General features: G+C 43.5%; 1 protein-coding gene and 2 non-coding genes across 4 annotated transcripts; 2 read left to right on the plus strand and 1 right to left on the minus strand.

The window, feature by feature from the left end:
* Positions 1 to 1,336: 1,336 nt before the first annotated feature.
* On the plus strand, positions 1,337 to 43,151 carry LOC105018327 (LHFPL tetraspan subfamily member 3 protein). Of its 2 annotated transcripts, none has more exons than XM_010883659.3 (4): positions 1,337 to 3,066; positions 40,936 to 41,172; positions 41,286 to 41,311; positions 41,752 to 43,151. In XM_010883659.3, the coding sequence occupies exons 1-3, from the start codon at positions 2,634 to 2,636 to the stop codon at positions 41,297 to 41,299; spliced, it is 684 nt and encodes a 227-aa protein (XP_010881961.1). In that variant the 5' UTR covers positions 1,337 to 2,633; the 3' UTR covers positions 41,300 to 41,311; positions 41,752 to 43,151. The 2 variants fall into 2 exon arrangements, with proteins under 2 accessions (XP_010881961.1, XP_010881963.1); XM_010883661.3 differs by having other exon boundaries at positions 41,798 to 43,151.
* Positions 43,152 to 49,479: 6,328 nt separating this feature from the next.
* On the minus strand, positions 49,480 to 49,670 carry LOC114829640. The gene has a single exon (XR_003777520.2). It is a non-coding gene; the product is annotated as a U2 spliceosomal RNA (small nuclear RNA).
* Positions 49,671 to 65,383: 15,713 nt separating this feature from the next.
* LOC114829641 lies at positions 65,384 to 65,574 on the plus strand. Its single transcript, XR_003777521.1, has one exon. It is a non-coding gene; the product is annotated as a U2 spliceosomal RNA (small nuclear RNA).
* Positions 65,575 to 66,026: the final 452 nt, after the last annotated feature.

Raw genomic sequence — 66,026 nt, forward strand, 5'->3', positions numbered from 1 at the left:
CGATAGCAGGAGGCAATTGTGTCGTGCTGAACTGCACCTGTGCAAACCCTCAAATCTAAGGCATCCACACAGCCCAACGACAAAAACAGGGAGAGGAATATGGGTAGCTATATAATAAGAACCTTCCCTTATCAGTAAGTCCTCCTGGGGTTTCCACCCGGGAGGGAAAAAGTTGATCAGTTTGGTTAAGTGGGCAGTAAACTGTCCCCAGCCATAGGGTAGTGTTACCAAGAATCCAATTATATCATGAAGAGGATGGCCAACTACATCTATTGCAAAGCACCACTGATATCACAGAGATAACCGCAACACTACTTGTTTTGTCAGTGGGGTCATGGACCCTGTCTAACGCTGTTGTGCAGACCACATCGACAAGTACATACAGATCCGATGTCCCTGGCCCAGGATGGCGTCTGATTGACAGATAGAAGGAATCAACAGAATGACCAGAGACTTGGACCAGAGACTAATGTTCTCTTGACTGTTGCCTTGTTGTGTTGAGATTAAGGAGCTCTTTTTTACATTTTTATTTTTTTTTGCCTGTGCATGATAAAAGTCCAATGCAACAATTTCAAAACGATCAGTTTACAGTATTTTCAGAGGGTGGAATCAAATTGTTTTTTCATCGACCACAAACCAAATATTTGAATGTGATTGTAATATATTTTAAAAATGACTGTTGAATTAAGTGAACAATACAACTCATTAATCCATGCAGCAAGTCACAATGTATTCACCCCAAACTCTAAATACTCTGCATTAGAGGATCACTGTGCTGAAAGTCACAATGTGTTCACACAAATCCCCTAAATACTGTGTATGTATAATGCATATTAATCCCAGAGCAGCAGTTTTGTATCACTACTCCCATTCCATATCTACATCCCAAATGGCCAGTTGGTCAAAACTAACGCACTGTGTACGCAGTATAATGTCATGTATGCTCTATATATTCGTTAATCCAGTATAGCCAGGGGTGATCACTGATGAGTCATCGTGATATAACACGGGACAGTTTTTTGACCTCTGTTTAATCCAGATTGAAATTATCTCCGTGCTGTGTCGCGGAAAAAAACCACGTCCCCCAAGCCGAAATGGCACTAAAACAGCTTGTGGAGCAAAGGTTTTAACGGTTACAGTACACTGACCCAAATCTGAACGTTGCCACATCGTCACGTGCCAAAAAATTTATAAAATAAAAAACACCCAAAAAGGGATTTGGCCTGATTGAACTGATTATTATTATTTATTTATTTTGAATTATGTTTTATTAAGAAATAGTTAATGAGGATGGTGACGATGTCATGGTCATATATCAACACTATTCCAAGTGTTATCTAATGGAGGCACTCCTATTATCACATCTGCAGTGGCAGCGTTGCATTCTGCACAGCAGAACCATTTTGAGTCAAACCAAACCGCCCCACCGAATCTGTGAGGCCAATTTCAACATTGTTGCGTGATTACTGTGTAGGCTAGGCTGGATTTTTATAAACAGACGGGGAATCTTCGACCATTTGACAGCGAGTATATAAACAAGGATTGCCAAGGATGCTGGTGACATAGCCTAGCGCAGAGCGTTTAGCAAAGCAAGGGAGCGAGGTTGGGGTTCTAGCGCGTCAGTGCCTTCGACGGTCTATACGTTTCTCTTTGAAGATCTCCTTTATATAAAATGTAGCACCCTATATTTTAATAGATCAACATGACAGACATTATTGTCATATATTTAGGTTGAGAGAGAACGGAACATCGTCAGCGCTGTCAAGCAAATCATCGTGCGCTTCATCTCGTGCGCGTTTTGAATCGTGTCTCGCTCCACTCCTGTTGTCCTCCTCTCCGGTCTTTTGGCATCACCGACGGAGGCTGCTAATGCTGCCGTAGCTTGGGAAAAGAACTCCTAGCAACTACCGGTACTGGGCTGTACATTCTATTACCTAGCCTATATGCTGTGAATTATTCCGCATGATGTTTATGTCCTATACCAGGGGGAAGGCTTCATAGACATTGCGTTTGGTTTGCTCAGATTTGATACAGTCGCTGTCGTCACCATTGCTTAGGAAAAGGAGATAACTGCTGCTCTGTAAGCTGCTGGGGGACGGTTTGTTTTATACTGTAGTGCGTTATGGTCATGAGTGATATCCGAAATACAATCTGATATTTACTGTGTTTGTCAAGGGTGTATGATAGGGACACAGGCAAGTGCCAGGAGCGACGTGTCTGACAGACGGCTAGACAGCCATACATAGCCCACGAGAGAGGGGGGAGGTATTTCTCACATAGGCTAGTTCAGGAGCCGCCAAGTTTTCATAGTTATCACTTAGGCTAAATATAGGCGCGGGCTTGCAGATGAGATTCTCCAGTTCACGCACAAGCTTCGCGATGCGACGTCATGAGTTGAATATGCAGCAAGTTTTGAATATGCCTTTGATGTTATTGATTCATTTGCATGGGTGCATGTCTAACTGAGGCTACTTCTGGGTGATTTTCTACAGACGACATATCCACTGACTCCAGCATTTCTCGGCAAATTAATTAGTCAGTGGCCCCTGTTGCACGACCAAATTTTGGCTAAATCCAGACCTATCTACATTTTAAGAATACCAGGATTGGGATACAACATAAACTGTGCCACAATGATACCCGGATCGGCTGCGTCGATGCTCGCACCGATGTCTTTGGAGGACATCAAACTATACCAGCATAACTACGTTCGCAACTCCCGTGCCATCGGACTCCTGTGGGCCATCTTCACCATCCTGTTCGCCATCTTGAACGTGGTGATCTTCAGCCAGCCCTATTGGATCGGGGACGGCGCTGACACCCCGCAGGCCGGCTACTTTGGCCTCTTCCACTTTTGCACGGGCGATGGAATCCAGCGAGAGCTCGACTGCACCGGGACCTTTACAGAGTTCGCAAATATCCCTTCCACTGCTTTCAAGGCCGCGTCGTTCTTCGTCGGGATGTCCATGATGCTGGTGATGGCTTGCATTGCTTCCTTCACTCTCTTCTTCCTGTTCTCCACTACCACCGTCTACAAGATCTGCGGCTGGATGCAGGGTGCCTCGGGTAAGTTAGTGCCGCTTAAATTGAATTGCGTTTTGGAAAACTTCCCCCTTTCAGGTTTCCTTGTATAGCCTACATTCTATTTACAGTTAGCTATAGATGTTCACATGAACTGAATATGATGTATTTATTCTAATCTGTCCCTCTGAAGTTTGAGTTATCTGTCTGAGTTTTTACATACAAGGAGCAAAAGGCAAATACTTGGATTTAATATTGGTATTTGTAAGACGGTGTCAAATTGTTCACATCACTTATGTGAATTGGAAATGACATAGCTATAGGTTATAGCATTAGATAGCCTGATACCTGATTCCCCGTGACCCGTGTAATTAGCTAACAGTAGTTAGAAGCTGCTCCGTCGCGTGCAGCGGACAGGTGGTCCTAAACTGACACGTCGAGCACGTGTATGTTGCTGAAACGGCAGCCGTGTCGCGTGCTGCTGCCAATGGTCATGAATGTCCAACGGACATTTAGTGCTGTCCATGGTGCGGAATAGTAAGGTAGGCGTTGTAATTGTGTTGTCATGCGGTTTTACGCTGTCCATGGTACCGACGACACATAGCCTATATTAAATGGTGCCGCCCCCGGTGCTGAACTGATAGCTTGTGTGAGGGTTTGAGTGTGTTTGACCTAATCGTGTTTTACACAGGTTACAACGAACTACATATACAGTGGTCATGACCAACTACATATTTAGGTTATTATAAACTGCTTACAAGGGTTACAATGAACTTTATATAAAGGTTATATAAAGGTTACAACAAACTACATCATGCAGTTTGTAACAAAATGGATACACAGGCAATTAACATATTGAATACACAGGCAATTACCAAACTTCATACAAAGGTTATAACAGAGTTTCTACACAGGCTATAACACAAAATCAAAATGTTTGTGTGTAGAAAAACAGTGCCTCAGTGCAGTACTGCAGTTGACTGATATAGTTGATGGGTTGTATTCCTCATTCATTTCACAATTAATTTGTCCCAAAAGAAACTTTAGAATTTGGCTTACCCCAATGAATTTATCCCTTAAGAAATTTTTGAATTTGTCCTACCCCAATTCATTTATCCCGTAAGGAATTTTGGAATTTGGCTTACCCCAGCTCTGTATTTTGATATCAGTGGAAATCTCCCCATAACAAGGTGACATTTGTCAACATGTTTGAATCCATTTGCTCTAAAAGAAATATTGGCTAAATCCAGGCAAAAATATTGATGAAAGTCACCTTATGCTATGCAACTTTACACAGTTTTAAAAATGCTGAGGTGGTGTGAGCTTACATGAAACACATACCTTATTTCAAGTGGGTCTACAAATCCCCTATGGAAATAATGAATGGTGAAAAGAACCACTTTTGAATTTTACTGCTAGGTTTTTGGGGTATTATGACTCATATTATTTCAGTCAATTTAAGCTACTCAGGCATGGTAGCAGGTTGGCCCACTATGCATACAGCTGATGTCAATGTATAGTACATGCTCCCTACTGTATATAGCTGTCAAATATAGAGCGCTTTAGAAATTCCAGGAGGACCCATCCATCTTAGATCCCATCAGAGTGCAAGGCAGTCAAACTCGGATTCTCTGCAGTGAACAGGGAGGTCCTAATCTGTTCTGTGGGTTGGGGTGAGCTCGTGTCTACCTCCCAAGATCTCAGAGGCACTCTCAGTTGGATCCTGCGATAAGAGCTGCAAAAGGTCTCCTAAATAAACCCATGATAAAGGCTGCATGAGGAACCAGGGTAAGGGCTACATCTTTAATGAGAGGAGCATGACCATCAGGAGACACCAGAAGGAAGCGGGCAGGTTCGCAGTAGCCACTCAAAATGTCTGCTGCCCATAGAGTCCTTCATTGAGTGCTCCTTCCATGGGCCCATATTACACTACTTTCTTCCAAGGACTCCATCCCCCGACCCCACCACACACACAGACAGACACACACACATTTCTCCATCTTATGGATGAGGTGTTATTTCTTGTCTGATGTATTCCAAGTTCTGAGACTCCTTGCTGCGCTTTTAACCATCCCTGATTGAGACATATGTTATTTGTTTGCATTTTAGTACAATGAGATGGCTGTGACATGCCTATTTACAGTCACATTCACACACACACACACACACACACACACACACACACACAGTTGTTCTAACTCTATTCTGTTGTTATATTAATATTGCACCCTTTTACCAATCTTTTCTATCTTCATCTTTTCAGTCTCCCTAACTTCCTCTTTCTGCTCCTTCATCTACGTCCTATTTTTCCTCTATCTCCTTGTCTTGCCTCTCCTTACTCTTCTCTCTATCCACTTCTCTCTACTCCCTCTGTCTCCTCCCTAAATCTCTCCCTCCCTTCATTTCTTTCCTTCTCTCTCTCCTCACCATCCTGCAGCTCACTAATCTGTGGACCAATTAACAGTGAAAAGCAAAACAAAGCCGTCAGTGCAGGAAGTGCCCTTAGAGGCAACCAGAACGTGAGGTCAATGCTAATTACTTCAATTACTTTTTATTTTCCCATGTTGTGCACATGTGCATTTCCTTCCTGTGATTTTTCTTCAGCGAGCCATTGGAAATAGGTTCCTGTAGTCAGCAATGATCACTAGGAGTGAGTTGTTGGAGGGAATCGCTATGTGTGAAACTCTGACGTAAGGTTGAATCCCAACGGACCCCCGGAACCCACACACTTTTTGGGTACTGAGTCCGGCCCATGGGCTACCTATTAAATGTTGATGGCCTTATCTATCATGAAGACTGTAGCACAGTGCTCGGAGTTAGCTGATAACGGGAAGACATGCGGTAATGGTCCCCATCGACGGGAAGCTGTTTTGACTGCTTCCATTAAAGGTATCGACTGTAAGTGGTTACCACCCATGCCACAGGGAAACCGCAGGCGTTCTGTTTGGTTTCCCAGATGTTTATTGACTCCACGGTTACCATAGGTTTCTTTGTTGCTGCATTCTACATCACATTGCATTGTTAATGAGACCCTCACTTGGCTGCCTGGCTCGCACACACACACACACACACACACTCCACACACACACACACCCTGCACACACACCCATACCTACACATTGCTCAGCTTGGCTGAGTGAACATGAAGGGACGTAATATAATGTTTGTTCTTATCAGTGCTTTGGAGTGTGCATGTCTCCATGTTTACTTAAGCCATGGTTTGAGCATTGTCTGTAATTCAACAAGATCTTGGAGAGTGCATTTCTTGTTTGGTGTCATTCCATACAAGGGGTGAGGTCTCAGTGGAACCACTTCAGGCTGGCATTGGGGATCATGGAAAAAAACACGTAGCACCAAACCGTGGAGTCTCGTTAAGAAGAAGGAAAGGGAGAAGGAATGAAGGGGAGGGAAACAGAGGGATGAGGAATGGAGGCATGCGAAATAAAAGAGAAAGCAAGTACAGTGAGATGAAGAGAAAAGCCGACTGACAGGCAAACATAGTAATCTCTTTCTTTATTCAATTCTTGGGCTTCACAATGAATGAAATTATCATCAAAATTGCAATATTGACATGTGCAACATGTCAACTTTCGCAATTGTCTGCATAGAAAAGGTGAATGAGGCCCTCTGCGCGGGAGTCGATGTGCACGTCTTCCGTCCGTTACAGTTTGTGCTGTAAGTATTATTCTGACTTATTTATAAACCTGGACTAATTTTGTTCAAATGCTTAATTGTTTTCAGTGTTAGTTTGAGTTCACACTGCAACTCCTGCTGTAGCAAAGATGTCTGCTTTAAGCTAGCATAGTTCAAAGTTGGTACCTACAAACATACTTAATGTTGGAGAAATGTTTCCTCAATGGTAACAGAAGAAACATATTAAAAGCAGCAAACACCATTGCATTAAATGAGTATATACAGCTCCGGAATAAGATAAGAGACCACTGCACCTTTTTCTTTCCTTTCCAAAAAAGTTGAAAAGGAATGTTTTGAGTGAAGAACAGAAGTGTTCAATTTGCAGTGGTCTCTTAATTTTAATCCTTCTGTTCCTAAATCAGAACCTTCCTTTTTGACTTTTTTGGAAAGGAAAGAAAAAGGTGCAGTGGTCTTCTTTTTTTTTCCAGAGCTGTACTTGTTTCGTCAAAGGCTCTACATTGAAATCAACAATGAGTGTTAAAAGCACTTACATTTAACTGTTTTTTTATTCAGTTTAATAGCACATTATGTAGGCTGTGATATACAGTATATATGATCTCTAATTTGAAGTGAGCTAATCTGTGCTATTTACACCTTAGAAAATCACAAATCATAATCGTAATATGAATATTTCGCAGGCAAATCTAGATTCAAGATTTTATTAAATATTGCAGCCCTTTTTAATTCTCACAGTCCATTACCTTTAGTGAGAGACTTTAACTGAAAGGAGCATTAAAGACTAGTTAGAGAGATTGATGGCTGCAGGAGAGAATGAATGAGAGGCCCATAGCCAACCGTCACATCGCTGCTTCAAACTACAGAAATAAAACACAAACACACAGCATTGTGATGACTACAAACCTGAAACACACTGCACCATTATAGACCTGAATCAAACTGCACCATTATTAACCTGAAATACACAGCACCATTATAGACCCGAAACACACTCTACCATTATAGAGCTGAAACACACAGCACCATTATAGACCTGAAACACTGCACCAATATAGACCTGAAACACACTGCATCATTATAGAACTGAAACACACTGCCCCATTACAGACCTGAAACACACTGCATTTTTATAGTCCTGAAACACACTGCATCATTATAGAAATGAAACACATTTCCCCATTACAGACCTGAAACACACTGCACCATTATTGATCTGAAACACATTGCACCATTATAGAGCTGAAACACACAGCACCATTATAGACCTGAAACACACTGCACCATAATAACTCCAAAATACACAGCACCATTATAGACCTGAAACACACAGCATCATTATACAGCTGAAACACACAGCCCCATTATAGATCTGAAACACACTGCACCATTATAAAGCTGAAACACACTGCACCATTATAGACCTGAAACCCCCTGCATTTTTATAGACCTGAAGCATACTGCACCATAATAACCCTAAAATACACTGCACCATTATAGACCTGAACACACTGCATCATTATACAGCTGAAACACACTGCCCCATTACAGACCTGAAACACACTGCATCATTATACAGCTGAAACACACAGCCCCATTATAGATCTGAAACACACTGCACCATTATAGAGCTGAAACACACTGCACCATTATACACCTGAAACACTCTGCACCTTTATAGAGCTGAAACACACTGCCCCATTACAGACCTGAAACACACTTTACCATTATATCCCTGAAAAACACTACAGCATTATACAGTGGGGAGAACAAGTATTTGATACACTGCCAATTTTGCAGGTTTTCCTACTTACAAAGCATGTAGAGGTCTGTAATTTTAATCATAGGTACACTTCAACTTTGAGTGACAGAATCTAAAACAAAAATCCAGAAAATCACATTGTATGATTTTTAAGTCATTCATTTGAATTTTATGGCATGACATAAGCATTTGATCACCTGCCAACCAGTAAGAATTCTGTCTCTCACAGACCTGTTAGTTTTTCTTTAAGAAGCCCTCTTGTTCTCCACTCATTACCTGTATTAACTGCACCTGTTTGAACACGTTACCTGTATAAAAGACACCTGTCCACACACTCAATCAAACAGACTCCAACCTCTCCACAATGGCCAAGACCTGAGAGCTGTGCAAGGACATCAGGGATAGAATTGTAGACCTGCACAAGGCTGGGATGGGCTACAGGACAATAGGCAAGCAGCTTGGTGAGAAGGCAACAACTATTGGCGCAATTATTAGAAAATGGAAGAAGTTCAAGATGACGGTCAATCTCCCTCGGTCTGGGGCTCCATGCAAGATCTCACCTCGTGGGGCATCAATGATCATGAGGAAGGTGAGGGATCAGCCCATAACTACACGGCAGGACCTGGTCAAGGACCTGAAGAGAGCTGGGACCACAGTCCCAAAGAAAACCATTAGTAACACACTACACCGTCATTAATTAAAATCCTGCAGCCCACGCCAGGTCCCCCTGCTCAAGCCAGCGCATGTCCAGGCCCGTCTGAAGTTTGCCAATGATCATCTGGATGATCCAGAGGAAGAATGGGAGAATGTAATTTGGTCTGATGAGTCAAAAATACAGCTTTTTGGTCTAAACTCCACTCGCCGTGTTTGGAGGAAGAAGAAGGATGAGTGCAACCCCAAGAACACCATCCCAACTGTGAAGCATGGAGGTGGAAACATCATTCTTTGGGGATGCTTTTCTGCAAAGGGGACAGGACGACTGCACCGTATTGAGGGGAAGATGGATGGGGCCATGTATCGCGAGATCTTGGCCAACAATCTCCTTCCCTCAGTAAGAGCATTGAAGATGGGTCATGGCTGGGTCTTCCAGCATGACAACAACCCGAAACACACAACCAGGGCAACTAACAAGTGGCTCCGTAAGAAGCATGTCAAGGACCTGGAGTGGCCTAGCCAGTCTCCAGACCTGAAGCCAATAGAAAATCTTTGGAGGGAGCTGAAATCTGTATTGCCCAGTGACAGCCTCGAAACCTGAAGGATCTGGAGAAGGTCTGAATGGAGTAGTGGGCCAAAATCCCTGCTGCAGTGTGTGCTAACCTGGTCAAGAACTACAGGAAACGTATGATCTCTGTAATTGTAAACAAAGGTTTCTGTACCAAATATTGAGTTCTGCTTTCTGATGTATCAAATACTTAGGGCATGCAATAAAATGCAAATTAATTACAAAGCCGATTCCAAAAAAGTTGGGACACTGTACAATTGTGAATAAAAACAGAATGCAATGATGTGGAAGTTTAAAAATGTCAATATTTTATTCATACAACATAGATGACATATCAAATGTTTAAACTGAGTGGCATCCCCTCTTCTTTTTATAACAGACTGCAAACGTCTGGGGACTGAGGAGACAAGTTGCTCAAGTATATGAATAGGAATGTTGTCCCATTCTTGTCTAATACAGGCTTGTAGTTGCTCAACTGTCTTAGGTCTTCTTTGTCGCACCTTCCTCTTTATGATGCGCCAAATGTTTTCTATGGGTGAAAGATCTGGACTGCAGGCTGGCCATTTCAGGACCCAGATCCTTTTTCTATGCAGCCATGACATTGTAATTGATGCAGTATGTGGTCTGGCATTGTCATGTTGGAAAAAGCAAGGTCTTCCCTGAAAGAGACAACGTCTGGATGGGAGCATATGTTGTTCTAGAACTTGGATATAACTGTCAGCATTGATGGTGCCTTTCCAGATAGGCTGCCCATGCCACACGCACTCATGCAACCCAATATCATCAGAGATGCAGGCTTCTGAACTGAGCGCTGATAACAACTTGGGTTGTCCTTGTCCTCTTTAGTCCAGATGACATGGCGACCCAGTTTTCCCTAATTTTGATTAGTCTGACCACAGAACACTTTTCCACTTTGCCACAGTCTATTTTAAATGATCCTTGGCCCAGAGAAAACACCTGCGCTTCTGGATCCTGTTTAGATACAGCTTCTTTTTTGACCTATAGAGTTTTAGCTGGCAACGGCGAATGGCACGGTGGATTGTGTTCACTGACAATGTTTTCTGGAAGTATTCCTGAGCCCATGTTGTGATTTCCATTACAGTATCAATCCTGTATGTGATGCGGTGCCGTCTGAGGGGCCGAGGATCAGGGGCATCCAGTATGGTTTTCCGGCCTTGACCCTAACGCACAGAGATTGTTCCAGATTCTCTGAATCTTTGGATGATATTATGCACTGTAGATGATGATAACTTCAAACTCTTTGCAATTTTTCTCTGAGAAAATCCTTTCTGATATTGCTCCACTATTTTTCGCCGCAGCATTGAGGGAATTGGTGATCCTCTGCCCATCTTGACTTCTGAGACACTGTCACTCTGAGAGGCTCTTTTTATACCCAATCATGTTGCCAATTAACATAATAAGTTGCAAAATGGTCCTCCAGCTGTTCCTTATCTGTACATTTAACTTTTCCAGCCTCTTATTGCTACCTGTCCCAACTTTTTTGGAATGTGTAGCTCTCATGAAATCCAAAATGAGCCAATATTTGGCATGACATTACAAAATGTCTCACTTTCAACATTCGATATGTTATCTATATTCTATTGTGAATTAAATATAAGTTTATGAGATTTGTAAATTATTCCATTCCTTTTTTACTCACAATTTGTACAGTGTCCCAAATTTTTTGGAATCGGGTTTGTACTTAAAAATCATACAATGGATTTTTGTTTTAGATTCTGTCAGTTTAAGAGGACCTATGATAAAAATTACAGACTTCTACATGTTTTGTAAGTGGGAAAACCTGCAAAATCGGCAGTGTATCAAATACTTGTTCTCCCCACTTTACATAGGATCATAAACTTTAAACACATGATATACTTATATATAGTGCATACTTTACAAATACTGTGGGAAAACAGAAAGAAAACAGAGAGTGGGATTGGGCATGGCTATGGGCAGGCGATTTTGAACAGATGAATCTGAACGCGTTGATCCACACTGAAGCATTGTGTACCTGAAGCACACTGCACCATTCCAGACCAGAAATACATCTCAGCGGTATAGACTTATTTAGAAAAATACATATTGCGAATTACATTGTCAGTTATGTTACCTGATATTTGGGTCTTTCAACATTAAACACCTTTGCCCAAGTGACCCAGAAGGTTTTGATTGACACCAGAGAACCACAATCATTCTGGTAACTAAAACAGTAATTTGCGTCATCTGAATGTCTTTAATACTTTAATTTGCAAGTGCTCATTTATTCATGAGAAAACTCAAAGACTCAAATGCTAATTCATTAAGATAATGTTTTATTTACAATCTACAGGCAGTCAAGATTTACACGAAGAATGATCCAAAACACAATTTCAATAGAGAGGAGGCTGGTTTAGTTGGGAACTCTTTCAGTCGGAGAGTCAGACACTTATACTCCCATCTTACGATCCAAACATTCTCAAGAAATACTTTTAATAAGATTAATAACTTCACATTTTATGACTATACGAAAGGAGTTGTTTTGGCATTGAATCATTTAGCTTCTGTCCTGACTGGTTATGCATGTAGGCTATAGCTCCTCTGAAAGCAATTGCTACTTTGACGAAAGTTTAAACCATCACGTAGACACATCAAGAACACTGATGAATCGTTTGAGAGATAAATTGGAATGTTTGTGTTTCCTTGAAGTCCATTGGTGAGGCGTCTGAATGACATCTTGTCTCTGGTATGACCGGGAAAGGAGTCAGTTATATGAGTTATATGAGCCTATGTTTTGGCCTAGACTTTGCCGATTTTAGCTCTAATAAAGAAAAGCGCTTCGCAGCCTTGTCCCCTTTGTTTTGACCTTGCAAGTATAGAGAAATATCAGTTTCCAAAATCAGTTTGGAGGATTAGCCTTGAACAACCTAACCTCACTTGATTTTAATAGGTTTCAGGTGCATGTTTGGTTTTATACCTGGACAGACATAGTGTCAAGTGACCTGAAAGGGTGTCTTGTTTTATCATTTGTTTCAATGTTTGAACCCCCCGTTTTAACTTTATTACCCTAGACCGTGACAAGAAGTGGGTCCATCAGTCATCGATCTCAACATTGCCAAATGGCCCACACTCACCTCGATTAGAGTAAGAGAGTTCAGGGAACGAGACATTTATCTCTGATTTATGAAGTTAAGGGGTTCTGGGTGTCTGTCTTCTCAGTCCGTCTCTAATTGTGTCCAGTTTTTCAGGTGCCTGTAATTCCATTCATGGGAGAATGTTATTTTGATGTCTGTTCATGATTCCAGAGGAGGATGTTACAGCACATACAATGTGCTGATGTTTTCCAGTGGCACAGTACTGTGTTTATTTACAATTTTTTTTGTGTGTTTCAGTAACGCAGCATCAGGTCAATATAGGGAGGTTGAAACATGTTGTTTGATCAATATACCTGTCAGACTTGAAAAGGGAACCTCCCTGAGACGATATATGTATCTAAAATAACGTAACAGAACATGAAAGCATAACAACCTACAGAGGAATGAAATCCAAACAATGACCAAAAAAATGTCTTGAATTGGGACGGTGATTAGGAACACAGGTGAGGGTAAAAACAATGTGGAACGGGTGTCCGTGCTACAAATGCAGACGAGAGGCCATTGGCTCTCATTGGCTCTCATTGGCTCAACACGCCAGCCCATCCAGGATGGTATGTTACTGTGTTTTTACCACACACACGTTTGTCTTTCTATACTTGTGGGGATAACCTTGACCCAGATATCAATTTTACCTTTTCATTAGTGTTTATGCCTAACCCATAATTGTCACACCCTGATGTGTTTCACCTGTTGTTTGGTCCCCGCCCCTCACCAGGTGTTCCCGGTTCCCTATTAGCCCCGTGTATTTAAACCCTGTTCTCTGTTTGGCAGTTGCCAGATCGTCTTGTCCCGTACAGTCGTTTCCAGCGTTCTATGTGTTCATCAGTCAGTCTACCTGTCCTTCTATTCCCCGGTTACGACCCTTGCCTGTTTTCCGGATTACGAGCCTGCCTGCCCTCTCCTGTACCTTCGACCATCCGACCGCCCGACAACGAACACTGCCTGTCCCCCACTACGAGCCTGCCTGCCCTCTCCTGTACCTTTGACCATCTGACCCCCCGACAACAAACACTGCCTGTCCCCCACCACGAGCCTGCCTGCCCTCTCCTGTGCCTTCGACCATCTGATCGTCCGATAACGAACACTGCCTGTCCACCACTACGAGCCTGCCCACTGCCTGGTAGTTCAATAAATACTTTGGACCGCCCTCCTCTGCCTCTGTGTCCGCATTTGGGTCCCCACCCGTGCACCGTTGTGTCAGAACGATCTGGCCATGTCGGACCCAGCGGAGTTGGAACACCTACACAACGCAGTGGCCTGCCAAGGGGTCGTCGTGGGCCGACACGAGGAGGCACTCCACGGCATCGCAGAGGAACTCCGTGAGCAGAGAGTGCGCCAACAGGAGACCAACGATAGCCTGCTGCGAATGCTGGAGAGAATAACCCTAGCCCTGCCTGCACAGGTAGCTCCCCACCTGCCTCCTGCCCCGTCTATTCCCGACTTCCCAACGCCCCCCCCGATGCCCCAAAGGGAGCCACACTTACCTGCCCCCGAACGGTTCTCTGGTGACTCCAGTTATTGTGTTCCCTTTTTGTCCCAGTGCTCGCGCATCTTCGAGCTCCAGCCGTCCTCGTTCCCTACGGAGAAGTCACGGGTTGCTTACATCATTACCATGATGTCCGGGCGGGCCTTGGCCTGGGCCAAGCCGATCTGGGACCAACGATTGCCCATCTGTTACAGCCTAGCGGCTTTCACGGCGGAGGTAAAGAAGGTTTTCGATGCCCCTCTGTCCGGCAGGGAAGCGGCACGCCAGCTCCTACGACTCAGGCAGGGCAACAGTAGCGTTCCGGATTACGCCATCAAATTCCGTACCCTGGCAGCGGAGTGTTCGTGGGGTTCTGAGGCGCTACTCGACACGTTCTACAACGGTTTGTGTGACCCCATCAAGGACGAGCTTGCTGCCCGAGATGTGCCCACGTGTTTGGATGGTCTCGTGTCCATGGCCACTCGAATAGGTAGCCGACTACGGGAACGGGACCGGGAGAGAGGACACCGTCATCCTGCCCAGGCACTTCCGCATCCCGGCAGGCTGGATGGTGGAGCGTCACTGGGTCTGACGACACCACCCGAGCCCTTCCGAGACTCACCGAGGGTAACCGAAGCCCTTACACCTGAGCCCATGCAGTTGGGCAGGGCGCGTCTGACTCCGGAGGAACGTCAACGGCGAATGCTCAGCCACAGCTGTCTCTACTGCGGAGGGCTAGGTCATTACGCCGCCAGCTGTCCGTTAAAAGGACGGGCTCATCCGTAACCGCAGGAATACGGGTGAGTCAGACCAAGACGCGGTGGGCACCCACTGAGCGCTTTCCTTTTCCTGCCACTGTTATCTGGGGTTCCCAAACCCTGAGTGTGAACGTTCTTATTGATTCCGGGGCTGATGACTGTTTTATCGACACCTCCCTTCTTGTGCAGATGGGCATCCCCTCAAGCCCCTTACACCCACACATTGAGGCCACAGCCCTGGACGGCCGCTCTATTGGGCGGGTGTCTGAGATATCAGTTCCTGTTACCCTGACCCTATCTGGTAACCACAGTGAGGAGATCCAGTTCCTGCCCTTACGTTCCCCTAATGTTCCCATCGTGTTAGGCCACTCATGGCTCGTGAAACACAACCCCCACATTGACTGGACTACTGGCTCTGTTACAGGTTGGAGCCCCTTTTGTCTGGCACACTGTCTGAAGGCCGCTCCACAGGCTCTGACCAGGGCCGCCCCCCTGTCCACGGACATCGATCTGTCATCTGTCCCTGCTGACTACTGGGACTTAAAGGAGGTTTTTGACAAAGCCCGGGCCACCTCCCTACCACCACACCGACCATATGACTGCGCCATAAACCTCCACCCAGGCACGTCGCCCCCCCGTGGACGCCTGTACTCCCTGTCCGGACCTGAAACAAAGGCCATGGAGGAGTATGTGGGGACTTCCCTCAGGGCCGGGATCATCCGACCATCTTCCTCTTCTGCTGGTGCGGGGTTTTTCTTTGTGGCCAAGAAGGATAAGACCCTGCGTCCCTGCATAGATTATCGGGGCCTGAATGACATCACGGTGAAGAACCGTTATCCACTCCCTCTGCTTGCCTCCGCGTTCGAGATGCTCCAGGGTGCCACCATCTTCTTGACGCTTGACCTCCGCAATGCCTACCACCTGGTACGGATCAGAGAGGGAGATGAGTGGAAGACGGCGTTCAACACCACTAGTGGCCACTATGAATACCTGGTAATGCCGTTTGGGCTGACCAACGCTCCGGCTGTCTTTCAGGCCCTGGTGAACGACGTGCTCCGGGACATGATTAACCGCTTTGTTTTCGTGTATCTGGATGACATTTTGATTTACTCCCGCTCTGCCCAGGAACACACCTCCCACGTCCGACAGGTCCTTCAGCGGTTATTGGAAAACCGCCTTTTCGTAAAAGCTGAGAAGTGCAAGTTCCACCGCTCCGTCATTCCTTTCCTGGGCTACATAGTGGCTGCGGGTAGCATCCGGATGGACCCCGGCAAGGTCCAAGCCGTCACCGATTGGCCACAGCCCTCTTCACGCCTGGACCTACAGCGCTTCCTTGGCTTTGCCAATTTCTATCGGAGGTTCATCCGGGGTTACAGTGAGTTGGCTGCCCCGCTCACCGCCTTGACCTCCACTAAAGTGGCCTTCCAATGGTCCCCCGCGGCATCCCGTGCCTTCGCGGCCCTCAAGCAGCGCTTCACCTCGGCCCCCATCCTGATTCACCCGGACCCGGCCCGGCAGTTTGTAGTGGAGGTGGACGCCTCCAGCGTCGGTGTAGGGGCCGTCCTGTCACAGAGATCGGACCAGGACCAGAAACTGCACCCCTGTGCTTACCTCTCCCGCCGCCTGACACCTGCTGAGGCCAACTACGACGTGGGCAACAGGGAATTGCTTGCGGTCAAGGCTGCATTGGAGGAGTGGAGACATTGGCTGGAGGGGGCGGAACAGCCCTTTCTCGTTTGGACTGACCACAAGAACCTTGAGTATCTGCGCTCGGCCCGGAGGCTCAATTCCCGCCAAGCCAGATGGGCCCTGTTCTTTGCTCGCTTCCAATTCACCCTCTCCTATCGGCCTGGCTCAAAGAACACCAAACCGGACGCGCTGTCCCGCGTGTTCGGACCTGCTGCGGACCACCAAGAGCCTGAGCGCATCCTTCCTGCCTCCTGTCTGGCTACGTCGTTGGTTTGGGGGGTGGAAGAGGCAGTACGGAACGCGCAACGGCTAAATCCGGATCCTGGGGGGGGGGCGCCTGGCCGCTTGTTTGTGCCTGACCATGTCCGGTCCAAAGTCCTGGAATGGGGCCACTCCTCGACACTTACCTGCCACCCCGGCGCCCGACGGACCTTGGCCTTCCTCCGTCAACGGTTCTGGTGGCCCACCATGGGGGTGGACGTCCCCGCCTTCGTATCCGCCTGCACGGTGTGTGCCCAAAACAAGACGTCACGCCAAGCCCCAGCCGGTCTCTTGCAACCGCTTCCGGTCCCTCGTCGCCCATGGTCACACATCTCCCTGGACTTCGTCACGGGCCTGCCTCTTTCCGACGGCAACACCGCTATCCTCACGGTGGTGGACCGGTTCACCAAAACGGCACACTTCATCCCCCTGCCCAAGCTGCCATCGGCCAAGGAGACGGCCCAACTGATGGTACAGCACATCTTCCGAATCCACGGTCTGCCTGTTGACGTCGTCTCCGATCGGGGTCCTCAGTTCACTTCCCAGTTCTGGAGGGCTTTCTGCACCCTCATTGGTTCTTCCCTCAGTCTGTCCTCCGGTTTTCACCCCGAGTCAAACGGCCAATCGGAAAGGGCCAATCAGGACCTGGAGACGGTGCTGCGGTGTCTGGTTTCACACAACCCCGCCACATGGAGCCGGCAACTGGTATGGGTTGAGTATGCCCACAACACCCTACCCTCCTCCGCTACTGGGCTCTCCCCCTTCGAATGCTCTCTGGGCTACCAGCCTCCGTTGTTCCCAGAGCAGGAAGAGGAGGTCGGGGTTCCATCCGCCCAGTTCTTCATTCGGCGCTGTCGCCGGACATGGAAGCGGGCCCGTGCGGCCCTTCTGCGCACCAACGCCAGGTACTGTCGACAGGCCGACCGCCGCAGGACCCCAGCACCCCGCTACCGTGTTGGCCAGAGGGTGTGGTTGTCCGCCCGGGACCTGCCCCTTCGTGTGGAGAGCCGCAAGCTGTCTCCCCGCTTCATCGGGCCCTTTCGGATCTCTCGGGTCATCAGCCGTTCGGCTGTTCGCTTAGTGTTGCCCCGCTCCCTCCGTGTCCACCCGACCTTTCACGTGTCTCGTATCAAACCCGTCGCTAACTGTCCTTTGTCTCCTCTCCCTAGGCCTGCTCCTCTCCCCCGTCTCGTGGACGGCCACCCAACCTATTCTGTTCGGCGTCTCCTGGGGGTTCGGGCCCGGGGCCGGGGCTTCCAATACCTGGTTGACTGGGACGGCTACGGGCCGGAGGAGCGCTCCTGGGTGCCGGCTAGGGACATCCTCGACCCGAGCCTCATCGCTGACTTCCATCGTCGGTGTCCCGGTCAGCCGGGTGTGCGCCCGGGTCGGCCGCCAGGTGGCGTCCGTAGGGGGGGGGGGTTCTGTCACACCCTGATGTGTTTCACCTGTTGTTTGGTCCCCGCCCCTCACCAGGTGTTCCCGGTTCCCTATTAGCCCCGTGTATAGAAACCCTGTTCTCTGTTTGGCAGTTGCCAGATCGTCTTGTCCCGTACAGTCGTTTCCAAGCGTTCTATGTGTTCATCAGTCAGTCTACCTGTCCTTCTATTCCCCGGTTACGACCCTTGCCTGTTTTCCGGATTACGAGCCTGCCTGCCCTCTCCTGTACCTTCGACCATCCGACCGCCCGACAACGAACACTGCCTGTCCCCCACTACGAGCCTGCCTGCCCTCTCCTGTACCTTTGACCATCTGACCCCCCGACAACAAACACTGCCTGTCCCCCACCACGAGCCTGCCTGCCCTCTCCTGTGCCTTCGACCATCTGATCGTCCGATAACGAACACTGCCTGTCCACCACTACGAGCCTGCCCACTGCCTGGTAGTTCAATAAATACTTTGGACCGCCCTCCTCTGCCTCTGTGTCCGCATTTGGGTCCCCACCCGTGCACCGTTGTGTCAATAATGGCTGAACCCCAAAGTAACCCCAGTTTAACCACTATGCCCAGTCTGTTATTTCCTAACCATAAATCCTTAATCCATTCTGGAGGGACCTATTCGTCAGGTTTGGTTTTCTTTGTAGAGTACATATTATCTTATTTGTGGGGACATCAGGTCCCAAAATATTCACATGGATGTGGGTCTTAAACACCCACACACACTCCTTTCTTGTCTCAACATTTTACAGTGAATTAGTAATGTCATTATGACAACATTAAGCTGTGGACCATAAACCATGTATTAGCTATCCCCGGCTACAACACAAAATGCATGAGAGGCAATAAAGCATATATTTTTTTTTTTTACTTTCAACATTTTTAAGATACCCTGGCCCTTGGATGGGGTATTGATATTCTGAAGAAAATACTGGGTCCGGTGGGTGTCTGATCGGAATGTCATGGATACGATATACATTTTGGGATCCGAGTAGACCTCTATACAAACAGACAGAAACCTAATTATCTGAGCTGGAATGCACCGTCGGCAGTTAGCAACGTGTCGACACACAGTCTCTCAGCAGCATCCACCTCTATCAGGGGAGTATCACGTCCATTAATTCTAGATTCTCCCCTCCCCCCCATGGGAATTGAACCAATAACCTTAGCATTGCAGAATACTGTACATCCTCTACCAAATGAGCGCCATGTTCAATAAAGGAGCACCACTGAAAGATCAGTGTTTCCCCAGACCTCTGTTTCCCCCAGATGTTTCACATTTGTTTTTAATTAGTCAACTAACCATCAAAACCTTTGAGTAATATCTCACCCCTAACCCAGTTTTACATTTGAGTGAAATAGAAGCATTAGAGTAGTCGTGACATTCGTGGTTTGACAATCTAGAGACAGTGAGACGGAGAAACACAGACAGAGTGTTAGAGATGGAGGTAGAGGTTGGGAGAGATGGAGAGAATTAGAGAGAAGGAGGGAGTTAGAGAGAGGGAGGGAGAGAAAGATAGGGGGAGGTGGAGTTGGAGAGTGGGAGCCCGCAGCAATGCTACGCGTTGCTACGGGAGGCGTGTGTAAGAGTGTGTTGGTGCCCGCGTGGTGTGTGTACATACATGTGCTTCTGTGGGTGTGTGCATATGTGTGTGTTAACATGCAGAAATCATTGATGTGCCTCTGGTTGATTGAAAAGATTCAGGGGTGTTTCAGCCAGATGACCTAAGGAGGAACTCCCACCGACAGTACAGATTGCTTTTACAGTTATCCCTAAACTCCTCTTGTCAGCTGTTCTCCTCTCCTCGCGGCCTCTCCTCCTCTCTCCGCCTGTCCTCTCTTGTCCTCTTTCCTTCTCCCATCTTCTCTCCTGCTCTGCTTTCATCGGCAGTGCTACATTCTCCTTCTAAAAATGGGGCAGTGTGTGTTTTGAATGTGACCCCCCCACCCCCCTCCTACAATGACAGCCGTAGTTCCTACTGGGGTTATTTTTATTCCTAGTGTGCAGTTGCCTCCCCTTCTGATCTGTATCTGTTTCTACTGTACATACTGTATCTGTCTTCCTTTTCCCTCTCTCCTGATCTTTCTCCATATCCCTCCTTCTCTCCCCCCCATCTACTTCTCTCTCCCCATCTCCCTCCCTCTCTTCCCATCTCTCTCTCTCCCCCATATCCCTCCCTCTCTCCTCCATCTCTCTCTCTCCCCTATCTCCCTCCCTCTCTCCCCCATCTCTCTCTCTCCCTCCTCACTCTCTCCCTCCTCACTCTCTCCCTACCCCCCCATCTGCTGTTCTCTCTACTGATTAACTTAAAGAATCTCTGCATCAACACCTCAAACGTTACTGCTTTTTAATTAAGAAATAAGTGCCATGAGGCACAGGGATCAGCCATGCGCTTCACACACACACACACACACACACACACACACACACACACACACACACACACACACACAGAGACACACAGACAACAGACACACACACACACACACTCACCAACAGACACCCACATACACACACTCACCAACACACACACATACACACACTCACCAACACACACACACGCACACACACTCTCACCAACACACACACACACTCAGCAACACATACACACACATGCACACGCTCTCACTCACTCAAAAAAAACCTGCCCCTTTAATTGTAATTGTGAGTACTTTTTTGAGATAAAAAAAAAAATATCCTCACCATGGGTTTTTATACCTTTGAGGACATCTGGACCTATGAAGTACAGCATAGCAGTATGAGTCAAATATAATACAATTACACAGACCTACTGGAACACCTCCTCCTGCACTATGTCTAGGGGATAGTTAGGGATTTTGGCAATGAAGCTTTTTACCTGCCTCCATAAGTCAGATCACCTCTTACCAGTTTTGGTGGTCATCCTTCATGGCTCTGCCTTCAGCTGGAAAGATGTTACTGACTAGCATTCACTTAACAGATCCAGCCCTCATGCTGGATCAAGATACATACAAATGTGAGTAATGAGCTCAACAATGACGACTTAGATAAAAGGCTCCATTGCTAAACTCCTGGACTATCTCCTGAAATATCAAAATTATCTTTTTGAGGGAGGGAGACGGGGAGAGATTTTTGTGAATGATTAATCGATGCCACGAGAATATGGTTGAAGGGTGAAATTCGGAGTACTCAGTGTTTGTAGAAGTCCAACCAACAGATCAATAGTGATGAATGAACACTATTATGTGTGTGTGTGTGTGTGTGTTGCTGAGATGTCGTCCAAGTCATCCTGTCTCACCTGAGTTAATGCATTCCAGAAAGGAAAAAGGCTGTTGAGTTATGAAATAGCCATGATAAAGTGCTGTAGGGATTCTCCCACAGGATCACAGATCTGTGAAGTAGTTCAGTAGGACAGACATTCTGTGTACTGGTCCATGTGTTGCCTGTGTACTGGTCCATGTGTTGCCTTTGTACTGGTCCATGTGTTGCCTTTGTACTGGTCCATGTGTTGCCTGTGTACTGGTCCATGTGTTGCCTTTGTACTGGTCCATGTGTTGCATGTGTACTGGTCCATGTGTTGCCTTTGTACTGGTCCATGTGTTGCCTTTGTACTGGTCCATGTGTTGCCTGTGTACTGGTCCATGTGTTGCATGTGTACTGGTCCATGTGTTGCCTTTGTACTGGTCCATGTGTTGCCTGTGTACTGGTCCATGTGTTGCATGTGTACTGGTCCATGTGTTGCCTGTGTACTGGTCCATGTGTTGCCTTTGTACTGGTCCATGTGTTGCCTGTGTACTGGTCCATGTGTTGCATGTGTACTGGTCCATGTGTTGCCTGTGTACTGGTCCATGTGTTGCCTGTGTACTGGTCCATGTGTTGCATGTGTACTGGTCCATGTGTTGCCTGTGTACTGGTCCATGTGTTGCCTTTGTACTGGTCCATGTGTTGCCTGTGTACTGGTCCATGTGTTGCCTGTGTACTGGTCCATGTGTTGCCTTTGTACTGGTCCATGTGTTGCCTGTGTACTGGTCCATGTGTTGCCTGTGTACTGGACTTAACTTTGTGTTGCATCTGTTGAACTTTTTTTCCATGTTTAGACAGATGGATATTTGAGCTAATATCAAAAATAAACAGAAATGCAAAACTTAGTACATCCTTACACATTGACCATCACATAAATTGGCTATAATTAGAATCAGTTGCACCAAAACGGGTGCTGATAATTAAGGGATCATCAGAGACCAACTTGGTAGGGTCCAGAAACTTGGTCTGGTTTGGTCTTAATAATATGGTAGTGTTGTAATTCATCACGCCTACAGCAAAATACCTGATTTTTACCTGATATCTGATTCCCTTAAAAGATGGACTCTTGATGCTCATGAGTACATGCCCAGCTCCCCCAGTATCTACAACCCATCATTAACCCTACAACTCCTCCTATATCTACAACCCATCATTAACCCTACAGCTCCCCCTATATCTACAACCCATCATTAACCCTACAACTCCTCCTATATCTACAACCCATCATTAATCCTACAACTCCTCCTATATCTACAACCCATCATTAACCCTACAGCTCCCCCTATATCTACAACCCACCATTAATCCTACAGCTCCCCCTATATCTACAACTCATCATTAATCCTACAGCTCCCCCTATATCTACAACCCACCATTAACCCTACAGCACCTCCTATATCTACAACCCATCATTAACCCTATAGTTAATGTTGGTCTAAACTCCACTCACCGTGTTTGGAGGAAGAAGAAGGATGAGTGCAACCCCAAGAACACCATCCCAACCGTGAAGCATGGAGGTGGAAACATCATTCTTTGGGGATGCTTTTCTGCAAAGGGGACAGGACGACTGCACCGTATTGAGCGGAGGATGGATGGGGCCATGCATCGCGAGATCTTGGCCAACAACCTCCTTCCCTCAGTAAGAGCATTGAAGATGGGTCATGGCTGGGTCTTCAAGCATGACAACGACCCGAAACACACAGCAAGGGCAACTAAGGAGTGACTCCGTAAGAAGCATCTCAAGGTCCTGGAGTGACCTAGCCCGTCTCCAGACCTGAAGCCAATAAAAAATCTTTGGAGGGAGCTGAAAGTCCGTATTGCCCAGCGACAGCCTCGAAACCTGAAGGATCTGGAGAAGGTCTGTATGGAGGAGTGGGCCAAAATCCCTGCTGCAGTGTGTGCTAACCTGGTCAAGAACTACAGGAAACGTATGTTCTCTGTAATTGTAAACAAAGGTTTCTGTACCAAATATTAAGCACTGTTTTTCTGATGTATAAAATACTTATGTCATGCAATAAAATGCAGATTAATTACATACAAATCATACAATGTGATTTTCTGGATGTTTTCTGGAGTCCGTCACTCACAGTTGAAGAGTACCTCAGTTCCAAGGTCCTACGCTGCTATACTATTGTGCTGGGGGATTGGGTCAGTTCTCCTTCTCCACTATAAATCGTTGTTGATATGAGGAATGCATTTTCGGAATTTTCCCAGTCTCCTCCCGTTTTAAACTTTAGGAGGACACGAGGTCCTGGTCTACACCTGCGGAGTACCTGGTTTGGGGGGCCCATTGTTGTCCCTGTCCTTGTCCATCTGGTCATACTTCTGACCTGGTCATTAACCCTACAGGTCCTCCAATACCTACAACCCACCATAAACTCCTCAGCTCTTCCTATATCTACAACCCACCATTAACCCACCAGCTCCTTCTATATTCACAACCCACCATTAACCCTACAGCTCCCCCTATATCTACAACCCACCATTAACCCTACAGCTCCCCCTATATCTACAACCCATCATTAACCCTACAGCTCCTCCTATATCTACAACCTATCATTAACCCTATAGCTCCTCCTACAATATACTTACAACCCACCACTAACCAGCTCCTCCTATATCTACAACACACCATTAACCTACAGCTCCTTCTATATCTACAACCCATAATTAAACCTGCAGCTACTCCTATATCTACAACCCACCATTAAAAACCAAGTTTGACAAGACAGTGAAGGTTCGAGCTGTGACATTATTTGTAATAACTAGTTACAAAATTCATTGAATTTGCTATACACTTCCTGATATTCCAAATATCCTGGTTGGAATATTCACAGATATATTGTATAGGAATTAGCTGGATTTCTGAACTCCTTTATGTGATCTCTTTAAAAAAAACAAGGGATGCATTGCTTTTTTCTCCCAACACTGTTTGCACTAGTCCACTAGTATCTGTGAGTTATATTGTAAAAAATACTTTTTTCTACATCACAGGGCCATGCAATGCTGTGTTGTTCTCCCATAGTCCCATGTCACATCTGTTTGGGCCATTTTTAGCAGACTACATGGTAAATATTAGCAAATAGTCCTGTATGTGGTCATCATTAGCAGGCTAGGCTACACAATCATTATTGCAGGCAAGCCATATGTCATCGTGTTAGCAGGCTAGGCTAGGGGGTGGTTGTTAGCAGTTTTAGTTAGGTGTTCATTATTAGCAGGCCGGGCTAGTCGGGTAGGTTATTATCAGCAGTCACGACACGTACTATTAGAATACATTACTGCCCAAACACAAGCCTGAGAAAACAACAACAAGACAATGTCACATCACATCAAGGGGCTGGGGAGACATGCTCCCAGCGTTGGCAGAATCTACTTCATCTGTGGAACACAAGTGGCTTAGTAGTAAGTGACCTTGCCTGAAACCTAAACAGTTGTGTTGGCTCCCCAAGTCAACAATTCCCGGGCTTTAGCTTAGCAGGCTAAAAATAAATTGTTCTGGTGAACAAATAGAACTCCCTTATTAGACATTATTGTTGGATTTATTGCCAGTAAACGTGTTGCTTGGATAATCCATCCCAGTAATATATCCTCCCACTAATAAGAGATTATGGGATTATCAGTGCAAACTAACAGCGGGGTAAAAAACCACAGATGATGTCCTGACTATATGACTCTTTTAACTGACTATAAGACTCTTTTAACAGACAATAAGACTCCTTTAACAGACAATAAGACTCCTTTAAAAGACTATATGACTCTTTTAACAGACTATAAAACTCCTTTAACACACAATATGACTATTTTAACAGACTATAAGACTCCTTTAACAGACAATAAGACTCCTTTAACAGACTATAAGACTCCTTTAACAGACTATATGACTCCTTTAACAGACTATAAGACTCCTTTAACAGACAATAAGACTCCTTTAACAGACTATAAGACTCCTTTAACAGACTATAAGACTCCTTTAACAGATAATAAGACTCCTTTAACAGACTATAAGACTCCTTTAACAGACTATAAGACTCCTTTAACAGACTATAAGACTCCTTTAACAGACTATATGACTCTTTTAACAGACTATAAGACTCCTTTAACACACAATATGACTCTTTTAACAGACTATGAGACTCCTTTAACAGACTATAAGACTCCTTTAACAGACTATATGACTCCTTTAACAGACTATATGACTCTTTTAACAGACTAAGACTCCTTTAACAGACTACAAGACTCCTTTAACAGACTATATGACTCTTTTAACAGACAATAAGACTCCTTTAACAGACTGTATTACTCCTTTAACAGACAATAAGACTTCTTTAACAGACTATATGACTCCTTTAAAAGACTCCTTTAACAGACTATATGACTCCTTTAACAGACAACATGACTCTTTTAACAGACTATAACAGACTATAAGGTGTTTAGGTTACTAAAACTGTTATACGTCTCATCAAAGTCATTTAAGGACTGCAATATTGTTGACATGCAGGTCTAACTAAAATGTTACTTGGTGCTTTTATTCCACCCCTCCAAACCAGAGAGGGGGAGAGAACTGCCATTGCCAAGGAGTGCTTAAGGGCTTAAGTGACTTGCTTATGGGCAGAGCAACAGATTTTCCAATGAGTCAGCTTTGGGATTCGATCCGGAAACCTTTTTGTTTAGCGGCCCAGTGCTCCAAGTGCTAGGCTTCCTGTCCCGACAGAAGGGCCTGCGATTGTTGTGTCACCCTGAACACCCTGTTGGGTCGACTTCCGCTTAACATGGCGGCAGCCCAACCGAAGCCACAGACTAGATTTGACTGACTGACGCGTCAACGTTCATATCGTGTCTCAGAACTCATAGGTCCTACAGCCAATCAGCACACACACACACACACCTACACACACCTACACACATACACACACATATATACACACATATATACACACACACACACATGTACACACATACATATACCCACATTCCGTTTAACCACAAAGGTTCTGTCAGAGACGCTGTTGGTAATAAGCTTTTTCCCCTAGCTAAACCTAATCCCCGAACTGATGTGATGAAGAGTACGACAGACTGCTCGGCAGCCGCGGGCTTTATGTTGCTGGCTAGGCAGAAAACACATGACAATGATGATGACAGTTTAGGGGCTACAGAGAGAGCCTGCAAGCTCCTTCCATCGACACCTCTCCCTCCCTCTCTCTCTCTGTCTCTCCCTGAAGGACTGTGAAGTTTTGCCAGCAACAACTGGAGCAGAAGTCGATGGGTGAAGACAAGGACCTTGTCTAGGATCGTCTGGCACCACATTTATGGCTGTTGGAGAATGATAGGGTGGAGACAATCAGGAAGTTTCTGTTGAGAAGAAAACAAAAAACAGAATGATTAAAAGATTTCATCGTATCAGTTCGTGTCACGATACACTTTCAAAATGATGTTAACTACATATTTACACGTGATTGTATTCTACTCATGCTATGAGCATATCTAGACCCGAATATCAGTCGATAATGAATGCTCATATTCTACTCACTTTGGTCAACACACTACTCAACGTAAGCCCTAACAAACTTTTAAATAATCAATATATACTGGCTAATGTCTTTAGAGGGGTTGTTTTTGTCACAACAGATTAACAGTCTTTGTGCATGATATAATTGCCTAATTTATCCATTTATCTTTCTTTAATGACGACCCATCTGCTTTGTCTGTCTGTGTCATTATCTTCCTGGCTGGGGACCACTGCGTCTTGTCGATATATTGACTCATCTTTTTAGGCCAGAATGAGTGCCTGTAGGGTTGTGTTTTGGGATCGAGTTGAAAAATGTTTTAGCATCTAGCGGAAGTTATCAATGATGATGAAAGAACACCAAAAAACCAATCACCAATCAATCAACACCAATGCTCGGGTCTTCAATGCTGGTGCTAGTTTCATTTTTAAGGCTAAAGCAAAATAGGCCCTTACTCAAAGACCTGGAGAAACTTTATTTAACTTCATATTGCTATAATAATATGCATAGATTTCCCTGGTGGTTGGCAAAATGTATGGTGTGTCCAGTTCATCTTCACCCTTGCAGTATGTATGGCATTGATTTTAAGACATGCTCACCCTCACATTGTATATGGCATTGATTTTAAGACATCCTCACACCCACAGTACGTGTGGAGTCAACTAGGACATTCTTACCTTCATAGCGTGTATGGTGCCGATTTTAGGACATCTTCATCTTTACAGTATATATGGAGTCAATTTTAGGACATCATCTTTACAGTATGTATGGAGTTTATTTTAGGACATCCTCATAGTACATATCAGGTCAGTTTTAGGACATTCTCACCCTTTATGTGTTGTTCCTGAGGGATTTGAACAAACAACTTTGGCATCCCTCCGACCGGCTGAGCCACGCCAACAGAATGCTCCCAGTTCCCACTAGGTCATTGTCAGTGTGAGTGTGAGTAGAGAGAGCTGAAAGGATGGTATTAGGGCTTCTTCAGCCTCATACTCATGTTGAATATGAACCATACCATTCCAGATGATTTTCCAGACAGGTTCCGTTAATTAAGTTGGCTGTTGTAATAGTTTGGACGTATGTGTTTTGGGAGTGGATGAATGTAGAATGTAAGAGCAAAAGATTGTAGTGGGATAGAGGAGCCGAAGGCTCGTATGTTCTTCACACTGATTCCCGTCTGATTATTTAGTAATAGCTACAATGCAGCTGCTTACTTAGCATGTAACTACTATTACGCTAGTGATTCCTGAGGGAAGCACCACATCCCGGTTCTTAACAACTGAGCTTCAAAGCCCCCAGCTGAACACAGCCTCCCCCTCACCAGAATGGGGCTGGCTGCTTAGAACCTCCGGGATGTGACTCATCCAATCATCCAGCCATCTCTAGACTAGCCAGTCCATGCCAGACATCAGGAACACACAGAGACACAGAGTCACAGACACACCGAAGCACAGTCACAGACACACAGAGACACAGACACACTGAGGCACAGAGTCACAGACACACAGACACACTGAGGCACAGACACACCGAGGCACAGAGTCACAGACACACTGAGGCACAGAGTCACAGACACACAGAGACACAGAGTCACAGACACACAGAGACACAGAGTCACAGACACACCGAGGCACAGAGTCACAGACACACTGAGGCACAGAGTCACAGACACACAGAGACACAGAGTCACAAACACACCGAGGCACAGAGTCACAAATACACAGAGGCACAGAGTCACAAACACAGAGGAACAGAGTCACAAACACACAGAGACACAGTCACAGACACACTGAGGCACAGAGTCACAGACACACAGAGTCACAGACACACAGAGACACAGAGTCACAGACACACCGAGGCACAGAGTCACAGACACACAGAGACACAGAGTCACAGACACAAAGAGAGAGACACAGACAGACACAGACTGTGTTCAGAGTCAATAGAGCCAAGCCTCTGGGTTGGTCATTGCTTCTAGACATTTGGGCCATAGTCTAGTCAAACTCACAACGGACACCACCGATGACAGGTTTATTTGAGCTTTGGCCTGATTTGGGTTAGGGTCTGACTAGTATCCAGAAGGTCCCTGGTTCTAATCTCCCCACCACCACGGTGAAGGCCTGTCCTTCTGTAGATCCCTGAGAGGGACAGGTTGCTCTAATGGCCCTTCCTGTAATGTTCCCCTCTGGTTGTTGCGGTACATAAGAAGTTCTTAATTTTCTGGCCTGGTTAAATAATTGTACAAATAAAAAATTGCCATCACTTACATAATTTACATAAAAAGTTCCGCACAGGAGTTAACATTAAAATCTGTCCCTCAAAATATTTTTTTGCAGTAGACTGTATTTTTCAGCCAGGGAGGATTTTACCTTAGATGTTGTCCTGTGGCTTTGGGGCATTTATGCCCCAATTAATATTCATGATTCATTGGTTTGTTACAACCACGTTTCCAAAAAAGATGGGACGTGGGGTAAAATGTTAATAAAAACAGAATGCAATGATGTGCAAATCATTAAAACCATATAGTTAATAGAAAATAGTACAAAGACATATCAAATGTTGAAACTGAGACATTTTATTGTTTCTTGAAAAATAAATGCCCACTTTGAAACCTGGTGGAATATAACACCACTAATTAGGTCAATTGGCAACAGGTCAATAACATGATTGGGTATTAAAAGATCATTCCAGAGAGAATGGGCCTGTCAGAGGTGAGGATGGAGATGGGGGTCACCACTGCGTGAAAGACTGTGCAGGCAAATAGTGCAAAAATGTAAGAATAACATTTCTCAGTATAAAATTGCAAATGGTTTTGGGATCTCATCATCTCATATAATCTACACTACATAATATCAAGAAAAGATTCAGAGAATCCGGAGAAATCTCTGTATGTAAGGGACAAGGCCGCACTGCATTAAAATCAGACAGGATTCTGTAGTGGAAATCACTGCATGGGAACACTTCTGAAAACCATTGTCTGGGAACACAGTACGTCGCTACACTACATCCACAATTGCAAGTTAAAATTCTACCATGCAAAGAAGAAACCATATATTAACAGGATCCAGAACTGCCGCCGCCTTCTTTGGGCCCAATCTCATTTTAGATGGACTAAGGCGAAGTGGAAAACTATCCTGTGGTCTGACAAATCTGGACGCCGCATCCTCCGGGCTAAAGAAGAGAGGGACCATCCAGCTGGTTATCAGTGCACAGTTCAAAAGCCAGCATCCATGATGGTATGAGAGTGCATTAGTGCACATGGGATGGGTGACTTGTACGTCTGTGAAGGCACCATTAATGCTGAACAAAATATACAGGTTTTGGAGCAACGTATGGTGCCATCCAGACAACGGCTTTTTCAGTGAAGGCCTTGCTTATTTCAGCCAGACAGTGCCAAACCACATTCTGCACGTATTTCAACAGCATGGCGCCATAGTAAAAGTGCTAAAATGGCCTGTCTGCAGTCCAGACCTGTCACCCATTGAAAACATTTGTCACATTATTTTTATTATTTTTCCAAAACAATAACATTTCTCAGTTTCAACATTTGATATATTGTCTTTGTACTAAATTAAACATAGGGATAAATTATTTGCACATCTTTGCATTCCGGTTTTTATTTGCATTTTACGCAGCGTCCCAACTTTTTTGGAAACAGGCTTGTAAATCAAAAGTCATTTTTTATTAGGAAAGGACCATGTGTCACTCTAAGACAAATTACAAATAATGTTAGAAACAGTGTTGGAGGAACGATTATAGATGTGTGTGTGTGTGTGTATAATTTCTCACAGCTTTTGGAACATAAAATGTGCTTCACAAAGGACAGTAGCTGTGGTATGGTAATCTCATTTCATGGCTACTTAGATGTTCTTCTGGAGAGATTGAGAGATGGAATCAGCGGAACAACTCAGTCCTGTATATAGAGACAGAGACGGGTACTGAGAGAGACGGGTAGGAGAGACGAGCAGGAAGAGATGAGACCAGAAAGAGAGCAGAGTAGTGAGAGAGAGGGGTAGGAGACTGGGAGATAGGATAGAGAAGGTTGTAGAGAGGGAGATAGGAGAGAGAGGGTAGGAGACTGGGAGATAGGATAGAGAAGGTTGTAGAGAGGGAGATAGGAGAGAGAGGGTAGGAGACAGGAGATAGGATAGAGAAGGTTGTAGAGAGGGAGAAAGGAGAGAGAGGGTAGGAGACAGGAGATAGGATAGAGAAGGTTGTAGAGAAGGAGAAAGGAGAGATAGGGCAGGATAGAGGGGGGATGCTCTCTTAAACATTTGTACACACTGCAGACACCCCATTTTACAGAGAAGTACAATATAGTGTAGTCATCCAGCATGAAAAACTACAAATATTCTCACTCATACACAGACATGCAAATGGACCTCTACTGAAAACAAGTAAGCAACCCACAGCAAAGTGAACCAATGAGCAATGAACTGGTTTCTTTTGGTGTATTCGTGTGTGTGTGTGTGCCTCAAAGTAATTCCATTATTCTCTCAGACCACTGATGCTTTCAGGACCGAGACATATGCCAAACGATGTCCTCTACCCTCTGCATGTTTTGGGATGAATGGACCATCCATATAGACAACTCAATGTTTCGGTTTCAAGCTTCAAGATTTATTTGTCAAATGCACCAAACAACAGTGTCATCTGTTAAAGGGAAAGTCCATGTAAACAACTGAAACATGGCATGTTTTAAGATGAAGGAAAAGTCCTTGTAGACAACTGAAACAACATGTTTTAAGATGAATGGAAAGTTCATATAGACAACTGAAACATCATGTTTTAAGATGAAGGGAAAGTCCATGTAGACAACTGAAACATCATATTTTAAGATGAAGGGAAAGTTCATATAGACCACTGAAACATCATGTTTTAAGATGAAGGGGAAGTCCATGTAGAAAACTGAAACATCATGTTTTAAGATGAAGGGAAAGTCCATGTAGACAACTGAAACATCATGTTTTAAGATGAAGGGAAAGTCCATGTAGACAACTGAAACATCATGTTTTAAGATGAAGGGAAAGTTCATATAGACAACGGAAACATCATGTTTTAAGATGAAGGGAAAGTCCATGTAGACAACTGAAACATCATGTTTTAAGATGAAGGGAAAGTCCATGTAGACAACTGAAACATCATGTTTTAAGATGAAGGGAAAGTCCATGTAGACAACTGAAACATCATGTTTTAAGATGAAGGGAAAGTCCATGTAGACAACTGAAACATCATGTTTTAAGATGAAGGGAAAATCCATTTAGACAACTGAAACACGACAACTCCCCATCTGTTGCCTTGTTTTCAAACAAACATCCCTCCATCTCTTCCTTCTCTATCTCTATCTCTGCCTTTTTCCCATCCCTCACCATTGCTTCCTCCCTTCACATCCATCTTAATTCAGTTCAGATGTCTTTATTGGCCTGTACAGTGTTACTACAGACATTGCCAATGCAAACATAAACATATATTAACATTGACTGAAGAAGGGAACATTCCAAGAAGAAGGGAACAGTGTGAAGGATCCAAGTACAGGATTTAATTCCATTAACCTGATTCATTGTCCAGTTGCTTGTCCATACGGATGTGGCAGGAAGATACATGTTTTGCCGCTAATATAGAAGACATCTCTCTCCATCTGTTTCTCCATCTACCTATCCCTTCCCATCACTATCTCTCCATCTGTTTCTCCATCTACCTATCCCTCCCCATCACTATCTCTCCATCTGTTTCTCCCTAACTCTCCATCTGTTTCTCCATCTACCTATCCCTTCCCATCACTATCTCTCCATCTGTTTCTCCCTAACTCTCCATCTGTTTCTCCATCTACCTATCCCTTCCCATCACTATCTCTCCATCTGTTTCTCCATCTACCTATCCCTCCCCATCACTATCTCTCCATCTGTGTCTCCCTTACTCTCCATCTTTTTTTCAGTCCCTTTCTCAATCTCTCTCCATCCCCCTCCATCCCTTCATCTGTTTCTCCATTCATCCCTCTCTCTCTCATCCCTCTTTCTATCCTTTTTTGTCCCTTTCTCCATCTCTCCATTAAGCTCTCTTCATCTCTCTCTGTCATTTCTCTCTCTCTATCTGATATCGTCTCCATCTTTCCATTTGTATCCACACCAGCCGTCATCCCTCTCTTCATTCACTCTTTGTCCTCATACTCCTCTTTCTCAGTCATCACTCCATCTATCTCTTTTAATTCCTTTCTTTCTCTCACTCTCATCTGCCACTCCACTTACCCATCTGTTGCATGCATCCTTAAGACATTCCCATGGACTTCCTTTCTCCTTCCTGTTTGACACCTCACCCTCTTATATAAGATCCTGTTAGCCAACTGAATTGGTCCATCCAATGAATATCTAGACCCCTATCCAGCTGGGTACCTTAGAATAGCCAGGCTGTCTCCAGGCCTTGGCATATGGCTGTGTGTGTGTCTGTGTGTAGTTGTACTTTATCACCCAGGGAACATGTTGTGATCTACACAGAGCTCATTGCAGGAGTGCTGTCACCCTCTATCTCATCACTCTCTGTCTCTATCTCATCACTTACTCTGTCTCTAACTCAGGTCTCTCTCTGTCTCTATCTCAGGTATCTCCCCGTCTCTATCTAATTACTCTCTCTATCTCAGGTCTCTGCCTCTCTCTATGTCATCACTCTCTCTGTCTCTATCTCAGGGCTCTGTCTGTATCTCAGCGCTCTCTCGCTCTGTCTCAATTCAATTTAAAAGGCTTTTTTGGCATGGGAAACAATTGTTGACATTGCCAAAGCAAGTAGAAAATAAGAAGGTAAAATAAATAATAAATAACTGAAGAGAAATAAATTAGAAGTAAACATTACGCTAACAAAACTATAACAAATATTAAGATGTCATCTTTTTAGCTATTTACAGTACTGTAACAATGTATGAATGGTAGAGGAAAGTACACAGATTGCTGGTTATGTTTACAGTGTTGTTAGTGTTCCAGTGGCTGCACTTCTCTAATGGCACCTGGTCACAAATATTGCTTCTGTAATTGAATACTGCTTTTTCCCCTGACAGCTAAATGAATATATCAGTGTTTGATTTGGAATTATTTGTGTGATCTGAGGAATTGGCTTTACTGTAGTCATGCATTCGGCGGGTGGTTAGAAAGTGCAGCTCAGTTTCCACCTCAGGTTGTGGACAGTGTGCATGTAGCTTGTAATAATTTAATGAACAATATAGTGCAGTTGCTTGTCAATGCTTGCCAAATGTTGTTGTGATTTTTCTAGATAGAAACAGTTTATAAATACACTTAGAAATTATGAGAAATTACTCAAAATAGAAAACTATTGGACACACTGGAAATAATTCAGAACATTTGGATGTTCATTTGCCCTAAGCAGAGTGTATACCGGGCCTAATAGTTTGAGAGGTCACTGTATATGTAATATATTCCCCACACTTTTCTTTCAGAGTGACTTAAAGGGATAGTTCATCCAATGATGAAAAACGGAAACCGTATGTACCCCTATCGCAAAGCTGCACTGCAAGCGAAAAACTGCTCTAAAACACTCCAAACTATTAAAAGTGCTGTTGTTTCCCTCAATGAACATGACAATGTTGTGTTCCTCTAAATAAAGTTTAGATTTTCGCAATATAATTCTCATCAATCCATGTGTTCCTTCGGGAAGGGTAAGTGTATACACCGTTAACTAAAGGTAGTATTCGCTAGCTGAAAAGGAAGTTACCTATTTCATCTTTGATATTCACCTCGGACAGTCAAATTGTATTTGCATGAGAGAGAAAGGAAAATACATATATATATTATGTCCGACTCTGAATACGAGCAGGAAGAAACATTTTCGGGGGATAGAGCCTTACTTGTTCTAACCATAATACACAGATGACGAATTGACTGAATAAGAGCTAGGAGAGCTGCTAAACGGGGGCGATGGTGAACATTAATCCCCAACCCTTGCCCAGAATATCCAGAGGCATTGTGTACTTTGTGTATTATAACATAGCAATCAGAAGTATTACTTACAGTCAGTCTTGTCTCCACAGGTTGAACCGGGTAACTTGATGGAATTGCATTCGCCTTTAGTCCTCTTCTGAGTGAACATGGGTCACGATCCTCTTTATTAAAATGTTTCTTGCAAATATTTTATGCCTCATTGGCAAAGTTGCTCCATTGATTCTCTTACAGTACAACTTGGGAGAAGCAGAGGTGTTGTCACAATTGCAGAGTGGATTTAATTAACTCAAGATCCACGAGCAGGCAAACGAGCAAGCAGAAGTTGACATTTACACTTACAAACAAAGGAAATCCAAGTTCAAAGTAAATTTTTCAAATGCACCTAATAACACATTGTCATCCTGCACAATAACATTCTTGTGACATGGCACACAACATCTACGTAGTTTCGCGGCCTTTACCTCTGGGATCACCCAATCAACTTACCTCCTTTTATTTATCAGACCTCAGTTTTAATCAGGTGACGGCGCCAAGCGTCTTAGGTTATTTCACACTTGCCCTAGGATCTTTTTAGTTTGATTTTACGTCTTTGGAGGGATTACACCGAAATCAGTTGACCAGGCACTGGAATGTAACGTAAGGCGTAACTTGACCCACTGCAAGGTCAGTTAACTTCCACCCTGGCTTATGACACGCGTCCTAAGTCTGGAACGGTCCTATCGTTCAATCGTCCGACGGAGGAACTTTTTATGTTGCCACCCGGCGGTTCCTAAGGCTCAACTATATTTATGGTTGTGCTTATTTAGAACCGGTTCACTCACCGAGCCTGAGGTACTGAGAGTCGCCCCTATCGTACTTAGGTTGGCTTTATATAGCCTTTAGGTCCCCTTATGGTCTGTTCAAACTATTTTCTGGTTTTCTCCAAGGTGTGGGTATTTCCCAGCTATAACTCACAAACCCTTTTTAAAACTCTTATCTGCCTAATTGCTGATCTTCTGTCCGTCCGGGCATTCCCTGCTCAAAAGGGGTCAGAGATCAGATCTTTTTATGGTGGGGAATCACGGATCGTACTCCTTCTCAGGAACGAAGCCTGAATCAACCCATTTCTTTTGCCCTAAAATATTCTATTGAAATTACAATTACTTATAGTAAACCCAGACCAAAACCCTTAAGGAATTGATGCATTTTTCGCCACCTTGGAACAAACCAGTACCAAACACCCTCTCACAGACGATCGCGTCTACCCCTTTCTCTCAGTTGCCTGCAAGGGACCTGAACGGGGAACTGATATTGTCTCAAGGTCAAAGGTTGATTTATGGAGAACCCGGAATCTCACTGACTACAGTCTCTAGTAAAAACAGGGCTGCGGCTCAGAGGCAGAGGAATTATGATCAAGCATTTGACAATCACACACCCACACAGAGACCAAGAGGAGACAGAGCTCTTACAAGTTCCTACCTTTATTTAGTCAATCACTAGTACAGACAACGCTGGGTTCTGGGAGGGTCCAATAACCAAGAGTCAGATCAGCTCTTCTCGAGTCTTCGCTCCAACAGCAAAAAAGTGCGCCATTATCTGACCCTCCAGGCCCTTTTATAACGTTTTTTATTCATGCCCTCTATGAGGGAGGTACCCATTTTCATTTAACCGTACAATGATTGGTTTACCTTAATATTATCTATGAGTTCCCTCCCTTTGTGTATGAAGGATATACATATTATACAACATTGTTCAATGATTGGTTTATCACTATCACATGAGCACAGACTTTACCACCCCTCCCATAGTCCTTAGTTGGGGTCTATGTAGGCCCTCCCCATTTCTTCACAGAGCTGTTGAAAGTGTTCTGTTGTACTGGGGTCGTTCGGTTCATACACAAACACCAAGGGGGAGGGGGGTTGTTGTACGTCATCCGTCTCAGGTCCTGGTGTAGATGAACACCAAGGGGGGGGGGTAGTTGTACGTCATCCATCTCAGGTCCTGGTGTAGATTAACACCAAAGGGGAGGGGGGTAGTTGTACGTCATCCGTCTCAGGTCCTGGTGTAGATGAACACCAAGGGGGAGGGGGGTAGTTGTACGTCATCCGTCTCAGGTCCTGGTGTAGATGAACACCAAGGGGGAGGGAGGTAGTTGTACGTCATCCGCCTCAGGTCCTGGTGTAGATTGTTGATCCGTCTCCGTCGTCGGCTGTTGCTCCCGAAACCCTTGGCTCACCTCCTGTACTCTGCCCTTTTTCTCAACAGTAGTAAGAATAAAAAAATATATAAAGCAAAAATATAGCACAAAATGTAGTAATAATATACATAAGCTAGACGAAGCAACCAAACTTCAAATAGCTTGTTGAGGTTAAAGTTCACGCTCACCTCGATGACATCACAGCCGAAGAACAGAAGCTGTGTATGGGGGCTATAGGAAATAATGTTTCCTATTAACCTGCCCTAACCCTAACCTCCATAACCTTTATCCCTATCACTAACACCTAACCCTAAAGCCAACTTTAACCCCTAAATCTAACCCCTAAGCCAGAAATTACTTTTTTACTTGGTGGGGCCCATTTAAAAAAATCATTATTGGGAAATATTTTTCTGGTTTTATTATGCTTGCACACATAGACCACACACACACACACACACTCTGTCTCCTCTGGTCTTCTGGTCTCACCTCTAGTCTCTCCTATGGCCTCTCCTCTGGTTTCTCTTCTGGTCTCACCTCTGTTCTCTCTTCTGACCTTTCCTCTGGCCTTTCCTCTGGCATCTCCTGTGATGACACAATGCATAATGCCAATGACAAGACAAACACAAACAGATTATCTGTCTGCAAAAGAGGGGAGGGAAAGGGGAGGGGAGGGGAGGAGGAGTAATCAGGAGAGGAGGAGCAGTCAGGAAAGGGGAGCAGATTATACAGAAGGGGAGGAAAGAAGATGAGAGTAGTGTTGGGAGTCAAGAGATGGGGAGGAGAGGGGAGGATATGAGAGGGGAGGGGAGAGGAGAAGGAGATGAGATGGGAGTGGGGAGGGGAGAGGAGAAGGAGATGAGATGGGAGTGGGGAGGGGAGGGGAGGGGAGAGGAGAAGGAGATGAGATGGGAGTGGGGAGGGGAGGGGAGAGGAGAAGGAGATGAGATGGGAGTGGGGAGGGGAGGGGAGAGGAGAAGGAGATGAGATGGGAGTGGGGAGGGGAGGGGAGAGGAGAAGGAGATGAGATGGGAGTGGGGAGGGGAGGGGAGGGGAGAGGAGAAGGAGATGAGATGGGAGTGGGGAGGGGAGGGGAGGGGAGAGGAGAAGGAGATGAGATGGGAGTGGGGAGGGGAGGGGAGAGGAGAAGGAGATGAGATGGGAGTGGGGAGGGGACGGGGAAAAGCCTGGAGATCCTCAGCTGTGGTGGAATGCAGTTTGACTGCAGCTCTGCAGCACTCAGTTCTGTTGATTCTCCTTCCTCTCTCTGTCACTATTCCCCCTCTTTCTTTTCATTCTCCTTCCTCACACTGTCACTATTCTCCCTCTCTCTTTTCATTCTCCTTCCTCACACTGTCACTATTCTCCCTCTCTCTTTTCATTCTCCTTCCTCACACTGTCACTATTCTCCCTCTCTCTTTTCATACTCCTTCCTCTCTCTGTTGCTATTCCCTCTCTCTTCATTTTCCTTCCTCTCCCGGTCACTATTCCCTCTCTTCTGATTCTACTTCCTCTCCCTGTCATTATTCCCTCTCTCTCTTTTCATTCTCCTTCCTAACGCTGTCACTGTTCCCTCTCTCTTTTCTTTCCCTGATGTCTTTCAGGAATTATAAAGACAGCAGCATTTAACATGCTGAGTGTTTCTGTATGTGTTTCTGTATGTGTTTGTGTGTGTGTGTGTGTGCAAGGTTACTGAGGTTCTTTTTCAGCACAATTAGACCACAGCTTTGTGACATTACACCGAGAGGAGACAAATATAATCTAAATTCCCATACAACCACACTGTATCATGAAGACAACACACACACACCAACAGCGTGACGGGAGGTAGTGACGGTGATTTTGGGGCTGAGGAAGTGGAGGAACGCTATGTATTATTAATGTAGCAATGCATTCTGGGAAATGTAGCAGTCAGCTTCTTTTCCACTGTCTTCTACCTTTTTTCCACTGCAGCATTTACTCTCAGACACAAACACACACATCCACACACACACACACACACAAACACACACATGCACACATCCACATCCTTCAGAGACTAGTATCATCCAAAATGAAGATGAGGGAGATCGTGGCCCTAGGACAGAAAGAACATACTGAAAATAGAAGGAGAGGCAAGGGGCCGAAAGAGGAGACTATAAATTTGAACTAATGCATGAAAACGGTCTGGCTCCACTCTGGCTATCAGACCATCAAAGGGCCCAATGGCTATTGGCTATAGCAGGAAGACATTGATCGTCTGCATCGACGAATTAGTTTGCTGTTCGTCTGACTAATTAGAAACTCTTAAATGGTCATCCATGCCGTCTTGTTACACAAAGGAGGAGACTGAATCTGTAAATGCAAACCTGTATTTCATCAAGACAGGCTAATAAATGCATATTGCAGAGTTCTCTCATTTAGTTTAGACATTACATTTTGGGAAAGATGGGAAGCTGCCAGGTAAAACCAGCCATATGGGTCAGCTGTTGAGAAGGGCACCAGACTTTATGGCCACCAAAGCCTAAACAGAGCAAGTGTGTCCACATCACTGTAAAATGCAATGGGTTGAGCTAGCACAGTTTTACTAGTGGAAACACGTTACCACAAGTCATTTTAAGGACTCAAAGTATTGCAATGACAATACAAGTTAACTGTTTTATTACTTAACTGTTTTGTATTTTATTAACTTTTTTATTATTTAACTGTTTTCTATTTTATTAACTTGTGTTCTCGTGAACATAAAACATAAGGTCCAGCCTACTTAAAGGATTAGCCCTCATTGGCCATTTATAATGCGTGAGTAGTTCACAGTAATGTTTTATTGTTTCATCCATCATAGGAGGCATTATCTAGCATGCACAGTGCTCATTTCTCTGTCAGTAGCAGGAGGAGGAGCTCTAATTTTACAGAACACTGCATAAGTCTCTGTGATGTACATTACTCTCTTAACAGGAGAATTGGCTTGCCTTGTAGAACGCCAATTTGCCATTTGTTTTGGTATCCATTTATTTTAACCACCTAAACCTCATAGAAATACAAGCTTTTAAAGAAGGGATTTCTTCCCGCTAAAAAAACAACTTACCCACAATGCTCTGACAACAGTCACATGGTACTACGTTTTCATAACTCACCTATTATAAAGAAGTACAACAAAGATGAAGCAAGTGTGTTACTCAAATATCATGTCTGACTAATATTTTACTATTTTAAGTAAAGATCAAGTAGGAATATCTAAATCTAAAATGTGTTACCCGTACTCAAGTTAAGTTAAGAATGCTGTTTCCGGGCAAGTGCTCGTGGACCTCGTTAGAGACGTCTGCAGTGAAAGCCGATAGATTTGTCTGCTAAGAGTATATAGAAGACCACTGGGGGATGACATAAATGCAAAGACTGATAACGAATAGGAAATAATATTTGGTTTTCCTTTCTCCATATCTATTCTTCCTCCCAACTTTCCTTGTCTCTCCCTGCTCCTACTCCTCATCTATGTGTTTCTCTCCTCTTCCTCTCCCCTCCTCATTTCTCCTTCTCTATCTTTCACCTCTCCTTCCTCTTCTCTCCTCCTCCTCCTCTCTTCCCTCCTCCTCTACCCTCAAACCTCTCCCCTTTTCATCGTTTGCCCTTCCTCCTCTCTCCTCTTCCTCCTCCGTCCAGGGGTGTGTTTGGTGATGGGCTGTATAATCTACCCGGATGGCTGGGACAGTAACGTGGTCAGGCAGATGTGCGGGGAGCAGACAGACAAGTACAGTCTGGGGGCGTGCTCCATGCGCTGGGCCTACATCCTGGCCATCATGGGCGTCCTGAACGCCCTCATGCTGTCTTTCCTGGCCTTCGTACTGGGAAACAGGCAGGACGGACTCATGACCGAGGAACTGCTGGCTGAGAGCAAGGGTACTATAGGAGACACACAAACACACACGCGCACACACACATGCACACTGTCAAATGTTTGAGAGAGAACGACTTTCACAATCTATCTTTCTCTTTTTCTCCTCTCCCAAAAGCTGGAAATGCCTAACCGAATCTCCAGGTGAGTGTTGATATATTTCTGTTACAGGTAGTCTGGTGGTTGAGGCTTTGGGCTAATAGGTGAACTCTGAAAGGTTGCTAGTTCAAACCACTGAAAGGGGCAAAATCTTTGCTAACTTGGGCAAGGCAGTAGTTAACCCTGACAATTCCAGTCTGAGACCCCCTCTCTGATAGGTGGGCTGAGTCTCATAAAATGAACCTGTTTCATTTAATATTATTCTGACTGGCATGTTTGGCACAGAAACGTATACTTGCTGTGGAAATAGAAGAGTTAACAGGAAATGGGTCAGAAATAGAAAATTGTCCATGCATAAATAATCTTATTGTCACACCCCATAAGCATGTCCACTTCTCCCACTCTCTCTCTCTGTCTTTCTCCCTCTCTCTCCCTCTTTCTCCCTCTCTCTCCCTCCCTCCCTCTGTCTTTCTCTCCTCTCTTAGGTCTCTGCGTTACCTAATGTGTTCATCATTTGTCATCACGTTCCAGCTTTAAACCCATCACGCCTAAACAGAGGAAGACCCACTCTGACTGTGGTTGAGTGGATAGATGGAGAGAGCAGGAATTGGAGAGACAGGAAGCGGGAAGGACATTGAATTTGAGATGGAGAAAAAAGGAGGACATCAATGAAGGAGAGCTGTGGATCCAGGAGCCTCGTTAGTTTGCACCTGGAACCGCTCCACTGTAACCCTAACCTTAACCACCTAACCCCAACCCCTAATACTAACAATCTAACCCAAACGCACTGCAAAATCTAACCCAGACTCTAACCCCAAAACTCTCACCCACTGTAATCCTAACGTTAACCACCTAACCCTAACCCCTAATTCTAACACCCCAACACTCTAAACCCTAACCCACTGCAACATGTAACCCTAAATCTAACTATAACACTCAAACTCCATAAACCTAACACTCCCACTGTAACCCTAACCCCTAACCCTCACCCCCTACCCCCACAACCCTAACTTTAACCTCTGTAATCCTAACCCCTAATCCTCACCCCCTACCCCCACAACCCTAACTTTAACCACTGTAATCCTAATCTTAACCATCTAACCCTAACCCCTAACACTCTGGTCTATGCTGCATCTTAGAGCTGGCATCATGGACGGAAAACTATCCAAAATGACCACACTGACCTCTTCTGATGCTGTTCATTAGAGAAGTATAAATGTAAGGCTAAATTAGATAGCCAATATTGCTGATTGTTAATGGGTTAAATTGATGGATAAACCCATGAGGTAAACTGGCGTTTAAGTGTTGGCCAGACAAAGTTAAAAGCTGGCTGCAGTGCCCTTGAGCAAGGCATTTAATTCTAATTGCTCCTGTGATGTATGTCTGCTAAAATGTAATTACAGTATTCATTTTGATTGAACTTTGGTGCACATTATCATTCTATTTATAGTTATCACACCCCTTCAGGCAGTGTGATGCAATAGGGATCTTTTGTCCAGCTCTACATTACCAGCCACACCACACTACACTACACCAATATTGTGGCCCCTAGGGACCCTGTCTCAGACAACCACCACACTGCAGTTTATCAGCCAAGATCTTGACAGGGATAAAGACTTTGACTATACAACTAGACACATGGATCACCTGCAAGAAGATGGATGATGTTCTGGGTCAAACTGTTCCACTACTTGTGTTTACTAGTACACACACACACACACAGATGTCAAGGTAACACTTGAAAACACAGGCAGCATTCTTGGACATTAACCTTGTAATAAATCCCCAATGATAACCCAGTGGGTCAATAGTGTAGTTTATTAGGGGACTATGCTATACTGTTTATTCTCCTGGATGGGTTCTGTTTTAGTTGTGAACAAAAAAAGGAGAATCTTTTAATACTGAGTATCATCCCATCATAATGCATCCACTCTCAAACTAATCCTGCTCCTCTTTCTCCATTTCCTCCGTTCCTTCCTCTTTACTTGAGCACTGTTCTTTAACATGAGTTACTATGGTTACTGTACATAGATATTCAAACAAAATACTAGTTTTACAAAATAAAAACGCGGCTGAAACACGCCAAAAATACTCAAATGTCGAGGAGGCACTGTTGTAGGAGCCCAGATTGTAGCTCCATTTTGAGGTTGCGTCCTCAGTGCCCAGATCTGGCAGTTTACCAACATGGTTTATTTGCTGAACGTTTGAGAGGCATCTGAATATTTTGTAGTTTGTGGTATATTCTTATTCACTGTGATGGGGGGAGAAACGGTGTGTCTGCTTCGTATATTGTAGCTGCTGAATTAGTGTGTGTGTGTGTGTGTGTGTGTGTGTGTGTGTGTGTATGTGTATGTGTGTGTGTGTGTGTGTGTGTGTGGGTGTGTGTGTGGGTTTGTGTGAGAGAGAGAGAAGAAATAAAGAGTGTGTGTGTGTTTGTTAAGTACACCTTTATAATGTCCCAACAGACCAGCCTGTCATCATCCTCAATCATCCTAAGTTGTCCTGTAATTACAGTATTTTCTCTTCATTCGTTCATCTCCATTTCTCTTCTGATCTCTTCCATTCTCTCCTTCACTCTGTGTGGTTCATTCATTTTCAGAATGTGTTTATCTTTCATATTTGGGAACGTACAGGGTATGTAAAGAATGGAAAAGGGTTGGTTGAGTGATTTGATGGATGCTTTTTTGATGGTTTGTTTGGTTTATATTTGATGGATTGATTGGTTAATTCATTAGTTGATGAATTGGTTCATTTATTACTTGATTTATTTTATTAATTACTGGGTTGATGGGTTTATTTATTTGTTGATTGGTTGACTTGTTGATTGAATTGATGGGTTAATTTATTAGTTGACTGGTCAATTTCTTTATTGATAGACTTGTTGAAGGAAAATCAGTGGCTTCTTTTAACAGAAGCTTGTATGGAGCCTAGTGAAATCCTTATTCCTGATTGGTTGGTGGTCATTAAGGGCTGACGAAGGTCATAATAATCCTATTCTCCATCACTAGCTGAAAGGAGAAAGAGGAGGAAGAGGAGAAGGAGGAGAAGCCAGGAGGTATTGTCTTAATAATGTCAGAAGGCCTGTCCCAGATTCACCTGTATATATGTACCAATGTAAATAGAAATACCATACATATACCAAACATTAAGATATATATGGAATAGAAGGGTAACTACAATGAAATAAACAAAGTTATTATGAAAAGTAAATAATATATGAATATGATTAATAAAGGTTTTCACTCTAGAACAAAGGTGTCTGTCTCCAGTTTTGTGTTTGGAAATTATTGATCAGTTGCTGAGTTTGACTTTTTTAATAGTCTTATGCACAGGACACCCAAGGAAAAACCAAGAAACTGAATTCGTACTTCTATGTTGCTAATCAGCAATAAATCGCACCAGCAGACTGTTCATTCAGCAAAACCTTTCCTCTATCTTTTACATGTTTAAAAAACGCTGACAGGTGTGATCCTATTAAATCCCATGCAGTGAAGTAACAGTTACTGCAGTCCTGTTCATGTTGCAGACACCTTTGCCCCCTCTATTGGATGGTTGAATGAATTGCAGAACTAGCTTACCTACAATAGACAAGCCAGTCCAGTGAATAGTAATTTGTTCCCCTTTTGACATAGTATTCAACAGATTACTGCCAGGCCACTGTAAAATTATGTCACATTTCAGCAGCCAGCGCATTAGGCAGTCCAGTACCATGCAATAATTCTGGAGATTAGAAGGACGACTTCATGAAGGCTAGTTCGCAATGGCCTTGTTGCCTGGCTCTACAAAATGACTTAGAAAATACATAATATTATTTGTATTTTCCATTTATGCCCATTAAGGGCCGTTTTCGCCGACACAGATTTTGTCCTGGACAAATACAAAGCTGTGGGAAGCTGGTTAAAATGCAGCGCAAACAACAGTCATTGGAATTATTGCGCCACCAAGAGGACAGAAATTCCCATTTGTGGCACAAGTACTGCCAAACGTTTTCAGACAACATTATACAATATATCTACATTCTACTGGTTTTATAGTATTTTAACCACCCATGTGATCAGTTATTGTTCTACGCTTTGCTTTCGTTTCTGATTGGAGGGCGTATGACCACGTGACACTGTTGTCCACACATATTCTGTCTTGATTCAGTCGAAATCCAAATATTTCTGATGTGGACAGATTAATAAACATACCCTATCATAGCAATTTGACATAACCTTTTATACCTGACAGAAATCAACCCCCCTGAATGAGGGCCGAGTATTGCCAGCAGCGTACAGCCCAATTGCACAAGTGCGCAACAGAGAGTCAACAACAAGCCAGTGACTCTTCCCCCGAAAGGCATTGGAGGGAGGGCATACCAGTGGTGACGAGAGCCCACCTGGCAAGACAGCAAGGGTGGACAGTTTCAAGCCTACTGGTCACCTTCATGCCCCCGGGCCAGGCTACACCTAATTATAAACCGTGCTGTGGAGATGAGTTTTTAGTAGAGTTTTTAGTAGACAGTCCATCTATTGATATATAGGTTAACAATAAAACCTTAAAATCAGCCCTAACTCAAACAGGCAGCCAGTGTAAAGAGGCTAGTACAGGAGTAATGTGTTCAAATGTTTTTGTTCTAGTTAGGATTCTAGCAGCCGTGTGCAGCATGATTTGTCAGGGTAACCGGAAAGTAGAGCATTGCAGTAATCTAGTCTAGAAGTAACAAAAGCATGGATTAGCTTTTCTGCATCAGTTTTTGATAAAAAGTTTCAGATTTTTGCAATGTTTTGAATATGAAAATAAGCAACTCTTGAGACATATTTTATATGTTAATCAAAGGAGAGGTCAGGGTTGAGGGTAACGCTGAGGTTTCTTACAGATTTTGGGATACGACCATGGGTATCACAGTGAGATCTGCTAACAACGCTCTTTGTTTCTTGGGTCCTAAAACAAACATTTTCTTGAGTTTAAAAGCAAAAAGTTATCCGTGATCCACTTCCTAATATCTGAAACACATGCTTCCAAGTAGCTTATTTTGGGGCTTCTCCAAGCTTCATTGAAATATTTAACTGTGTGTCATCAGCATAACAGTGAAAATTTACTTCACCCAGAGTCAGCATATGTAATGAGAACAATAATGGGCCCAGAACCAAGCCATGAGGAACACCAACAAACTGCCATCCACACTAACAAACTGATATCTTTAAGATATATAAGATTTAAACCAGGCTAGAATGTGTCCACGTAGCCCAATATGGGTTTCCAGTCTCTCTAAGAGAAGTGAGTGACCAATAGTGTCAAAAGCAGCACTAAGATCAAGAAGCAACAGGACGGATGCGTAACCTTTGTCTGAGGCCATTAGAAGGTCATTTGTTACCTTCACGAGTGCAGTCTCAGTACTATGATGGGGTCTGAAACCAGACTGGAGCATTTCAAAAATGTTATTTGTCTTCAGGAAGGCATTCAGTTGTTAGGAAACGCATTTTTCTAAGATTTTTTGAGAGGAACGGGAGGTTCAATATTGACCTATTATTGTTTAATATGTCAGGATCCAGATTAGATTAATAATTACTTTCCGCTTAATTTCCACAATTTTTTGTGCGTTTGGTACACATCCGGAGGAAAGGGAGCAATTTATTACGTTCAATATTGGCAGACCTTGCACAGGAAATAGCTCCTTAAGAAATTTTGTTGGAATTTACAAATTTTGTGAATGTGTTGAGCGATACGGTATCAAAAAATTAAAGTGTCCTCATTGATACCTGGTCAGGGAGGTTCAGGACATTCTCAGGACAACTGAGATTTTGGGGACTATAACTATTTAAGGAGGAGTCAGTTATTTGTTTTCTAATGGTGATCAAAGTAGTTCATATATTCATTACAGCTAAAGTGAAGACCCACTTCATTTGTTGAGCCTTGCTTTTTTGTGAACTTTGCAACTAAATCGAAGAGACATTTTGGATTTTTTCATATTTTGGTTCAAATAACCTTTTTATTTTTATAACATTAAATAACAACATGTCATGTTTTAAGGAATATCCTTTATTTTTTTCTATACCTTTGCATATAGTGAATTATACTTTTGAAAAATAAAAAGTTCAAACAAAAAACAAATGTCCCCAAATTCCAGGGCTGCAACAAAAACAAACAAACATCAACAAGTATAGTATAATCACTAGCCTCTCTGTAATGTAGGGGACAACAGCAAACCATCATTGGACAGTGCTGCACACATTGTGATGTTAGCTCCTCTCTAACCAATCACATCTTCCCCTGCGGTGTGTTTTTGCTATGTTGAATCCAGCTTCATCCACAAAGATTAATTTATGTGCAGTTTGACTGACTTCCATCTCCATTACTCTCTAAAAAAACAGTAAATCCACAGTTTTACAGTACATTACATTATGCGTGCAGTAAGTGTATATTTGTTTGGTCATTGAACAGACTTCTTAACTGGATATATTGATACTGGAGTTCTTTCACACATTCACCGTTTCTCTCAAAGGGCACAGTGTACAACACTTGGGTACGTTTTCAGCTGAAACTGCAATCAACTGTGTTTGGATTGATTAAATATTCTTACATTATTAACATTTAACAAATATTACACATTTTCTTTATATTTCAATCTGGTTACTGCAGAAATGCACAACAGTTATGGAGTTAGATGTGTCTCAAAATTCGTAAATATATCTAGAAAATATGTGCGTGTATTCATCACAACTCACAAATAAAAACATTATCTGTAAATATGTAAACGTGTTTCACAAATATAAATGAAATTTGTAACTATGGAAAAATATATTTCACAAATTAAACACAAATCTGTAAAACATTTACAACTGTTGCTTAACATTAACAAGTGTTAAGTTTATTTACGGATCAGAATTTTATATTCACATTTTTCTTCGGCCGTCAAGTTCTCGTGTGCGTAGTGTCTTGAAGTGGCTGGAAGTCCAGTGTGACGTTTTCACAGTCAGTGAGGATTTGGGTTGCCATGACATCTGCTGGTGTTGGTCCACTGTGTTTTATCAAGTCCAGAGTCAAAATCAGCCATTGACCAGGAGGTTTTAGAGCACTTCATGCTGCTGACAAGCTTTATGGAGCTAATTTCGTTTTCCAGCTGGACTTGACACTAGCCCACAGTGCTGAAACGACTAGTAACTGGTTTGCTATGGTATTATTGTGCTTGATTGGCCAGCCAACTCACCTGACTTGAACAGCCAGGGAATAACAGAGAACTGTCTAGAGGAAAATTAGATACACCCAACAACACAGACGAGCTGAAAGCAACTTGGGCTTCCATAACACCTCAGCAGTGCCACAGGCTTATTGCCTCTATGCCACACCGCATTGATGCAGTAATTTGTGCAAAAGGAGTCCGACCAAGTATTGAGTGCATGAATTAACATACTTGCAGGTGTTTTGAGTTAATTAGCTTATTAGAGCTCTTCTCAAGTCGACATTTCTGTATTATAATTTATTTATTCTAATATTTTTTCATTCTAATATTTTGAGATACTGGATTTTTGATTTCCATGAGATGTAAGCCTTAATCATTTTTGAAACAAAAATTACTTGAAATATTTCACTTTATTTGTAATGAATCTAGAATACTGTATATGAAGGTGTCACTTTTGATTTGAATTATTCACAATATTCTAATTGTATATACAAATCAATTAAACGGTACGTGATTTCAAATTAACCCCATTCATAAATTCGATACCCTAATTATACTGCTTAAGATTATTGAAATACTTCTGCGCCACTGTAAACTGGCACAATAGCGGCAGTGCAGACCTGTAGAATTTGTAAGCCGAGTTGTAGGCTACAGTACAGAAACAGTTTATTTCGAAAGGCTCCTGCGTGACACAACCCTTTTAAACTATGATGTTGAAACAATCTACCACACCCGCATCTGTAAATAATAACAGCGGGAAAGAATGTTGCTGTTAAATGGCAGTTTCTTCCGATTTTACTAGAGCACACCCTGCCGGACAAAAATGTGTACTGCACCTGGTGCATGAACGAAAGAGGAATGAAACCTCAGTACATTTAAGTGTCGGAAAAGCGTTGGAATATACGTTACTTAATATAGTATAAACAACATATTATGCTGTAAGAAACATCATTAACCAACCCATGTAAATTGAACTTAGCCTTGCTATAATGAATTTCATAATGAAGGTCGACGTCTAACACGTTTTTACGTTCTTTTTTAACAGTGAGAGGGGGGGTGCACCGTTCCTGGAGGTACTGCAATACCAGGTCGATGCGTGGAGTGGACGGAGCAAGCCCCTATTCCATCTCCCTATTCCAAAAATCAATTTAATATATGGTCCCCAGATAGGGGACGTATCAGATATTAAACTGATAAGAACAGATACTACACTTGATCTTAGCCAAAAGGCCGAGAAGCGATACCAGTATATGGGTTGAGACGAACGAGTCATTCTCGGACAAGTCAAACTCCATGACGGTTACCCCCACATATATAGTTTGTATTTTATTCATTACGTATAACATTTTATGTTTAAAAATTCTTATTAACTAAGACTAAAAGCTGATTAACATCGGAAATCACCACGTTTGGCTGTTCAAATTTTACAAATTGGTAGATTCAAAAGTCACGTGGTAATGGTCCACCAATCCGGAAAAAGAGACCGTGGCGTTGAATAAACATAAATGTACCGCAAAGTCGGAATATATATCTATCTAATACGTGTTGGAGAAACAATATATAATGTCTGTGAAACTTGGACATCATAATACTGTCAGAAATATATTATCTTACTAAAAATATTTGGTCGAACTGGTGCCGCAATGGAACCGAAGTAACCAGGAAAGGCCACTTGGTGGGGCTAGAGTTCTGCTGACCCCTTATGTGTGATGAACCTATACAAATAAATGCTTCAGAGTTCAGTTCCTGACTTGATTGATTTAGTTGTTATGGAATCAAATGTTTACAGTTTTTCCCGATTGCTAACAAAACTCTTCACACAGTCAGCAAGACAGAAGTGCATGTGAACCAAACTGTGAATCATTTCTCATTGCTTTCACACAAAAGGCATTCAATGAACACATTCTCCCAAATCCATGAATTCTTTTCTCATTTTTACTCCACCATCTACAAAACCATATATTCACAGCACATATTCATCACAATGCACAGGATTTGTAAATGTGAAAATAAATGTTGTAAATAAAAACATTATCTGTAAATATGTAAACATGTTTCACAAATTTAAATACAATTTGTGAATATGTAAAAACATTTCACAATAAAAACATAAATCTGTAAAACATTAACAACAGTTGCTTAACATTTACAAGTGTTGACTTTCATTTACAAATCTTAAGTTTATTTTATGGACCAGAATTTTATATTCACACATTTTTTGAGACACATATTCCTTTCGTTGTCAAGTTCTTCTGTGCGTGGTTTCAGTCAGAGGGCTCACTGGGTGGGACTTATGGAATATCCAGACTGGAGCCTGGTAGATTGGGGTCTATAGGTAGCTAGGACACATTTTTCCTCAAATGTGTGTATAAGGTTTAATTGTATAACAATATTTTACTGCATCACCAATGGGTAATACAACGCCGACTTCAGGCAACTAACTTGAGTTAGTTATGTCAGCCTACATCTGGTTGGCTAGCTAGACAGGCCTACGTGGTACATATTTTTTAACCCGCTTTTTCCACATTCAGCACATGCCCCTCGGAATGTCTATGCCCGGCACTGAGTGGTGCTGTGGTAGGGGTAGCTAATAAAAACATGTTTTTCAGGTAACCAAATAGTATTCAAACAATAACACATACCATTCGGTTAATGAAATAATGTCCAATTCACATCCCTGGTACAGACCATTACCTCTCAATTGCCTTATTCAGTAAGCAACTGATTAAACAGTTAGCTTAACAGTGCCACTGAGCTCATCCACCAACACTCATTCTGTTCGGCTAATGTGTTTCGAGGAGAGACTTGAACAAAAACGATTGCAGATCAATTGCCTGAAAAGAAATCCAGAATTGTAAACCTTTCCTCTATTACAATACACTTATCCTTTTTTATGGGGTGGGAATGAGGTTACCCAAATTGTTAACTTTTGTGTGTCAAAATTAAATTCCTTGCTATGGTATAGTATTCTAATAATTTCTAAGTTGTGTTATGTCTAGCTATCCTGTTAGAAAAAAAAATGTAAGACTGCTCCCTGACTTTGTTCTTGTAACTCAATGAGCCCTGGTGGTCTTTTGACAAGAAAGCAAGCAAACACAATGTTAGTTAATTATTTATATTGTGAGCTGTACCCATTATGTCAATGCAGTCATTGCATTCATCTTTTGAATCCAAAAATATACAATAAAAGTGATTAGATGAAACACTGACCTCTATAACTGATTGAGACAAAAGAAAAAACACATATACACTGTATACAAGAACATTCCTTCAATCCACACTGAAAAATGTATGACAAGCTGTTGTTCATCAAACACATTCATTTTCAATCTATTTTAGTTTTAAAACAAATTTGACTTGATCAAGTTAATTTGCCCGCAGAGTGCGAGCCTAAATATTTTAGTTTCATTCAATGCATGATTTTTAGATTGAGCAAAAAGGGATAAGGTAACACCATCATTTCCCAGAATGCTTTGTTGCAAAGTTTGTTTAAATATCTTTGATTCTCCATGCACACATTGGAAAATTAAACAATTTAATCAATCATCTATATTTTTCTGACCTGATCCAATCTGTTAGCATTTGCATTTATTGCCCCAATTACTGAGATTCTTGTTCCGTTTGATATAGGTTAGCTAGTCAGTTAGATTGCATATTGTTGGTATAAATGTTATACTAGTTGCATATCCACTTATCTGCATTCCAAGTAATAATTAGTAGTCCAGAAACATGCTTATTGTTCCCAGCATGTCTGGTTAGGTCTATGAGCTCAGGTGACACTAATTTATTTAATGTATAATTATTAATGTGTAGAGTTTGAATTTTTACTGAATAACTTACAAAACAAACTATCATTCCTCTGTCACTAACTGGGTATCTCTCACATTAATTTAAAAAGGCATCCCGGGACATATGCAAATAAGACTTCAGAAACAAAACTAATGAATAAACTTAAAAAATACAGGCTAAATCAAATTAATATACATTGGGTCAACTGATAAAATACAAAATGTAATGACTATACTGTATGGATTGTCTGCTTTTATTAAATCCTATCCACGTTCCCTCACAAAATCATTAATTATTAATAAATATTGGTCTTTCATTCTGTTGCTTTATTCTAATACTTTTTTAGTCTACCTGACAATTCCTTCCCACAAAAATAAATCTTGCCCTTCCAAGATGTCCATCACAACTGAACACTCCCGAACTCCTTCACCTGAGACCTCTACTTCCCTGATTGAAGATAATACAGTGGAGTTCTTTTGTTGTCAATTCCCAGCAGTTATTCCATATTTACCGTGGAAACAGGAGGGAAGGTTTATTTGTATGGGTACTGGTAATTGGGTTAAAAGAAGGCCATCCATTTCTATTGAAGTCTGCAAAACGGGAATCAACGTTTATTTAAGAGAAAGCACTTATCCATGTGTTTCCATCTTTGCGTCTAAAGAACCAAAATGTTAAGTAATTCTGGTCCCATGTTGCAGTTTATTTGAGGAATAAAAAAATATATATATATATCCCAAGTTAATGCTCACTGGTGATCCTTTGTGTATGTAGTCCTCTATAAGTGTCAGGTCCTGGCTGGGGGCCCCTAGGCACCTCTATTCGCCTGGGGGTCACAGCCAGGGCCTGATCGCAGAAGTGCCTCTGGGCATCTCAGTGCTACGGTTTTCTGTTCTCCCCAATTATAGGCAGCAGCGCCTCATTTGGGGACCTCTAATCGGGGACCTTATTTAACCCGGTGAGGATCGTGGTTTGTGCTATGTGCAACAGGTCTTGGTTTGTTTCTAGGCTTTTGTTTTATTCGGCAAATAAATAGAAAGCAATGTACTACAACCCCACGCCTTGTGTCCTGCCTACCTAGAACTGGGACAGAATGATCCTTCGCAGAACCCCATAGCCCCCTCAAAAAAACCTTTGGGGCTGACTCACGGCGGGTCGGTGGCATCGTTGTCGCCCCCCCCGTCAGAGCTGCCGCTGGGCTGGGCAGTCCTTCAGTGGGTGATGGTAGGGGTTCTCCTCCTCGGTGTCACTATCAGGCCAACCAAGTAGTTCTCCTACAGTCTATTTCTGCTGGGTCCCGGGGGGGTAGATTATTCTGGCACAGTTATGGAGGCAGGACACAGGCGCAGAGTGGTGGTTGAACGTCATTCTTGTAAGTCCGTTCAAAAGAAACAAAACAAAGCAGCAACAGCAACCAAATGACACTGAGCGTAAACAATAATCCACACCAGGTGTGGCAAAAGGCCAAACTTAAATAGGATCCCCAGTTGGAGGCAATGATGCACAGTGGCCTCCAAATGGGGAGAACAAAAACTCCCTCAGATGAGAATCAATTTCTTTATTAGAGTGCATCATCATGGTAACTTGGAGTTAGTTGAGGAGGTGGTCTTATAAAAAAAATGATATGCATTTGAGTTTAGAGTGTGCAGCATTTTCATTAATTTTGTTAACTTGAGGAGTTCCACATTATCTAAATAACTTTGCCCTGCGGAATAGGCCTCTCACAATTTGTGCACCAATATCGATTGGGTCTTCCAAACGTGTCTGCATTTTTGTGGGTGGAAGGGTGGTGCTTATGTTGGGTAACATGGAGTTAACCATGAAGATAACCTGCTCGGAGCAGATTAGGGATGCAGCGTAAATAGCCATGACGGGAGACCTCAGGAAAAACGTACGCACCTTTCGTAGTATGCGAAAATCAGGAAGCATCCCCAAGGTCACCAAGTTACCTCGATAAGACAGTACTCGCTTCGTAGTACACCTGTCAAGCTCGAGTGGAAATGAATTGCAGGAAGACGAAGTTGTACTATTGACGGTTATTTAATAGTAAATAATAATAATAATAATAATAATAGCCCAACAATGCCCTAAGCAGGCGAGACAATAACACACAAAGACAGGGGAAGCAGGGGGAACATATATACTGGGGGGAATGATAAAAATGAGGACCAGGTTCGCTAAACAAGACAACAGGTGAAATGAATGAATGAGATGGGAGGTGGTGTTAGAAGACTGGTGACGTCGACCGCTTGTGCCTGCAGGGGGAGGAGAGGCAGCAGAGGGCTCAGCCGTCACAACACCCCTCCGGCGGCGATCATTATTTGTGTTCGTGCTACAGGCATGTTTCTCTCCTTCGGTTTTATTCGGCAAATAAATGAAAAGAATGGACTACAACTCGGCGCCTTGTGTCCTGCCTACCTAGAACCGTGACAATAAGTTCCCAGGAGATTGAGGACCATGTAACTTTCTGGGAATTGAGGATCATGTCACCTTTTTAGGATCTTCTCAAGGCCCTGTTCAGGGTTCATACTGTCGCGCAAATCCTGGAAAAGACATGGAATTTCAAATTCTAGAAAAAAACAAAAAAAACATTAAAATGTTTCTCGATTGCTTACGAGCATTGGTCAATAGTGAAACCACATTAAGAAAACTCTTCACACACTGTGCATTACCAACATGTATCATTGCAAAACAGTTAATCTCACCCCCAAAACTCTTCATACATGCACAACAATTCTCACTCAGAAACACACACTGTCACTCACAACACACGGACCTAAATAAACTAACAACAGGGAGTATTACATAAAAGACAAAGTTTTATCTTGTAGGTTTTTTTTTGTTATTTCACATAAATCAGTATTTGATCACAGAAAATTTAAAACACCTCACTTTAATTACTTTACTAAGTATATGGAACAAGAATCACAAACGCAGCAATTTGAAGGAATATACTTAATTTTTTCTACATCTTGGCATATAGTACATTCTACAAAATGTACAGGCCCAACTGTACTCTCTTCACCCACGACTGCCTGGCAACTCACGTCTCCAACACCATCGTTAAGTTTGCCGAAGACACCACCATCATAGCCCTGATCTCTGACAACGACGAGTCAGCCTATAGAGACGAGGTAAGGTCACTGACTTCTTGGTTTCAGGATAACAACCTCCAGCTCCATATCAGCAAAACAAAGGAAATGATTGTTGATCACAGGAAGTAGCGGTGGGGAGACCACGCCCCCATAGACATCAATATGTCTGCAGTAGAGAGAGTTCACAACATCCGATTCCTCTGGGTCAACATCACTGATGACTGGACCTGGTCTCATCACTCTAACGTCGTGGTGAAGGAGGCCAGGAAATGTCTCTTCTTCCTGTGCCGATTAAGGAGATTTGGCATGGATTCCAGGATACTCACCAACTTCTACAGATGCACTAATCGAGAGTATCCTGATGGGCTGTGTCACCGCCTGGTATGACAGCTGCACCGCCCTCGATCCGTAAAGCACTTCAGAGGGTGATTAAAACAGCAGAACTCCTCATAAGGTCTGGCCTGCCATCCCTGCAGGATCTCTACACAGAGAGGTGTAGGAGGAGGAGCAAACGGATCATTACAGATCCCAGCCACCCATGCCACGGACTGTTTACCAAGCTGCCGTCAGGCAGAAGGTACAGGAGTATTCAGTCCAAAACAAACAGGCTATGGGACAGCTTCTTTTCACAGGCTGTAAGGCTGCTCAACTCGGGAACACATCTTCCCTTCCATCCATAGTCCATGCAAATCTGCCACTTACAGTGGGGAGAACAAGTATTTGATACACTTCTGATTTTGCAGGTTTTCCCACTTACAAAGCATGTAGAAGTCTATAATTTTTATCATAGGCATTCTTAAACTTTGAGTGATGGGATCTAAAACAAAAATACAGAAAATCACATTGTATGATTTTAAAGTAATTAATTAGCATTTTATTGCATGACATAAGTAAACCATGGAAATACGGTAGGTCTAAATTGTCCTACTGTTAAAATCTTGACTAATCCAGAATAAAAATCTAGATGATTTATTTGTTTAAATGCTCAGATTGAAGTATTCTGTCCATGAGATTAGCATAGAGAAGGAATGAAGATTGAGAAATTAATTGAGAAATAAATTCTAGCTGTAATGCTGTCTTTCCAGAAGACCATATAAACTTACATTCACAGGTAGGAGGCTGTCCTGACCATGATTGTGAGGCTGTGCATACCATAATCCCAGTTGAGTTGAAGGAGAAATTCCCATTGGGGTGGGAACAACTGACACTGGCTTTATCAGGGACACTGACTTCCTCCATCTTACATTTAATAACTGACAAAAATCAACAAAAAAAACATGAGCTTAATTTAAGAGAACCTGGAATATGATAGAATACTTAAGTTGATTTCATACTGTAGGTTATACAAGAATAAGATAATTGGAGTAGATTTTTGCTTACCTTTTTCACACTGGTTTTCACACTGGTAATCCTCGAGAGACTTCATCAGCAGGGTTCTCCCTTGTGTTGATATAGTTCCATTGACCGATCTCTGTGGAGTCTCTTATTGCAGAAATTATGTTAGATACAAAAGGTGTGAAACCGCTTGGTCTCATTTCCAATGTACTTAGGTACAGTCATGCTGTCAGTCAGTCTGTCAAAAAAATGTACTTATCCAACTGAAGCTTCAACTCCTTCCTCAGCATTTTGTCAACTCGAACCGCCAGTACAGCAGCTGTCTTGGAATTGTTATCTGCTTCAATGGGGCAACTCTGGCTTTACCCAACCTGAATGCAACATTTACCCGTTTGTTGTTGTTTTCTAGTCTCAAGTACGACACTGTGCCATATGCGTATTCACTGGCATCTGAAAAATGATGCAACTGTGCATACATAGGCTGTCCACAGCACGAAATGTAGTTAATTTCCTTGTTTGTAGTGATTCCTATAATACCCCAAACAATTGGATCCAGTACATTAATCCATGAGATCTTCATATCCCGGGATCCAGGTTTCTTACTTTTTGTAGTGACTATCCTAGCCTAAATGTCCATTAGCCACTTCGTTAATTGGTTATGGTGATGCGTGTCTCATTAAATCAATTCAAGCCATGATTTAGTTTGATGTTCCATTTCATGTAATTTCATAAAGTTTACCAAATGACTTTGATATTGTTACCGTAGTACTGAGTGATGATTCAGAGAGAAAATAATCCTGTAGCGTTGGCTGTAAAGTAACATGGTGATAGCTGTAAGAAACCACAAGCTCCCATAACCAAGAACAAGTCAAACTTGCCACACCTGGCCATTTATCACAAAACACCCACCTCGTGACATAAACGTGACTGACACCTAGTGCCCTGGAAGAGTGACATCCCAAAACAACTAGGCAATACAATATATGAAATGGCTCCTACATATACCGTTTGCGCCTCATAGACAACTATTACAAAAGACTGCACGCTGTCATTAATGCTAAATCAATCAATCAAATGTATTTATAAAGCCCTTTTTCAGCAGTTGTCACAAAGTGCTTTTACAAAACACCTGGCCTTAAACCACAATGAGCAAACAACTGTAGTGTTGAATTTCAGTGGCTAGGAAAAACTCCCTAAGAAGTTTAGGAAGAAACCTAGAGAGGAACCAGGCTCAGAGGGGTGACCAGTCCTCCTCTGTCTGTGCCGGGTGAACAAATTAAGAGTGTAAGTAGTAATAATTAATAAATGCCTGTGGGCTGAATCCAGAGTCTATTTAGAAGCATGACCAGAAGCATGACCAGATGGACAAGGACAGGGACAATGAGAGGGTGGGGCAACTGAAATCGTCAGGTATGGTCTTGATCTGCAACACAATCAGGAGGACTTTGGACAGGGATAGCAAGTCTTTCAAGCCTGGTACTCCTCAGGTATGGGACAAGACCTCATGTCCTCCTAAGTTTAAAACAGCAGAAGACAGGAACATTTTTGAAAATGCATTTCTGAGATCTACAAAGTTTTATAGTGGAGAAGAACTGACCCCATAGGTGTAATTTACACTGGGGATGCTGGGGACATGTCCCCACCACCTTTTGAAATGGCTGATTTTGCCCCCACCACCTTTTGAAATGGCTGATTTTGTCCCCACCACCTTTTGAAATGGCAGATTTTGTCCCCATCATCTTTTGAAATGGCTGATTTTGTCCCCACCACTTTTTGAAATGGCTGATTTTGTCCCCACCACTTTTGAAATGGCTGATTTTGTCCCCACCACTTTTTGAAAGCATTTGGTCAAAATGTTCTGAAAAATCAAGCGAACCAATTAATGTTAAAGGTTTATTTGCACAAAATAAAACATGCAATGCAGTTTAGATACAGAAAGAAACAATGTACATTGTCCAAAAAATTTAACTTAAACAAAATACACTATTACTGATTCTAAAATGACCCAAAAACATGCTTGCGCCAATCAGTAACTTGAACTAATTCTTGACACAGTTTATTTTTGTCCAAGTTATACATTCTCTCTCTGTGAACATGACAAACAGCCACACTGTTGAGTCGGGTTTGTGACTTTGAAGAGCGCAGCCAGGTCTTCAGGCATCTCAAGGCACTGAAGCTTCTCTCTGCTTCAGCAGATGAGGCAAGAACAACGAGCCTCAACTTGACTGAAGAGACCACGGACCTCAGGAACCATGTTCCTCATGATTTCTGTCACTTCTGAGCAGGTTTTGTTGGTGTAATTGGCAGTGAACTTGGTTGTGATATATGACAGCGCTGAACGCATCCGACTCTGGTCAGCCCACGTGCGAAAGCAAAGTTTGACGTCACAGTTAAGCGACGTCACTGAACATTCTAAATACAATGTGGGACCATACTCTCAGGGGCACAGAAGTAAAAATCCCATATATGCGACCATAACGGTCATTTTCGTGTTGTTGACTGGCCTACGCTATGCCCATTTTTGATGCGCAGCGCCGTTATTCAAAATTTTTCACGTCCTGCTGTAATGTTTTTTTCATCTGATCTTTTGTCCCCACCACTTTTCAACACTAACTGACGCCCCTGACTGACCCTTTTCCCCTCGCAGAATAATATAGCAGCGTTAGACCTTGGGGCTGAGACGGGGGGGTCCAGTGACACTGTGGCCCTATCCAGGGGAGGCCCCGGACAGGGCCCAACAGGCAGGAAGTCAATCCACCCACATTGCCAAGCATCAACCAAAGGTAAACCCACCAACCGCAAACCCCCTGAATGAGGGCCGAGTATTGCCAGAGTATTGCCTAAAGGGGGCAATACACAGTATTAAGACCTAAGGGTATGCAGAACAGTGGTAATTTAATTTTTTTTCTTTATTGCCATGTTTTGCTTTATGATTATGCCATTCTGTTATAACCTACAGTTGAATATGAATCACATAAAAAAAATATATAAATGTGTTTTGCCTGCTCACTCATGTTTTCTTTAAAAACCACAGCACCTTTTTCTTTCCTTTCCAAAAAAGTCAAATAGGAAGGTTTTGAGTGAAAAACAGAAGGGTTAAAATTAAGAGACCACTACCAATTTAACACTTCTGTTCCTCACTCTAAACTTTCCTTTCCAACTTTTTTGGAAAGGAAAGAAAAAGGTGCAGTGGTTTCTTAATTTTTTCCGGAGCTGTAAATTACCAATACCCCCAGGGTATGCAAACTTTTGAGCACAACTGTAATTGCTCATTGACAGTAGTGAATGGAGGATGACATCAGGCATTCTCAAAGCAAAGTTTATATTTTGGGATATTTTTTTTTAGGAAACATTATTTCTTAAGACAGCAGTGAATCTTATGACATAAAACGTATACCATTCTATTTATTGTAACAAAGATACTCCAGTAGGTACAGTGGATATAAAAAGTATACACACCCTTGTTAAAATGCCAGGTGTTGTAAAAGAATGAGACAAAGATAAATTATGTTAGAACTTTTTCCACTTTTAATGTTACCTATAATGTGAACAATTCAATTGAAAAACAAACTGAAATCTTCGAGGGGGAAAAATGAAAAATAAAAACCCTACAAAATCCCGTTTGTATAAGTGTGCACACCCTTTATAACTGGGGATGTGGCTGTGTTCAGAATTAAACAATCACATTCAAAAGTCATTACACACATGCCATCATTTAGACTATGTCAGCAGTAACATCTTCTTCTTCTTCCAGTTCATCCGGGGCCGGGTTGCGGGGGCAGCAGTCTAAGCAGAGATGCCCAGACTTCCCTCTCCCCAGACACTTCCTCCAGCTCTTCCGGGAGGACACCAAGGTGTTCCCAGGCTAGCCGGGAGACATAGTCCCTCCAGCGTGTCCTAGGTCATCCCCGGGGTCTCCTCCCGGTGGGACGGGACCGGGAACACTTTCCCAGGAAGGCGTTCCGGAGGCATCCGAAACAGATGCCCAAGCCACCTCAGCTGACCCTTCTTGATGTGGAGGAGCAGCGGCTCTACTCTGAGCTCCTCCCGGGTGACCGAGCTTCTCACCCAATCTCTAAGGGATTGCCCAGCCACCCTGCGGAGAAAGCTCATTTCGGCCGCCTGTATCCGGGATCTTGTCCTTTCGGTCATGACCCAAAGCTCATGACCATAGGTGAGAGTAGGAACGTAGATTGACCGGTAAATCAAGAGCTTCGCCTTGCGGCTCAGCTCTTTCTTCACCACGACAGACCGATACATCTACCGCATTACTGCAGAAGCTGCACCAATCCGTCTGTCAATCTCCCGTTCCATCCTTCCCTCACTCGTGAACAGGACCCCTAGATACTTAAACTCCTCCACTTGAGGCAGGCACTCTCCACCAACCTGAAGTGGGCAAGCCACCCTTTTCCGACTGAGGACCATGGCCTCGGATTTGGAGGTACTTATTCTCATCCCCACCGCTTCACACTCGGCTGCAAACCGTCCCAGTGCATGCTGAAGGTCCTGGTTTGAAGGGGCCAACACAACAACATCATCCGCAAAGAGCAGAGACTAAATTGTGTGGTCCCCAAACCTGACACCCTCCGGCCCATGGCTGCGCCTAGAAATTCTGTCCATAAAAATTACGAACAGAACCGGCGGCAAAGGGCAGCCCTGCCGGAGTCCAACATGCACTGGGAACAAGTCTGTCTTACTGCCGGCAATGCGGACCAAGCTCCTGCTTCGGTCGTACAGGGACCTGACAGCCCTTAGCAAAGGACCCAGGACCCCATATTCCCAAAGCACCCTCCACAGGATGCCGCGAGGGACACAGTCGAATGTCTTCTCCAAATCCACAAAACACATGTGGACTGGTTGGGCAAACTCCCATGAACCCTCCAGCACCCCGTAGAGGGTATAGAGCTGGTCCAGTGTTCCACGGCCCGGACGAAAACCACACTGTTCCTCCTGAATCCGAGGTTCTACTATCGGTAGTACCCTGGCATAGACTTTCCCGGGGAGGCTGAGAAGTGTGATCCCCCTGTAGTTGGAACACACCCTCCGGTCCCCCTTCTTAAAAAGAGGGACCAACACCCCGGTCTGCCATCCCAGAGGCACTGTCCCCGACCGCCATGCGATGTTGCACAGTCGTGTCAGCCAAGACAGCCCCACAGCATCCAGAGACTTGAGGTACTCAGGGCGGATCTCATCCACCCCCGGTGCCTTGCCACTGAGGAGTTTCTTGACTACCTCTGTGACTTCAGCCCGGGTGATGGACGAGTCCACCTCTGAGCCCTCATCCTCTGCTTCCTCAATGGAAGACGTGACGGCGGGATTGAGGAGATCCTCGAAGTTGGTAGGGTACTGTTTCCCACTCCTGAGGCCACGGACGGTTTGCCGGAATCTCTTCGAGGCCAGCCGATAGTCCTTCTCCATGGCCTCACCGAACTCCTCCCAGGCCCGAGTTTTTGCCTCCACAACCACCCAGGCTGCAGTCCGCTTGGCCTGCTGGTACCCGTCAGCTGCCTCAGGAGTCCCACAAGCCAACCAGGCCTGATAGGACTCCTTCTTCAGCATGACGGCATCCATTACTTCCGGTGTCCACCACCGGGTTCGGGGATTACCGCCTCGACAGGCACCGGAGACCTTACGGCCACAGCTCTGAGCGGCCTCTTTGACAATGGCGGTGGAGAACATGGTCCACTCGGACTCAATATCTCCAGCCTCCCTCGGGATCCAGTCGAAGCTCTGCCGGAGGTGGGAGTTAAAGATCTCTCTGACAGGAGACTCGGCCAGACGTTCCCAGCAGACCCTTACAGTACGCTTGGGCCTGCCGAGTCTGTCCAGCTTCCTCCCCCGCCATCGGATCCAACTCACCACCAGGTGGTGATCAGTTGACAGCTCCACCCCTCTCTTCACCCGAGTGTCCAAGACATGTGGCCGCAGGTCAGATGAAACGACAACAAAGTCGATCATCGAACTACGGCCTAGGGTGTCCTGGTGCCACGTGCACTGATGGACACCCTTATGCTTGAACATGGTGTTCGTTATGGACAAACTGTGACTAGCCTTCCCAATCACGCCCCTCCAGGTGTTACTGTTGTTGCCCACATGGGCGTTGAAGTCCCCCAATAGAACGATAGACTCCAAAGTCAAACAACAGTGTGAGACCTATCCCAGACCCGAAGGTGCAGGGAAACAAACCCTCTCGTTCACTGTGGTAAACTCCAACACATGGCGGCAGAGCTGGGGAGCTATAAGCAAACCCACACCAGCCCGTCGCCTCTCACCATGGGAAACTCCAGAGTGGTGAAGTCCATCCTCTCTCAAGGAGTGTGGTTCCAGAGCCCAAGCCGTGCATAGAGGTGATCCCGACTACCTCTAGTCAGAACCTCTCAACCTCACACACAATCTCAGGCTCCTTACCCACCAGCGAGGTGACGTTCCACGTCCCTAGAGCTAGTTTCCGTGTCCAGGGATCGGGTTGTCGAGGCCCCCGCCTTCGACTGCTGCCCGATCCTCTCCGCACCGACCCCTTATGGTCCCTCCTGTAGGTGGTGAGCCCACGGGAAGGCGGCCCCACGTCGCTCGTTCGGGCTCAGCAGTAACATAATGGTTACTAAATTGAATTCCAGAATCAGCAACGTGAAAACTAATGTAGCACCCAGTGCTTCTTGATTCACTGGGGCAACTAATATGCGCAATCATGTCTCCTTACACAAAAAATAGCAGACAAGAGGCAAGAGAAATCTAAGGAAAATCAGATACATTTTAAACAGAAAGAAAACTGAATTCACAAATGCAATGCGTGGGATGTACAATAGGGAGGTTAAAGCAGAAATAATGCCATTCCAGTGGCAAGACAAAGACCCACATTCAATAAATTAGATAAATTGCTACAGAATTAATTACAAACTGGGCTTACAGTATGCCTTGCCAGCATTTAGTTGAAGCTTTTTATTCCAATTACTGTTATGGGGTGGGGGCCAAAACAGTCACAAGGATTCAGTGTTTTCAAGTTGTGCAATACAAAATCCACAACAATACTTGCAGTTAGAATTGACTCTGTGGTTTACTAATGTATCCATCTATTTTTAATCTCAATAGTACATACTGAATTCTTATGTGTTAAGACCCTGACACATTTGTTTTGGGGGGGGAAGTGATCTGCAATAGTTTTTGTTTAAGTTAGAATCTCTCTTCGAAACAATTAGCCAAACAGAATGAGTGTTGGTGGATGAGCTCAGTGGCACTGTTAAGCTAACGGTTGAATCAGTTGCTTACTGAATCAGGGAATTGAGAGGTAATGGTCTGTACCAGGGATGTGAATTGGACATTATTTCATTAACCGAATGGTATGTGTTATTGTTTGAATACTATTTGGTTACCTGAAAAACATGTTTTTATTAGCTACCCCTACCACAGCACCACTCAGTGCCGGGCATAGACATTCCGAGGGGCATGTGCTGAATGTGGAAAAAGCGGGTTAAAAAATATGTACCACGTAGGCCTGTCTAGCTAGCCAACCAGATGTAGGCTGACATAACTAACTTAAGTTAGTTGCCTGAAGTCGGCGTTGTATTACCCATTGGTGATGCAGTAAAATATTGTTATACAATTAAACCTTATACTCACATTTGAGGAAAAATGTGTCCTAGCTACCTATAGACCCCAATCTACCAGGCTCCAGTCTGGATATTCCATAAGTCCCACCCAGTGAGCCCTCTGACTGAAACCACACACACAGAAACTTGACAACGAAAGGAAAATGTGTCTCAAAAAATGTGTGAATATAAAATTCTGGTCCGTAAAATAAACTTATGATTTGTAAATGAAAGTCAACACTTGTAAATGTTAAGCAACGGTTGTTAATGTTTTACAGATTTATGTTTTTATTGTGAAATGTTTTTACATATTCACAAATTGTATTTAAATTTGTGAAACATGTTTACATATTTACAGATAATGTTTTTATTTACAACATTTATTTTCACATTTACAAATCCTGTGCATTGTGATGAATATGTGCTGTGAATATATGGTTTTGTAGATGGTGGAGTAAAAATGAGAAAAGAATTCATGGATTTGGGAGAATGTGTTCATTGAATGCCTTTTGTGTGAAAGCAATGAGAAATGATTCACAGTTTGGTTCACATGCACTTCTGTCTTGCTGACTGTGTGAAGAGTTTTGTTAGCAATCGGGAAAAACTGTAAACATTTGATTCCATAACTGAACTAAATCAATCAAGTCAGGAACTGAACTCTGAAGCATTTATTTGTATAGGTTCATCACACATAAGGGGTCAGCAGAACTCTAGCCCCACCAAGTGGCCTTTCCTGGTTACTTCGGTTCCATTGCGGCACCAGTTCGACCAAATATTTTTAGTAAGATAATATATTTCTGACAGTATTATGATGTCCAAGTTTCACAGACATTATATATTGTTTCTCCAACACGTATTAGATAGATATATATTCCGACTTTGCGGTACATTTATGTTTATTCAACGCCACGGTCTCTTTTTCCGGATTGGTGGACCATTACCACGTGACTTTTGAATCTACCAATTTGTAAGATTTGAACAGCCAAACGTGGTGATTTCCGATGTTAATCAGCTTTTAGTCTTAGTTAATAAGAATTTTTAAACATAAAATGTTATATGTAATGAATAAAATACAAATTATATATGTGGGGGTAACCGTCATGGAGTTTGACTTGTCCGAGAATGACTCGTTCGTCTCAACCCATATACTGGTATCGCTTCTCGGCCTTTTGGCTAAGATCAAGTGTAGTATCTGTTCTTATCAGTTTAATATCTGATACGTCCCCTATCTGGGGACCATATATTAAATTGATTTTTGGAATAGGGAGATGGAATAGGGGCTTGCTCCGTCCACTCCACGCATCGACCTGGTATTGCAGTACCTCCAGGAACGGTGCACCCCCTCTCACTGTTCAAAATGAAAACGTTAGACGTCGCCCTTCATTATGAAATTCATTTAAACAAGGCTAAGTTCAATTTACATGGGTTGGTTAATTCTTACAGCATAATATATTGTTTTTACTATATTACGTAACGTATATTCCGACGCTATTCCGACACTGTCGGGAAAAAAAACTACTTAAATGTACTGAGGTTTCATTCCTCTTTCGTTCATGTACCAGGTGCAGTACACATTTTTGTGTGCTCTAGTAAAATCGGAAGAAACTGCCATTTAACAGCAACATTCTTTCCCGCTGTTATTATTTACAGATGCGGGTGTGGTAGATTGTTTCAACATCATAGTTTGAAAGGGTTGTGTCACGCAGGAGCCTTTCGAAATAAACTGTTTCTGTACTGTAGCCTACAACTCCTTACAAAGCCCAGGTTGCTTTCAGCTCGTCTGTGTTGTTGGGTCT

The sequence above is a fragment of the Esox lucius genome, chromosome 19, assembly GCF_011004845.1.
Source record: "Esox lucius isolate fEsoLuc1 chromosome 19, fEsoLuc1.pri, whole genome shotgun sequence".
Lineage (NCBI taxonomy): Eukaryota > Metazoa > Chordata > Actinopteri > Esociformes > Esocidae > Esox > Esox lucius.

What these genes read in the sequence shown, in the direction of transcription:
- LOC105018327 (XM_010883659.3), top strand. Translation starts at nt 2,634, where the DNA reads ATGATACCCGGATCGGCTGCGTCGATGCTCGCACCGATGTCTTTGGAG. An exon ending in CTGGATGCAGGGTGCCTCGG is followed by an intron (nt 3,067 to 40,935) that starts GTAAGTTAGTGC and finishes TCCTCCGTCCAG; the next exon opens with GGGTGTGTTTGGTGATGGGC.